This window comes from Hyaena hyaena, unplaced genomic scaffold, assembly GCF_003009895.1.
Source record: "Hyaena hyaena isolate Hyena2069 unplaced genomic scaffold, ASM300989v1 scaffold_16, whole genome shotgun sequence".
NCBI lineage: Eukaryota > Metazoa > Chordata > Mammalia > Carnivora > Hyaenidae > Hyaena > Hyaena hyaena.
The window spans coordinates 2893115-2965203 of NW_024080650.1; the positions used below are offsets into that span (position 1 = coordinate 2893115).

Genomic DNA, 72089 nt, shown 5'->3' on the forward strand with positions numbered 1-72089 from the left:
TGAGATGGAGAGATTATCCTGGATCATCTGGGTGGGCCCCGGAGGGAATCACAGGTGTTTCTATAACATGGAGGCAGAAGAAGAGTTTAAGACAGAGAAGAGGAAGGCCATGTGGAGACTGAAGGAAGATACTATGTGCAGGCATTGAAGATAGAGGAAGGGGCGCCTGGGTGGCTCATTCAGTTAAGCGTCTGGCTCTTGATTACAGCTCAGGTCGTGATCTCACAGTTGGTGAGATTGACCCCCATGTCATACTCTGTGCTGACAGCAAGGAGCCTGCTTGGGAGTCAGTCTCTCTCTTTCTCTCTCTGTTTCTTTCTCTCCCCCTCTTTCCCCCTCTCCCTCTCTGCCCCTTCCCTGTTCACACTCTCTCTCTCCCTTTCTCAAAACAAATAAATAAACTTAAGATAGGAGAAGGGTCTAGGAATGCAAGGAATGCAGCTGCAGAAGCTGGAAAGGCAAGGACATGGATTGTCCCCAACCCCACCTGAGGGAGTATGGCCCTGCTGGCACTTTGATTTTGGCTCAGGGAAACTGATTTCAGAATTCTCATTTCAAGAACTCTGAGAGAATAAAAGCATATGTTGTTGTTTTTACTGTGGTAAAATATATAGAACAATGTGTATCATTTTAATCACTCCTTAGGTATACAATTCAGTGGCTTTAAATAATGTGTAACCATCACTGTTATATTGTTATCATCACAACAAAAACTTTAACCATTAAATAACAACTCCCCTTTCACTGCCTCCCAACTCCTGGTAACATCTGTTTTACTTTCTGTTTCTATATTGGTCTATTCTAGATACTTCCTCCCAGTAGAATTATATGATATGATATTTGTCCTTCTGTGCCTGGCTTATATCACTAGGCATAATGTTTAATGTATATTTATTTGTTTATTTATTTTTTTTAATTTTATTTTTTTAACTTTTAAAAAATTTATTTCTGAGCGAGAGAGAGAGAGAGCAAGCGAGCAGGGGAAGGTCAGAGAGAGAGGGAGACACAGAATCTGAAGCAGGATCCAGGGTCTGAGCTAGCTGTCAGCACAGACCCTGACACAGTGCTCGAACCCACGAATCGTGAGATCATGACCTGAGCTGAAGTCGGATGCTTAACTGACAGCCACCCAGGCTCCCCTTGTTTTTGTTTTTTTTGAAAGAGAAGAGAAAGAGCACAATCAGGGGAGGAGCAGAGAGAGAGGGAGATACAGAATATGAAGCAGGCTCTAGGCTCTGAGCTGTCAGCACACGACGCAGGGCTCAAACTCACAAACCATGAGATCATGACCTGAGCCGAAGTTGGACGTTTCACCAACTGAGCCACTCAGGTGCCCCTAGGCATAATGTTTAATGCCAAGGCCAATCATGTTGTAGCATGTATCAAAATTTCATTCCTTTTTATGGCTGAATAATATTCTATATTTTAATTGTGGTGATTTTTTATTAGCAGCCATGTAAAACTTATGTGGTGATTTGTTGTAACAGCCATGGAAAATACATGAGGGATGAGAGAAAAGGTATCAAGGATGATCCCTAAGGGTGCTTGGGTGGCTCAGTTGGATAAGTGTCTGATTCTTGATTTTGTCTCAGGACGTGATCTCACCGGTCATGAGATCGAGCCCTGCATTGGCTCTGTGCTGACAGCACAGAGTCTGTTTGGGATTATCCCCGCCCCTGCCCCTCCGCCCCTCCCCTGCTGGTGTTTTCTCTCGCTCTTTTTTTCAAAATAAATATTAAAAAAAAAAAAAAAAAGATGATCCCTAGGCTCTTAGACCTGAGGACTGGATGGATTGAGATGCCATTTACTGAGGAAGAGAAGCCTAAGAGAGCAACATATTTGGGGTAGGAAAATGATCCTGTTTTGGCCATATTAAGTTTGAGATGTCTGTTAGACCTACAAGGAGATGCTTAGGGAGAGAAGTGGACGTTGGAATTCTGGGGAGAGGTCAGATCTGGAGAGTTACATTTGGGAGGCATCACCATATAGATGGTGCTTGAAGCCAGTAGACTGGTGGAGGCCATCCAGGGTGAATGTGTAGAAAGAGAAGAGGAGAAGATCAAGCCAACATTTGGAGGTGGAACAGAGGAAGAGGAATCGGCCTAGCAGGCTGAGGAGCAGCCAGGGAGGTAGGAGAAACATCAGGAAAATTTGGAATCATGAGAGTTGAGAAGGAACAATGTTTCATTAAGAGGGGCACAGCCAGCCAGGTTTTGACAAACTAAATAATGGAGGACTTTTATGACCTGGAAAAGAGAATGGTTCAGTGGGGGGAGGTACAGAAGCCAGAGACGTGTTGGGGCGCCTGGGTGGCTCAGTTGGTTAAGCAGACGACTTTGGCTCAGGTCATGATCTCATAGTTTGTGGGTTTGAGCCCCGTGTTGGGCTCTGTGCTGACAGCTCACAGCCTGGAACTTGCTTCCGATTCTGTGTCTCCTTCTCTCTCTGCACTTCCCCTGCTCGCACTCTGTCTCTCTCTGTCTCTCAAAAATAAATAAATGTTAAAAATTTTTAAAAAAAAGAAGCCAGAGACATGTAGTTAAGGGCATGAAAAAATATGTATTAGCCATCCTAACTATTTGGAGAACTTTTGCTTTGAGCAGGAACAGAAAAATGGGGCAGAGTTCAAACATTTCATAAGGTGGGGAATATTGTTGTAGTTATCTATGGCTGCCCAGTAAATACCCCTAAAACTTAGTGGCTTAAAGCAACATTTGTTATATTCTATTCCATGATTTGTGAGGGTCAGGAATTTGGTTGGAGTTTGGCTAGATGATTCTTTTGTTCTGCTTAGCATTGATTGGAGTCATTGGTAGTATTCAGCTGTTGAATGGGCTAGTTTTGAGGCTCAAGATGGCTTTATTCATGGGTCTGGCATCTTGGTAAGGATGACTAGAGGGCTGGGCTCTGCTGAGACTGTCATTTGGAGTGCCGACTTGTGGTTTCCCTAGCATGGGGCCTCAGGGCTCCAAGAGGGAGTATCCTGTGGACAAAACAGAAGCTACATGGCCTTTTATGACTTATAGTTAGAAGTCACATAGCATTACTTTTGCTGTACTCTATTGGCCAACTCAACCACAAGCTTACTCAGATTTAAGGTGAGGGGACATAGATCCCATCTCTTGATGGGAAGACACTGAGAGAATTTGTAGCTGTGTTTTAAAACCCCCAAAGATAGAGAACATGTTTGCAATCTGACATCTGGGAATGTATCAAGAGATGGGGAGAAGTGAATGATGCAAGAGAGAGAGGAGGAAACTGTAGGAATTGAGTCCTTTGGAGGTCATGAGGGGATGGTACTCAGAATGCTGGGGATTGGGCACTTTTCCACCCGGGGCAAGAAGGAAGAAAGATATTGTGAGGATAGATAAAGAGTAAAGAGATGAAGCTCTTCCCATCTGATGACATCACTGTGCTCAGTAACATGCAGGTCATTCTGTTACAGGTCATCAGCTGAGGGTAGGTGTTGAGGCAGGTTGAAAAGAAAAGAAGGTACAAAATAGTAATTTCAGAGAGTTGGAATGTTAAGTGTTTGAAAAGCAGATTTTAACAGTAATGACTTTCTGTCATTACTGAAAATAGTATAGATTGTAAGTACATGATGATTAATCCTTAAAAATATATTAAGAAAATTACTTTTTTACTGATTATTAATTATACCAAGTTTTATGGAACCTATCTGAGAGACTCGAAATTCTAGGTAGTTGCTGACCAGTTCTTTTAGATGGGACCATGTTATGATATTTCCATTTTGTTGCTGGAGGAACTAGCATTAGTTTCATAAAGTAAGTCTGAGAAAGAACCCAAGATTAGAACTCTGAGATCATTTTCTTTCTTAGGAGAATTGAGAACATGTTATTTTACTTGAAGAAGATGTTTGGATCATTAACGCGTGAGAGTGATTTAAAAAACTTATCTGGCGAGGGTTGGTCTTGAGCAAAGTTACTTGGTAGATGATGTCGTTTTTCAGATGATGCTTTCAGGTGTTGAAAATATGTTTGTAATTCATGTTCTGGAATTGCTTTCAGAATGAGTTTTTCACACACACACACACACACACACACCAATCACTAATGGCCCCTCTTCTCAGCTTGACTTTATTTATGTCCTTCTCCCCAATTGGAAGACTCTTATTCATCCTTCAAGACTGAGTCTAAATGTCCCCCTCTCTGTGAGATCCTTCCCTCTTTGTGAGATCCTTCCTCCTTTGCTCTTGACTCTAACAAAACTATTCCCTCTCTATTGTTCTCAGATGTCTTTATTGTATCAAGAATAATGCCCATTGTATAACATTAGAGTTATTTACTCAGCTGTCACTTGCTAGATTGTATCATCCTTGGCAGCTAGTGAAGTACCTTGCACATAGTAGGTACTTACAGCAGATGGAGCTACTTATTTCCTGATATCTACTCTCACCCCCGTTGCCAGTAAAGGAGCTGTGATTTTTAGTTATTTCAACTTCCCTTGTAGTTAATTGAAGCCATACGACATAATGGCTGAGCCCGAGCAGCCATGTTGGATCACGAGAGGACTTTGTGAATGGAAGCTATACATAGTGGATGGAAAAGATGCAGTGACAGGGGTCCTTGATATGGTATATGGGCTTTATTGGCCTAGGCTTGCCTTAAGAGTTTCAGGTGGAAGAGAGAAAAACCTCTCTTGTTTGAGCCACTATTACTTTCAGTTTTCTGTCACTTGTAGCTAAGCAGTTTTAACTGATAGAAAAAAAAGTATGTATATATAACTTATATATAAATATAATAAAATACAAATATGCTATAAATGTATCAACCATGTATCTATGTTATATAGCTTATATAAAACATATATATTATATATGTGTGTGTGCTTGTGTGTAGGTGTGTGTTTAGCTGAACTGACTGAAATACAGTTGGCTGAAGCCTAGCATGGATTGACAGCTGTAGGCCCATAGTCTACATGAGGTTCTTGGATATATTAGATATGTATTCACATATTTTAAGATCTGTGAATACTAGGCAGGGCATGCCTCACAAATCCCTGTGTCTCATGTCTGACTGTGTCTGTGTAGATCACCTCCCCCTAAACACACTAGCATTTTCAGCCCCTTGTCCTAGAATGAACTGTGCTTAGGTTATAAGGAGTGGATTATTCAACAGCTTCTTGCCAAGTGTTTTGCTGCCCATTTTCTCTTCTGATGTCTACCTGATTCAAAGAACCATTTATGAAGAGAGGAAGAGGTCAGAATAAGAACATTTCACTCAGCCTCTAAAAACAGAGCTCAGTCCTGGAGGGAAAGTTGCCTCTCTCTGGTGGAATTGGCATTAATCACTTATATGCAATGGCAGGATCAGGGCCAACCATTTGTGGGGATGGGGGTGGATGGGGTTTTCTCTGGTCATGGGTAGGTGTTTTCTCTGCTGGGAAGAAAGCAGAACTCTTTCCCATCTCTGAATGCCACCTCTGACCCAGATTTGCAATCAAATATCATATTGGACAAGTGGGCCAGCAGTTGGGATCTGAAGATTTTTTTTTTTTAGTAGAAAATGTCACTCTTTTGACATTTGAAATCTGGCATAATGTAATTGAAGGAAAAAACATGGCTATGGAGTTTTGTAGGCCTTACTGAAATATGTTGGGGTGGGATGGGGGCAAATCACCTCAAGGGGTTTATCACAAATAAAGACAATCTAGCTCTTGACTCAAGAAGCCTTGCCATTCAGAATTATCAAGAGCAGTGCTAGAGAATGCCACTTAAGTCAGAAGGTCTGGGTTCAAATCCTTGCTTTCCACACTCTAGCTGGGTGACCTTGCCAAGTTGCTTGACTTCTCTGTACACAATAGTTCTGGTGTATGCTAGAGCTGGCTTGTCCCTGTCAGGGAGTTGGGTGTTCGATTATCTTCCCAGTTGTGTTCACTGGTGCCATGCTGGCTATGGTGGGAGTCTTTACACGGGAAATGGGCGAATCACGTCTCCCCGTGCATTTACTAGCAACCACTGCACATTTCCTAATCTGTACAATGAGGCTGACAGTACCTATCTCACCCAAAGGTTGAACTGAAGGGATTCATGGGAAGCACAAATGATAGCCCTTAATACATGTTAGCATTCTAATTCTTTTAGCTATGTAGTAATAACTCTGTTATTGTTGAGAATATTATTTGGAGAGGCAGACACAAGATCTGACTTGCTCTAACATTGGTTGGCACCACCATTTAACCTCTTGGTATCTGATTTGCCCCTGTGGCTTATTTGACTGTCAGTGCAGCCTGCAATTTGCCTTGAAATTCGAGTTAGTGAACTCGGTGGCCTAACTTGGATAATGGGCCATTGTTGGCAGAGAGATGCAAGAGTTTTGGAAGAAAAGTGTGTGTGTGGTACATAGGAGTGGAGGATGTACCCTGACTGGATTGTGGGGAAAATGGACCACAACCAAAGAATACTAGAGACAAAGGGCTTTAAGAAACTGTGCAATCCAGACCCTTGCATTACAGATGAGGAGACATACACTGTCAGGTGGGGGCTTGGATTTTCTGTTTTTGTTGTTCCGGTTTCCTTGTTGATCAGGCTAATGCAATCACTGTCTTTTTTTTTTTTTTTTTTTTTTTAATTTTTTTTTTTTAATTTATTATTTCTAGGAGAGAGAGAGAGAGACAGCGTGAGCAGGGGAGGGTCAGAGAGAGGGAGTCACAGACTGAAACAGGCTCCAGGCTCCGAGCTGGCAGTCAGCACAGAGCCCGATGCAGGGCTCGAACCCACGAACGTGAGATCATGACCTAAGCGAAAGTCGGACGCTTAACCGACTAAGCCACCCAGGCGCCCCTAATGCAATCACTGTCTTGAAGAGATATCTGCATCCCCATGTTCATTGCAGCATATTCACAGTAGCCAAGATATGGAAACAACCTAAGTGTCTATTGATGGGTAAATGAAGATAAAATGTGTGTGTGTGTGTGTATACATATATATATGTACATATACACAATGGAATATTATTCTGCCATAAAGAAGAGGGAAATCCTGACATTTGCAACAACATGGATGGAACTTGAGGGCATTATTCTAGGTGAAATAAGTCAGGCAGAAAAAGACAAATACTGTATAATCTTACGTATATGTGGAATCTAAAAGAAACCAACTCCTAGAACAGAATGATGGTTGCCAGATGTGGGGGAAGGAGGGTGGAGGAAGTAGGTGAAGGTGGGGATGTTTTAAGCTGCTTTCACCAGGATCATAGCCCCATATTTTGCATTCAGCCAGCAGTTAAATAGCTACTCTTTTTTCCTCAGTGAATATCTCATGAATTTTTCAATTTCCATGAATGTGGAATGACTTAATAAATATTAAAATACAAAACCAAAAACTAGTATAAAAGATGGAAAGACACAATCCAAAATGTCAACAGTGTATGTCTTTGGACAGTGTTAGTAAGACACACCTGGTTTTGAATTCTGGTCCCACTGCTTAGAGCTTGGGCAAGTTACTTCACCTTCTGAGCCTGTTTTCCCCTTTGTGAAATGAGAAGGCAAGCCACTCCTGCCCCACACTGGGTTGACTTGAGAACTGTATGAAGGGACATCTATAGGCTGCACATTACTACCTTCTATGGACCATCTACCACTATGTCAAATCTGAACGTTTTGGACATTTGTCCATTAAGTCAAATGCTCTTTCACCTTTGGGTTTTTCTTTGCTTTCTCATGCTTTTTCTAAAAGGTAGACATGGGAAAAAGAGCTTACAATGTCAGGAAATCTAGGGACCTTCAATGGGAAAGGAGGTAAAGCCAACAGTAAGTGAGGTTTCTAAGTCAATCTCACAGGGAGGAATGAGCTCAAATCTTGGAACTGTGAGGAAATGTATGCACTAAATTTGAAAGTTGCATTCCTTTCTCGGGGTAGAAGATATTCACCTGTTGAGAGCTCACTGGAGAGGACACAACCACACCATACTCAAATCCAGATAAAGCTTTTAATTACAAAGTTAATAAAAATAGTAAAAAATGCAGATTTCCCCATCTAGTATAGATAAGAAAGCAAAGGAGACTGAAAGACACATTAATTTAAATTCATCATAGGAAGTTAGATGACCTTTTGCACCCAATGTAAAGAGTCCTTAAGTTGCTCTTGGGAATAGCAGCATTTAAAGTTTTGTTGGTCACACTTATTCCTTTGGGATGTGGCTATATAGTCATGAAAAAAATGTTCCCTGGAAAATTTGGTGAAGACCAGTCAACTCCTTTGTTTGTTTTCATGGGAATGGCAGACAACCACGGAAAGCCAAGGAAGAGAGTTATACTGAAGTTTCAATTCTGGTAAGTTGTGGAGGGCTGTGCTTGGCAGCAGACATGTAACACGTGGCCTCAAGGAACATTATTTTAACCTAAGGCCTGACCTAATCTTAAAGACATGACTTAGGTTCTAAAATAATAGAGCCCAAGACTATATAGAAATGACCAACACCAAGTGAACAGTATGCTCAGCACTAGTTTCTATACAAAACATTTCAAGCAAAGTTCTTTATGATGCGGACCACATTTTCCAAGTGCCTAACCCACCTCCTAGCTTTAAGGTGGGCCTTGGAAGTTCAGCTGGTGCCTGGGTAGTTTTCATGAACATTCACCTCTAAAGGGGAGGCTGAAAGAGGACTTTCCAGTAACAGCTTCCAGCTCAGGGCCTGGGGTTTCCTAGACAGGACTGTCTTAATGTGGTTCCTGGAGCTGTGGAGACCTCTCTTCTCAAATGTCTTAGTTGGAGAAGAAAGCAGTTGATGTTTTGGGGCATCTGAGCTCTGGCCAGCCTCCCAGAGGTTTGAATCCTAAAAGAATTTCAAAATGGAAACAGAGCCTCTGCTTTACCCTTGCAGCCCAAGTCCTTTCTGTGACAGGAGAACATTTATAAAAACATAATTAAATACTCTCTGATATTTCCCTCTACCCCTGATATTGCTTCTTTCTTTCTCAAAACCCATTGCTCCCAAAGCTGACAATCAAAGCAGAAAATGACAACCGAGGCAGTTATTAATTGGCTCACACTCCTGTCTTGAGGCAGAGATGACAAGAGCAAAAAGAGAAAAAGAGTAAGTCTATTATTAGCTCCTGATTTACAAAATGTAGATGGAAGCCAGTGAGGAAGCCATCAGCCCCTGAACTTGGTGGTCTTTGAGAATAGGTTTGTCCTTCTCTCCCTGACCAGCTCGGATGGAGACCTCAATTGTAAGCCTGGATGCAGGGAGGTGGTCTTCATAAACAGAGAGAACAGGGCCCATGTTCCTGAGCCCCAGCTCAGAGCGGAAGCAACTGAGACATGCAGCTGGGTTGAGGAAAGGATTTCCCTCTTCCCCTGTGTCACCCATGTCATCAGAAAGGACTTTAAGGTAGCTGAGGAATACCCAGGATGGAAAAGGACCTGCAGTTGGCAGCACTAACCTCAGGGGACCCATGTCCAAGACCAGGTGGGTCAGTAGTCACCTCTGCCGAAGTCACTGATGACACTGCAGGCCACTGCTCTGACCCCCTGTCACCAACTAGTACCAGGTAACCCCACCTTTCCCCTCCCCACCCCCAGACCTTGACCTATAGGGAAAAAGTATGAGTGTGGACTCCTGCCATTTTCACAAGATGGGAACTAAAAGCAGTACTGTTAAGGAAAGACAAATTGCTTTTTATACCTGAGTTAGGGAATAAGATATATCCTTGGCTACATGTGCTTTTAACCTTTCTGTCTTTCTGCTGACTTACCAACAAGGCAGAAGGGCACACTGGTGACCTCTAGCCATATACCTGCAGGTTCTAGAAGTCATAGGACTGCAGCTACATACTGGGCTGTAGTGTAATCTTGGAGTATTAGCCTGTCTTCTATCCACCCATTTTACAGAAAAGGCCACTGAGGCCCCCTCCATCACTGGTAGGACAGGGCAGAGAAAGGAAAGGGGTATGCTCGGCAGTGTATTTGAAATGAGGCAAGGATTCTCATCTGAGGGACCAGTGGTGAGTCGATGTTGTCTGTCAGTCTGGACTCTACACATTGTATAAACTGAAGATCCAATGTGTCCAGGGAGGACCGTCCTTGGCTCACCCTCTGTGTGGGCAGATCTGCTTTGCTTCAGTCCTGACCACCAGTCAACTTGTGGAACAGGTCCTCATCAAGTGTCTCATTCTGGTCCTTGGACCGGGTGGACAAGAAAATGTAGCCACCGATGTATTCATGCACAATCTTGCAATCTGCACTCAGGCAGGTGAATGCAATGGAGACATTCTGGTCAAATTCGATTGCCACCTGGAAGAGGAAGGCACAAGTGAGCTTAAACTCTGACAAGGAAAATGAAGAAAAAACTGCCTTGTGATGGTGTCAGAGCTGAGGCCTGCTTAGGTGGCTTACAGATAATTCCTCCTGCTTCCCCCCAAACCCCTCAGGCAAAAAACAAAACAAAACAAAACAAAACAAAACCAATCCCCGGAAAGCAAAAAACAACCCCAAAGCAATCACCATTTCCATTGAATGCTTACAGCAAATTTGTCTTTGCTCTCGCTGCGCCCTCTTGTGGTGTCAGCTTTGCTGCACACCTGGCAAAAGATTTCTTAATTCCCAATACACATACATACTTTCTGTCACTCTTGTTTAGATGTAAGAACTTCCTAAGCACTCCTTTGGTCGAGGGGCAGGGTACTTAGCAGACTTTTTGAGGGAGAATAAAAGGCTCCCCTGAATTTTTCCGCACCCAACAGCCCTGCAGCCCTTCCCAGCTGAAAGTCAGAAGCTCTAAATAACAGAAGAACCATTCTTCACTGGTTCTCAAAACTTGGTTGCCCAAGTGGACTTTTAAAAATTACTGATGCCAGCCTCCCAGTCCCACAATCTGGGATTTGATTGGTCTAGGGTGTGGCCTGGGCAGTGGTGTTTTAAAGCTCCCCAGGTGATCATAATACTGAACAAGGTTTTAGAGCCACTGCCTTAGAGGCCACCTAATCTCAGCCTTTTATTCTACAAATGAGTGCCTCTGCTGAAAGGAATCCATGGTTCTTTAAAAAAAAAAGAAAAAGTATGAGTTTGGGGTGCCTGGGTGGCTCACTTGGTTGAGCATCTTATTTCAGCTCAGGTCATGATCTCACAGCTTATGGGTTCGAGCCTCTCATCGGGCTCTATGCTGGCAGCTCAGAGCCTGGAGCCTGCTTCCGATTTTGTGTTTCCCTCTCTCTTTGCCCCTCCTCTGCTTGTGTGCTGTCTCTCAAAAATAAATTAACATTAAAAAAATTAAACATTGTAAGTCTCTTATCATCCCTTGAGGTGGATGGCTTTCTACCGAAAAAAAAGAGAAAAGATTCTTTATCAGTATCAGAATATGTTAAATAAGCTGGATGCAAACATGCCTCTGACTTGATCTGGAATTTCCCGTGGCTTGAATTTAGCTCCTGGGGTGCAGTTAATGGGAGGCAGATGGTTTGGAGGCCCCCTAACTCAAGAGGCAAAGCTTTGCTCAGTCATCCCTGCTCACATCACTTGCTTCTCTAACAGTTTTTCCTTTTGGGGACTGGAATGCTCTCCATGTAGGCAGATGAGCCTTTGAGTCCTGAACTAGTTGGACCTCTTGGGAGCCCATCAGATGAGGCCTTTTTGGATTCATTTTGGATGACAGTTCTATCTCAGAGAGTATCTGCTAAGTAATTTTCAGTTTAAGTGTTATATAATCCTATTCTGAGTTGAAGGAGACTAATCAAACTGCTCAGCAATTTTAGAGTCTGTATGGAAAATCTACATGGAGACTAAGCCAACCCACGGTGTTAATTCAAAACCATTTGGCTTGTACTTGTTAGGAAAATGCCCAGAATTTCATGTGATTATTTTAGCAGACAATGACCATGTGCCCGTGGTTCTTGAGTTCTAAATGTATGAACAGAGTAAAGTACAATTCCAGTGGAACACACGTGTATAGGTTCAATGCTGAATATACCAAAAACTGTCACTGTACCTGCCGGATTTCCCAGTTCACATTCCACTGCTTCATATTTGTGAATCTCCATGTTGTGATTGGAATCCCAGTGGTTGCATCGATTCTAATCAACCTATTATAGGAAACTCCCAGAATATCATCTTTCTTGCTTCCTTTAAATCTAAAAAGAAATTAATATGAAAAGAAGCAACTGCTTTCTGTAATACAATGTTTATTCGTATACAACTTCTTAAAGATGATATGAACATTTCTAAATGACATCTGAAGAATGGACAGTGAAGGATTAGCTTTCTACAGAAGGCTATTTTTACTGTGATATGAAGCACATATGAAGAATGGAGAGAATTAAGGCTGTCCTGCACACATCCTTTATGTAAAACTGACATCAGTGGAAAGCAAAGTAAGAAAGGGTCAAGTCAATTAATTAAAAATTGCCAACTGTGTATGCTCGGCACCCTTCTAGGCACAAGGAATATAGTAGTGACCTCAATAGACAGAAAATGTCTATCTTCATGGAGCTTGTATTCTAGTGGGGGGATAGAGTCATGAATAAGTGAAATATATATGGCGAATAAGATCATGAAGGAAAATAAGACACAGAAGGGGAGTAGGGAATACTGGCAAATGGGGGTGGTTACAGTTTTACAAAGGGAGTCAGGGAAGACTGCAGTGAGAGAAGACATTTGATTAAAGATGTTGGTGAGGGAATGTGCTACGTGGGTATCTGGGGAAAGAGTATTGTAGGCAGAGGGCACAGCCAGTGCAAGGCCGCAGCATTTTATGTATGTATGTACGTATGTACGTATGTATGTATGTGCTCAGGACCTGCCAGGAGGCCTGTGTGGCTGGGCACAGTGAAGGAGGGGCAGAGGTGTGAAATCCCAGAGCTAAGGTCTCGTAGGGCCATTGAAAGGATTTGGCTTATACACTGACTGAGCCAGAAGGCCTTCAGATGGTTGTCGGCAGAGGCCTACCATGGTTTGACTCAGATCTTAAAAAGATCACTCTGGCTGCCAACTTAGGGAACAAGGGGAGAAGCAGGGAACCCAGGCACGTACTGTGAAAAGAAGGTAATGAAGATCGTTATGAGCAGCCAGTGTATTTGGGCCATTTGTGAAAGAACAGGATTATAAAATAAAAAGAGTTCTACATTCTAGACTGAGAAGAAACTGGGATCCAAGAAAGGCACTTCGAAACAAATGGAGAGCAAGAGAGGCAAGTGAACATTGTAATCACCTGACAAGGTAGTAGGTGAGGCCAAATTCAGGTAGAGATTGCCATGCCTGGATGAACCGCAGCTTGGCTTCGACCAGGGGCATCTGGGCCACATTCTGGTGGGCTTCTAGGATCCGGGCTGCCAGCTAAGCAGAAGTGATAGACATCAAACTGTCCTTAGCATACAGTGACTATTCTATAATTGTACCTTTAGCTCAGGTCCCCAACGAGAAAAATAAATGCAAAGCCCAACTGTAGCTCTACAAAGAGAATCAATTTTCATTTGTTCATTTGTTCATCCACTCATTCATTCATTCATTCATTCTCTCTTCCTCTCTCTCTTCTATGAAACATGTAAATCACTGGGGAGAAGAAGGAACAAGATCAGCCAACACATAAACTTCTAAGGTTCATGTAGATGGAGAGTTCTGGGTCCCTCTTTCTAGGGTCTATATAATGTCCATAGACAGTAGTTCTACTTACATCAGTCTATTTGTGTAACTTTTTACCCCCTCTGATGGACACGCAATTTAAAATTTTAGTTTGTGGGGACTAAATAATTTCATTTAAATCTGGGAATATTACCATGTTCAGTTAGCAGTATTCAGCTCTAACAAAATGAACAGTAGTCTCTTAACATTGTCTAACACCGAGTCCAAAGTCAAATATCCCCATGAGCCAATTTTTCTTTTTTTTAATTTTTTAATTTTTTTTTTTTTTTCTAGGAGAGAGAGAGAGACAGCGTGAGCAGGGGAGGGTCAGAGAGAGAGGGAGTGACAGACTCCAAAACAGGCTCCAGGCTCTGAGCTGGCAGTCAGCGCAGAGCCCAACGCAGGGCTCGAACCCAGGAACCGGGAGATCATGACCTAAGCGAAAGTCAGACGCTTAACCGACTAAGCCACCCAGGTGCCCCCCCATGAGCCAATTTTTCATGATGATGGCCTCAATCATTTTAATTCCTCATTGTACTTCAGAAAATACAGAATTTACTGCCAACAGTCACTCAAACAAGATTAGCAGTACCTGCTTAGACTTAAGTTTTTTTGCATATCGAGGCGACACAAAACATTCAGGGTTCATGTCCATGGCTTCAATATTGGAAGCCACCTGAGATGCTGAGTTCCGATTTTTCATCCTCAAAAATGAAAGGATGTTGAGGACCTCTGGCTGGTAGGAGCTGTCTGCCATGGTTTTGCCCTTCGATGCCAAGATGCAAGCAGCCATCCATTGGGCATATTGATTCTCCTGCAGCAAACATAAGAGGGCTAAGACACAAATTCAAGTGCAAAGCCACCTTGCTGGGAACAGAGCAGGAGGTGGGCTTTCATTTCTACAATATACGAAAGTGTCACCTACTAAGCAAGGAAAGATGTGAAGTGGCACATGTTCTGAATGACTGTCAATCACCTAATTTAACACCGAACAAAAGCTTTTGAGTCCCATGTTGAGTTTCTCTATGCTAAAAGGCTAGAGAATAGGAATGTCAGCTGTGACAAATTCCATGCAGGCAGGGAACTTTGCATGTAAAGATAAACCAAGGATACAAGAGCACCATGGAGCACAGACAGGTGAAAACCCAAGCTACCTGACAGATTTCCTTGATATATATTTCCGTTTTCATATCATGTCTGATCTCTATGACACAAGGAAATGAGGGAAAAATCATTAACCGATTTCCCATATAACGTCTACCCTGGTCTGTTCTTAGTAAAGATTTGAATCCCATGGAAGGAATCAGGTCCACTGATGGGCTCTGAACTTGTCAGTGGTGGCCTCTATTGTTCTTTAATGTGTGTGCTCATTTTTTACCTCCGGGAGCCAAGTGGAATTATCTCAGAAGCTGAGGGGATGCAGCTGAATGGCAGAATTCTTCAGAGCAACAGTAAGTATCGTACACTGAATTACTGACCTCAGTCTTCATCCTCCTGGTATTCACACCTTTTGCCATGTAATTTTAGTCTATCTCATCAGAGCCAAAGTGTAATTTCACACCTCTTGACTTTGAGCCCCACCATGGACTTTTGCTGATGGAATGTAGGTGGAAATAACTAGTAACTGAAAGCCCAGGCTTTAGGAAGTGTGCCATGTTTGTAGTTCCTCTCTTGAACTTCCACCATCACTATGAGCAGAGCCTCCCCAGGCAGCTGGGCACCCAGAACAAATACAGTGAGCTTAACCTCCAGCAAGGAGCCAAGCCTAGCCAGACCTGCGGCTGGAAGCAGATCTGTCCGGCTGACACAAGGCTGTGTCATCCAAGCCCGTAGATGTTTCAGAGACAAATGTTTATTGGTATCTGTCATTTGATTTTGTGGTTGTTTGTTACAAAGCAACAGCTGACTGATGAGTGCTCTGATTTGAGAAAGCATCTCAGCTGATTTGTCCTTAGGTTTAATAAAGGTGAAGAGAGTTAGCATTTTTGTTAGCATTTTACTTACATGGTCACATCTCAGATATACTTCATTCATACCATCAGCAACAGGGATTAGTAGCTTGATTCCAAATTTTCTCCCTGCTACATTTACATCTGGCACAACTTCACAGCCTGAATGATAAAAGGAAGGGGCAAAACTGAGTTCTGAGAAAAATGTCATATCAATATCAGATGTGCATCTAAAAGAAACACTTTGAATACAAGCCCTTCAGATTTGGTTCTCTTCTGAAAAACTGAGGAGCAAGCAGACAACATTAATTAAAGGATAACTAAATAAGACTCATGAACAACTAACAAGGATAACAAAAAATATTTTCTTTTACTCTTTTAAATATGTCATCAACTGAATTCACTTTCGAGGTTGATTTGGCTATTCTAACTCATAGTAGCACTGAATTATGAATATAAACTTTTAAAATAAATCAAAGTGGAGGGAATTTTCTGTCACCATATGATAAGGGAACTGAGTGCATTTGGTTAAGTCTTTTTTCAGTTGATGGAGTTACCAGTACACTCACAGCCACTTTCAGAAACTGGTACAGAAACTGAAGTGACACTGAATTAAACAGAACCATTCTGGAATGTAGAAAGTCTTCAGGCCCCTACAATGCCTTGTGTACTACTACATTGATGACACCAATTATCACCACTCCATAGGTCTGGATGCATGGGGGAAGAAAGGACAGCAGAACGCTGCAGACAGGCTGCCAGGTAGAAACCCGCGAGACAGAGAGGTTCCTCTGGAAGTAAACCCTGCTTCATTGGGTAGAAGTCTCGGCTTTCATGTGCATATGCTGGGTCATGACAAGCCCATACCCTCATGTAGGACTCCCTTACCTCTAAGATTTAGTTTTTCTACTGGTTCTCCTTGTTCAAGTTCCTTATTTTTAAAGTAGGCTATAGATGTATCTTTAAAGATGAACCAGTATTGTTTGAAAGCTTTTAATATTAGCTTCTTGGGCCTGCAAATGAGAGTACAGTTAGCATTTTAACAACCACCCAGAAACACAGGAACACGTTGCAGATTTCAAGTGCATCAAGATGCTCTAGAAACCTGTTCATATGCCATAATCTTTATTTTCTTTTTCTTTTTTTTAAATGTTTTTATTTCTAGGAGAGAGAGAGACAGCGTGAGCAGGGGAGGGTCAGAGAGAGAGGGAGTCACAGACTGAAACAGGCTCCAGGCTCTGAGCTGGCAGTCAGCACAGAGCCCGACGCGGGGCTCGAACCTACGAACCGCGAGATCATGACCTAAGCGAAAGTTGGACGCTTAACCGACTAAGCCACCCAGGCGCCCCCATACTCTTTATTTTCGAAAGTAGTTTTCAAATTCTAAAAAGTAAAACTGGGGTTTTTAGTATGAGATGTAGAAGTTAATGCAGAATCTCAGGAGTTAGACCATTCTGGCTCGGCTACTGCCTAACGTGTGACCCTAACGTGTGACCCTGAAACTTCATCTGCCGGGACCAGGTACACGGCCTCTGTGTGATGGGTACAGTACCAGCCTCCAACTCACAGGGCTTCTGTGAGGACAGAAAGAGGTAATTTCTCAACGTGCTTATCACAGGACCTGGCATAACTGAAGTGCTTAATAAACTACTATTATTACTGTTATTTGAGAAACATCCATGAATCTGGGGACATCTGTAATTTCTGTAATTGTAATTGGATCTGAAAAAGCTGTCCATATGGACAACAGTTTTCAAGTGATCAGATATAAAAATTAGATCTAGGGGCGCCTGGGTGGCTTAGTCGGTTAAGCGTCCGACTTTCGCTTGGGTCATGATCTCGCGGTTCGTGGGTTCGAGCCCCGCGTCGGGCTCTGTGCTGACTGCCAGCTCAGAGCCTGGAGCCTGTTTCAGTCTGTGACTCCCTCTCTCTCTGACCCTCCCCTGCTCATGCTGTCTCTCTCTCTCCTAGAAATAAATAAAACATTAAAAAAAAAATTAAAAAAAAAATTAGATCTAAAAGTAAGCATTGTTTTCTGTGGTTTCCTCTTGATCCTTAAGAGAAACCCCTGAAGAATTCCCAGCGAGTCAGTCACAAAAATCTACAGCTAATCTGTATAGATTCTACTGTTATTAAAAAACAGTTTTGAGGGAAGATCTCCAAAAGTGGTATCTGTGGGGGCCGGAACATTTTGTACTCTGGGCTGCACAAGGTTGGTGGTGCCAAAGGCAGGTCTCAGTTGGGTCACTGAAAATAGAAAACATGAGAGCGAGCTGGGAAGTGGGAGAGGGGATACATCTGGGCACAGAAAAGATAACATGAGCTATACATGGTTCCGTGCAACAGTCCCAGCTGCAGGGGTGAATCTCATGCTAGAGCAGTGGATTTCTGTATTCAAGAATGAGAGAAAGAGAGGAAGCCTTGTGATAACCCCACTCACACATAATTTGGGACAAGATTTTTAACAAGTCAACCTTCGTCTTAGCTAAAACTGTGTTATACTTAACACAAAGATAAGGGATAAGATGTTCATTAAAAAGCCAGTATATAACATAAAAAGTATAAAATAAAATTGAAAAACATTATACACGGGTAATATTTCCAAGATTTACAAAACACTGCATCAAAATAACATTACATTGAAAGCTGAAGTTATAATAATTTTAAGGAACACATTTGAAGGTTATTTGTCTAAGAATCAGAATCTCCAAAATTAATAGTATTTTCAAAATAGAATCAGAAAACAAGTCTTTAAGAAAAAGACAGTAAGGTTTCAGTTAAGTTCTAGGTATTTAAATATTTCTATTCATAATTAAGAATGGAACTCTGTTACTCCATTTTAACTGGACTTGAAGAATATCAAAAGAATCCCACTGCTTTCATCTTCCAGGGTGCTTCCATTCATTCCCAAAGCTAATGATTATTGCTCCTATTTCATGGTCTAGAGGCTGGAGCAGGACAGGGTAGGGGAAGAAGTGGAAAAGGTGGCCGCGTGGGGCATGATAAACACAAGAATGAGGCAGTCTTCTCAATCTTCATGGAGCGCGTAGGGTCAAGAGAGAAATGCACACATCAATAAATAAAATATGCTAAGTCACAGAACTAGGATGTGCAGTGTGATGAGTTGCAGAGGCCACAGCACTTAAACACAGAATGAAGGATGGATAAGAATTTGGAGGAAAGGGAAGAGAAATTTCAGAAGGTAGCAATAGCACACGCAAAGCGTAGAGGTGAGTCAGAGTTGGGCACCTTATAAACAAGACTTGGGTCAAACACTTCTTGAACACCTCTACCTCATGCTGGGCACAGAGCTGAGCAATGGGCATTTCTGTGGCTATGACATTTCCATGGGTGGAAGATGATGGAGACAAGGAGTGGCAAGATAGGTTGGGGCCAGGGAGGGACTCTGAATGTTCTATAAGGAGTTGGACTTTATTTTCTAGAAGAAATGTTCTCAAACTCTGGTGTTCTCAAAATTGGAAGGGAGCTTGTTAGAAACATGCAAGTCCTCATCCCAGAGACTCATATTCAGCAGGTCCAGTTAGGCCCTGGAGTTCTGCATTTTAAGTATGCTTTCCTAAGGTGATTCCCGAGTTTGAGAAACACTAGTCTAGGCCAGTAATCTCCGAACTAAAACTGGGTACACTCCATCTTTACAATATTTTGTGTATTTTAATATATAATATTACCCATATATACTATGTAAACATAATCCCCTTTGTTTAATATATTTACAACTGTTTATTTGTAATATTTGTAACATATACATTATAAAACCTATACAAATATATAAATTAAAAATGAATATGAAGAATTCAGTTTGTTTCAAAAAAGGGAAGTTGTTACTCAGTTACATAAATCCCAGTTGAGGAAGTACACTGTTGGCCATGCTTACTAAATCACAATGTTCACTATGTAGTGCCATCTACCTAGTTTTGAAGGTTTTGTTGAAACAAAGCTACTGAGTTCCATCTTCCCTGATGTCAATCACTCACTTATGCAAATTAATCATAATATGTTGCATTTTTATATTTTTAATAAGTGGTTTAAAACACATTATAACTTCAGGCCACCTAGGTGGCTCAGTTGGTTGAGCATCCGACTTTTGATTTCAACGCAGGTCATGATCTCACAGTTCATGGGATGGAGCCCTGTGTCAGGCTCTGTGCTGACAGTGTGGAGCCACCTTGGGATTCTCTCTCTCCTTCTCTCTCTGCCCCTAACCCACTTGTGTGTGCTCTCTCTTTCTTAAAATAAATAAACTTAAAAAAAAACACACTATATTTCATTTGGATGGTGTTTAATGCAGAAAAATTCTGTTTCCAAGTTTTAAAGGTGTGCAGATAACACTCTTACGTTTTAAACTTTGAAGATCTAATTGGCTTTATTAAGTGATTCATAAATTGGGCATCATCCCATCTAGCAAGCAGAGGGGAGCTCTGAGGTGTGGTTCAAAATGGAAGACTGTTAGAGGAAGGAAGTTGGGGTAAGAAAGTTATTAGCAAAAGAAAGGACTGTTCTGGGCAAGGTCAGGAAGGGCAGGAGGTCTTATTAGGTGGATTACCTCACCTTTTGGGAGATAGAAGGCTCATGTGACAGATGACCTCATTGGTGCTGATCAGAAAATTCCTCCTGACCAGTTAAGACTAATTTTTGGGGAAGGTTGAAACTGCAGTCAGGTATAAGGTCTCAGTTTGGTGACTTGGTCTGAGTGATGGCATTTTGGGCCTGTGGTTTTCTTTATAACAATTCTCCCCTTTTGATCGGACTCAGCTTAACTGAGAAATGTGATCAAAATTTAAGGCAAGATACTGTTGTTTTAATAGGCACTGTCATCACTGGCAACACTGTGACCAGGGAAACACTTTCAAACAATGCTCTCTTCATAGCACTAGTCTCTTTCAAATACTGATTATGTTCTTACTCATTTCACGATCAGCTTTTCCTCAAAGGAGAGGTTGTTTCTTATTTTGAAAGCAACTGGAGGCTTATTGCTGATGGTCAGTTGTCATCACAGAGAGGTCATAAATTTGGAACACTATCTTTTAAAAAAACAAGAGTGTATCAGGGCATCTGGGTGGCTCAGTTGCTTAAGCATCTGACTTCAGCTCAGGTCATGATCTTGTGGTTCATGAGCTTGAGTCCCGTGTAGGGCTCTGTGCTGATAGCTCAGAGCCTGAGGCCTGCTTTGGATTCTGTGTCTCCCTCTCTGCCCCTCTGCTGCTAGTATTCTGTCTCTCTCAAAAAAATACCAAACAAACAGAGTGCATAACTCCACTTAGAGGTATTTTTCCATGTGATAACCAGTGTGTCTTCATGGGACTAGAAATTTTCATAGTCACTCTCTCTTTATGAAGGATTATAAAGATTCCAGTGTGTTTCTGGTGTCTTGTATTTCTCTCACTGATAATCTCCTATAGCACATTGTGTAAATCTGCCTGGACCTGCTTTGCTACAGTACCTTGCCTACTTCCCTACAGTAACTTGTCTGTGAATGATGCAGTGAATGACTTTTATGTGTGGCTTCCATCTCTGTAGTCCTCTAGTGGAGCCATTTTTCCCAAGTAATCTCTCCAACAGTGGTCACAATTTACAATTTGGACACAAATCATTGTTTTTATTAAATATGTAACTTACTAGTAGGACTGTATCTTGTCTGGTTTATCTTTAGGGGTCTGCATAAAGTAGAATCTTGAAAGGCTAGTTGGGCATAAAGTTCTAGACTGACTGTTACTTTCTCTTAGCACTTTTGAGACATTTTCCAGCCAACAAGAAGTTTGCTGCCCACTCAGCTGTTTTTCTTGCTAGGAAATCTTTTTTTTTTCTCTCTGATTTAAAGACTTTCTCTTATCAATGGCTGCTGGCCTTATTAAGATGTGCATCTACAGTGATTTATTTTGCTTGGGATTTACCATTCTTGAATTTAAGGATTTTTGTCTTTAACAATTATGCAAGATTCTCAAGCACTCTTTTTTGAATACTTGCTTCTCTCCCATATTTTCCTCTACAATTCCTAGTAGATATATAATGAAACTTCTCATTCTGCCTAAAACATATTTTCCCTTTCTACCTTTCTGTATTCTCTCTTCAACCATGTCTTTAAACTTGATATTCAATGCACCTATTCAATTTTAAATTTCAATGACTAAATTTTTTGTTTCTAAACTTTCTATTTGGTTCCTTTTCAATACTGCCTCTTCTCTTTCATGATGATTGTTACCTTTTAATTTCCTTAAGGATTCTAAACATATTCATTTTATGTTTTTTTTTTTAGATTGTTCTGTTACCTAAAATTATTGAAACTGCTAATCTTCTTGCTTGTTGGATCTGTCTTTCCTTTATGGGGTTCATGAACTCACATGGTTCGTTTTTATTGGGGGCTCATTTTTTAGAGGGTTATTGTTTTTTCCAGAAGGCCCATGCTAGATTGTGGATATTTCCCTCCAGGTATTTTTGCAATTACATTTGCTAGGGCTTCACAGGTTTTGTGTCATGGCCAGTTTCTTTCTTTCTTTCCTTCCTCCCTCCCTCCCTTCCTTCTTTCCTTCCTCCCTCCCTCCCTCCCTCCCTCCCTCCCTCCCTCCCTTCCTTCCTTCCTTCAGAATTCTCTTATCATGTAAGGCATTTATATTTAGATCTACATCCATGGGTGACACAGGACTTGGCTCCATTTTCTCTAGAGAGACTTTTCATTTCTCCACACAGAACCCCATGCAGGGACGAGCTTACTGCTTCCTGTGGCTGATGGACAGTTTCTCTACTCCCTGTTAAACAGAGAAGTAAGCCCTTGAAAGTTTCTGTCATTAGACACAGGCTTCAGTCCTGCATCAGTCCCTTACAATAGGCCTAAAAGTTCATCTCCTATCTCTGCCCAGGGACTAAAATCCCAGCCCTAGCCCATGATAATCGATGTCCATGGCCCAAATCCCTCTTTGCACATGAGGCTTCATTTGTAGAATTAGGTTTCTTCTGTATTTCCTACAAACTGTACATTCCTAGTCTCACTTCAATGCTGTATTTACAATTCTCTTATTTTTACTTTATCAGGCACTCTGACGTATTTATGGCAAGACCAAAGTTTGTATTAGATTGGGTGCATTTAAATCAGTTGCTGGAAACTGAAGTCCAGTGTTTATACAGTGGGTTCAACTGATTTTGTTCAGGGAGAATAAAGAGCTTCACTGTTAAAGAAAAAGAAACAGTATAAATCAAAGGACTAGCTCCATGCTTTTCTACTGATAAGGAAAGGAGGCTCAAGGAAAACGAAGGGCCTTTAAGGGTCACACACACACCAGGAATAGAGCTTCAGGGGCACCTGGGTTGCTTAGTCGGTTAAGCGTCCGACTTTCGCTTGGGTCATGATCTCGCGGTTCGTGGGTTCGAGCCCCGCGTCGGGCTCTGTGCTGACTGCCAGCTCAGAGCCTGGAGCCTGTTTCAGTCTGTGACTTCCTCTCTCTCTGACCCTCCCCTGCTCACGCTGTCTCTCTCTCTCTCTCCTAGAAATAAAAAAAATAAATAAAAATATTAAAAAAAAAAAAGGAATAGAGCTTCATTCCCTGGTCTCCTTCCCCTCTTCCTGTGTCTCCTTTTTCTTTGCTTCCTTCCTCCTTCTCTTCCTCCCTTCCTTCTTTTCTTTTCTCTTCTCCTTTTTCTCTTCTTTCTTTTCTTTCCTTTTCTTTCTTCCATGAACTATATAATCTATTAAATTCAACACCTTCAGACTTTTGGTAGATACAGTGACCACCGTGAAACAGGAAGACAATTCTGTGAGCCTGAGCAAAGCAGTCACAATAAAGTGAAGTAGATGTAGGGCTCAACTTCTTAATATCCTCTCCTTCACTGAAAACATCTATAGGAAGGGAACTGTAGTTATCTGGTTTGTCAAGAGCTGGATTTGCTCTATACAGAGAACATGGCAACCTACCTTCTCCTTAGAATGGTTGTTTAAAATTATAAAGACGGATTTATGGATTCAAATGATTACTTTTTTTCTGTAGCTCTGGCTATATAACAATATGTGTGGTTGCAACCATTTATGCCACAAAAGTTAAATTAATGATCCTACTGTTTGAGACCACATTCCATGAACACATTGAAAAAAAAAGCAACCTGTAGAAACCCAGTGACAAATATTTCTCATTTATATCTGATTCACTGTTCACTTTTCCAAGTCTTGTTTTGCATCACATGTTACCAAAACCCACTTGTATTTCTTTTCAGGCCAACTGACCCAGTGAGGTGTTGGTTTGTTAAGAAAAGTCAACAAATCATAAAGTGAGAGGAGTAACTGATAGAACTTCAAAGGGATCCTATTCTTTTCATCTTAATACACTCTGGCACCGTCACAAATGTAGCAGTCCTTTCTTCCCACAAAATAAAAAAAACTTCTCTGCCTTTTTAACAGTTTCAGATTGATCTGAGGTGACTGGGGAGTTTATCAGAAGCACTTTAACAGGCAGAGGTAGCTAAACCGGGGTGACTACTCTATATAAGCACAGCACCAATGTTCTAGAGACAACTGATTTTTAAACCATGAAAGAACCTTCAAATGATGTCAAGTTTTGAGCCTCACAGATGACCATGACAGAAACTCCAGTCTATTATATATGTTCACTAATTGCTGATACCGCCATGTTTACACCACCATTTACTGAACATTTAAAAAATGTTTAATGTTTGTTTATTTTTGAGAGAGAGAGGAAGACTGCAAGCAGGGGGTGGGGAGGGTGGGTAGGCAGAGTCAGAGGGAGACACAGAATCTGAAGCAGGCTTCAGGTTCTAAGCTGTCAGCAGAGCCCGATGGGCTGGAACTCACAAGCCACGAGATCATGACCTGAGCTGAAGTTGGACACTTAACTGACTGAGCCACCTAGGTGCCTCCATTTACTGAACACTTAATGTGAGCCAGGTGCCATGCTCTATGCTTCATATATATTATTTCATTTAATTCCCCCCAAGAAACCCACGAGGAGGTATGTCTGTATTTTATAGTTCAGGAAACGGAGGCTCAGATACATGACAATGCCCTAGGTAACTCAGCTAGTATGTTGTTGAGCTAGGATTCAGCCTATGGTCTGTCTGATGCCAAAGCCCCTGCTCTTACCTTTGAACCATGAACCTGACTAATGAGGTTCAACTAAAATTCCTGGACTCTTTTATCTGCAAGGCTTTGTTATGAGCAATCCTTCTCCCCCTTTAAGGTGACTTACCTAAATAATTTGAGGTTATCTGCAAGTTGAGGGATATCAGTAATGTCCTCCTAAGGAAAAACAGATAATATTTCATAAGCAGTAATTAGGTGCTGTTGATACTCTATACCTGCACTGTCCAATACTATAGCCACTCATCCCATGGAGTTATTAAAATCTGAATTAATTAAAATTAAATAAAATGAAAAACTCAGTTCCTCAGTCACACTAACCACATTTCTAGTAGTTACCTCAGCGGTTGGGAAGTAGGTGGAGGCGGGGGGAGAAGGATGGGGCTTCTGGGTAGCTGGCAAAGTTCTAGTTCTTGTTTTGGGTGGTAATATGGGTGATAATTTAATACAAATTTGTTAAGCTACTGGTTGCTTTTTGTTTTTTCACTTTTCCGTTTGTGTCACAGGTCATGCAAATGAAAAAAGGGATGATAAAAACTGACCAAGCGCTACCCTTCAAGTAGAATGAGTTAGAAACTGCTACTTTTATGTACAAACAAAAAATTATACAGATTCTACCTCAGAGCCAGTAACTCTAGTTACATGTAGTTCACTGATTAACTTCTCACAAGGAATCTGGTTCAAAGTTCATTCTGCAATGTCCGTTGGTGCCTACCTTCTAAATGAAAAGCCTATTGTGTAGCCTCACATGAAAATATGAAGGCAGGGAGGAGGGAATTTTTCATTTATTTTGAGAAGGGTCATGGTGTATCTAGTTAGTGGAGGAAGTAGACAAAAGAAAATTCCAATTTCATGGGGCCTGTGTCTCCCATAAATGTGAGACAGAATTCTCACATGTCTCACATGTGAGACAGAAATTCTGAATGTCTACAGAATCTTGGCATTTAGTTTGTATAGAATATTTGCTTTTGCATTATACTAATTTCCCATTTTAAGGAAATTAATCATAAGTAAACATGCATTAAGTAGCTAAGAATATAGTGACTCATTTTAATGTTACTATTTATATTCAACTACAATGGATCTACCTGTCTGATTCAATGTCAATTAAACTAATATTTACTCCCATGATTTGAAGAAGTTAAACAGAAGGGTGGTACTCAATGAATGAATCAGATAGGAGAGGCATTCTGGTTATAAAGCTGCCATTTGGCCACATTTCATAGATAAGGAGACGATAAAATAGTTGTACTACTTTATGTTTCACCAGAAAGTTTTTGTTTATTTCCTGAAGTCAGAAGATGTCAGAAACTTCTTAGTGTCCTAGAATAAAGGCCCTCACTGTGTCCACCTTGCCCAGCTGCGGTGCATGATGTTTAGGTAGATTATAGGCTTTGTATCTGTAAAGCATCTTCAGCATTCTCACAGCTAGCCATGCCATGGACTGGGCGGTTCTCCCTAGACCTGAGAGAAGGGACTGCTTCCATATTCCTGGCATGGAGCTGGCTTAAGATTCTCTCTCCCTCTGCCCTTCTCCCTTGCTCGCAAATATTCTCTTATTTGAAATTAAAAAAAAAAAGCTCATTTAATATTTGTCAATCCATGAGCACACAGCCACAGTTCTGAGTTACCAGGAAAGTTCATACCAAGGTATTGTCCATTTTTCCACCTTCTAGAGTCACTTCCAAATTGGAGAGTGCTGCTTCTACTTCGTCGACCTCGGACTCATGTGTAAAATCCTGTGTTTCAGCCGACAATGACAGTTTGCTAATGTGATACTACAATGCAAACAGAGGTTTTAGAAATGTTATAAACCCAAATGAATCCATTAGCCATTTCTTCTTTCTGAAGGCAATCCCTCCACTCCCCCATAGTAACAAACATTTCCTGGAAGGAGATTTCTCTCCCGTGAAGGGAAAAAGACATTTTAATATTATTTTGATATTTATATTTAGTTGTGTTCAAACTTGATTCTTCTCCACCACTGGTTGAACCTGTAGTGAGGATAAGAATTGCGAGACTAATACCTTATATAAGATGGGCCTGTGTGTGGGTTATGAGACATATTTTAAATTTAAATAGACTCCCCTCATTTTCAGTTCTTTCTTCAAAGAAAAAACAGAATGAAGAAAGTGAAACTTTAAGAAAATGAATTTGTTTTCTTCCAGAGAAAAGGTACTGAAATTCCCATACCTGTAATGCTGCAAAGATCATCATTTCTTCTTCCGTGCAGTCAATTTCTTCTAAGAGAATGGCCCACCTGGCTTGTTCATAGAGTTGGTTTATTCGGACAGCATCATACTAAGGAAAGAAGCAGGTAGGTATGTGTGTGTTGGGGGTGGGAAATACCCCTCAGTACAAAAATCTGGAATAACTGAGGCCATGCCTTGTTAATCAGAAGCAATAAACTTGTGTTCAGATAAGTGAAGGGAATGCCTCTCTCTTTCCAATGCCTCAGTTCATTTTACTTCTGAACTTAGCACTTTCTCAAAATATTTTCCAGAGCATCTTCAAGGGGCCAAATAGACCCATCTCAGATTCCATGATTTCCTCCTCTCTTTTATCACCACTTCCACTGGAGGGAAAAACCATCACCACCATCCATCGACAGGACTCTCTTCATCTTGCAAAACTGCCACTCCGTATCCATTGTACTCCCCACAGTGAGTATACAGTTTACTATATCCTTTAAACAAAAGTCGAGGAGAGCATGGAGGAGGAACAGAAAGAGCGCCTAAACAGATTTATCACAGGTTGGTTAGCATTAGTTTATTTTTCCTTTTGCATTACCCTTATATACACTAGAAGAAAGGTGACAGGGATGTAAAAATGCCTAGCAAGCCCAAACCAGCAAGGAGCATTGCTGTGAGGTCAGCGGGAAATGGGACCTATCCCACAGGCACGCTCTTCCTCAGCAGTGCTAAAGCTGCTGGCCAGGCAAGACAAGTGCTAACCCAAAAGTGTGGTATTCCGGAAGTTGGAACACTAAGAACCTTAAGAAAGTCTGTCTTTGCTTTGTGAACTTCACTAGGTGTCATGGTACAGCTCAGGAGCTAGCCCCAGTATCCTCCCCGAACCCAAACAGAACACACGTGAGAATGTTCACAACAGTGTTACTCATGGCAACCCCTGACCAGAAACACTCCAGTGTCCCTCACCTGGCGAATGGATAAACAGAATGTAGGCCATGTGCACCAGCGGAGACCTCTGGGCAGTAAGAAAGAGCGTATTATTGGTATGTGTGAAAACACAGGGGACCTCAGAAACATGTTGAGTGAAAGAGGTCAGACGCACAAGATTATATACTGGAGGGTGCCATCTATGTGAAACTTCCAGGAAAGGCAAACCTCGAGATGGAAAGCAGACCAGTGGTGAGCTGGGAGCAAGGAGTGACCACAAATGGGGTAGAAGGAAACTATTTTGGGAGATGCAAAACTTTTTTGGATTGTGGTGATGGTTGCTCAACCACCAGAATGTACTAACAATCATTATTTTAGAATTTCGTGGCATAATACTGCAGTCAAAACACAACAACTAACTAAAGGAACTAGAGGCAGAGCAACAAGAACGCCCTAAACCCAGTAGAAGAAGAGAAATAGTAAAAATTAGAGCAGAAATAAACAACATAGAGACCAAAGAAACAATTGAACAGATCAATGAAACCAAGAGTTGGTTTTTTGAAAAAGTAAACAAAATTGACAAACCTCTAGCCAGACTTATCAAAAAGAAAAGAGAGAGCACCCAAATAGACAAAATTATGAATGAAAATGGACTTATTACAACCAACCCCTCAGAAATACAAGCAATTATCAGGGAATACTATGAAAAATTATATGCCAACAAATTGGACAACTTAGAAGAAATGGACAAATTCCTAAACACACACTCACTACCAAAATTCACATGGGAAGAGATAGAAAACCTGAACAGACCCATAACGAGTGAAGAAATCGAATCAGTAATCAAAAATCTCCCAACAAATAAGAGCCCTGGACCTGATGGCTTCCCTGGGGAATTCTACCAGACATTTAAAACAGAATTAATCCCAATTCTTCTCAAGCTATTCCAAAAAATAGAAATCGAAGGAAAACTCCCGGACTCATTTTACGAAGCCAGCATCACTCTGATTCCCAAGCCAGACAGAGATCCAGCAAAAAAAGAGAACTACAGGCCAATATCCTTGATGAATACGGATGCAAAAATTCTCAACAAGATCCTTGCAAATCGAATCCAGCAGCATATAAAAAGAATCATCCACCAAGATCAAGTGGGATTCATTCCTGGGTTACAGGGCTGGTTCAACATTCGCAAAACAATCAATGTGATACATCACATCAATAAAAAAAAAGATAAAAACCATATGATCCTGTCAATAGATGCAGAAAAAGCATTTGACAAAATACAGCATCCCTTCTTAATAAAGACTCTAGAGAAAGTTGGGATAGAAGGAACCTACTTAAACATCATCAAAGCCATCTATGAGAAGCCTTCAGCTAACATCATCCTCAACGGGGAAAAACTGAGAGCTTTCCCCCTGAGATCTGGAACACGACAGGATGTCCACTCTCACCACTGTTGTTTAACATAGTGCTGGAAGTCCTAGCATCAGCCATCAGACAACAAAAGGAAATCAAAGGCATCAGAATTGGCAAAGAGGAAGTCAAACTTTCACTCTTCGCAGATGACATGATACTCTACATCGAAAACCCGACAGACTCCACCAGAAGCCTACTAGAACTGATACAAGAATTCAGCCAAGTTGCAGGGTACAAAATCAACGTACAGAAATCGGTTGCATTTTTATACACCAACAATGAAGCAACAGAAAGAGAAATCAAGAAACTGATCCCATTCACAATTGCACAAAAAACCATAAAATACCTCGGAATAAACATAACCAAGGATACAAGAGATCTGTATGATGAAAACTATAGAAAAATTATGAAGGAAATTGAAGAAGACACAAAGAAATGGAAAAACATTCCATGCTCATGGATAGGAAGAATAAATATAGTTAAGATGTCATTACTACCTAAAGCACTCTACACATTCAATGCAATTCCAATCAAAATTGCACCAGCATACTTCTCAAAACTAGAACAAACTATCCAAAAATTTGTATGGAACCATAAAAGACCCCGAATAGCCAAAGTAATACTGAAAAATAAAACCAAAACGGGAGGTATCACCATCCCAGACTTTAGCCTCTACTACAAAGCTGTCATCCTCAAGACAGTATGGTATTGGCACAAAAACAGACACATAGACCAATGGAACAGAATTGAGAACTCAGAAGTGGACCCAAAAGTATACAGCCAACTGATCTTTGACAAAGCAGGAAAGAATATCCAATGGAAAAAAGACAGCCTTTTTAACAGATGGTGTTGGGAGAATTGGACAGCAACATGCAGAAGAATGAAACTAGATCCTTTTCTCACACCATGCACAAAAACAAACTCAAAATGGATAAAGGACCTGAACGTGAGACAGGAAACTATCAAAACCCTAGAGGAGAAAGCAGGAAACAGCCTCCTTGACCTCCACCGCAGCAACTTCTTACTTGAAACATCCCAAAAAGCAAGGGAATCAAGAGCAAAAATAAATGATTGGGACCTCATCAAGATTAAAAGCTTCTGCACAGCCAAGGAAACAACCCAGAAAATTAATAGGCAACCAACGGAATGGGAAAAGATAGTTGCAAATGACATATCAGATAAAGGGTTAATATCCAGAATCTATAAGGAACTCACCAAACTACACGCCCGAAACACAAACAACCCAGTGAAGAAATGGGCAGAAGATATGAACAGGCACTTCTCCAAAGAGGACATCCAGATGGCCAACAGACACATGAAACGATGCTCAGCATCCCTCCTCATCAGGGAAATACAAATCAAAACCACACTGAGATACCACCTCACGCCAGTCAGAGTGGCTAAAATGAGCAAATCAGAGAACTCTAGATGCTGGCGAGGATGTGGAGAAACGGGCACCCTCCTACACTGTTGGTGGGAATGTAAACTGGTACAGCCCCTCTGGAAAACAGTGTGGAGGTTGCTCAGGAAACTAACAATAGAACTCCCCTATGACCCAGCAATAGCACTGCTAGGAATTTACCCAAGGGATACAGAAATGCTGAGGCATAGGAGCACACGTACCCCAATGTTCATAGCAGCACTCTCCACAATAGCTAAAACATGGAAAGAGCCTAAGTGTCCATCAACAGATGAATGGATCAAGAAGATGTGGTTTATCTATACCATGGAATACTACATGGCAATGAGAAACAATGAAATCTGGCCATGTGTAGCAACATGGATGGACCTTGAGGGTGTTATGCTGAGCGAAATAAGTCAGGCAGAGAAGGACAAATATCATATGTTTGCACGTATAGGAGGATTAGGAGGAACTTGATGGAGGAGCAAGGGGGAGAAGAAGGGCGGAAATGGTGGGGGAAAGGGAGAGAGGCAAACCATGAGAGACTCTTGAATGCTGACAAAAACTGAGGACTGATGGATGTGGGGGGAGGGGGGGATGGGCATGGAGGAGGATACTTGTGGGGATGAGCACTGAGTGTTATGTGGAAACTAATTTGACAATAAACTATTTGTAAAAAAAAAAAAAAAAAACCACAACAACTAAGAAAAACCACACACAATGCACACCAAAAACCAAGCAACCTCTGCCCCTCCCCCACAGACCCTGCTTAATTAACAGTCTAAAGACAAAACTCCCAATAAGTATGGGCAGCTACTAAAATTTGTATTGGACTGTCATATCTGTCTGTCTATCTGCTGCCAGTCAGTCACGGTGTCTGCAGTCCTAGTGCAGTAGGACTTTTAGTGAGAGGAAGTTAAATGACCCGATAAGGCGTTCCTCTCCAATGCAGTCAGTAAATATTTTTTTTAAAATTTTTTTAATGTTTTATTTATTTCTAGGAGAGAGAGAGAGAGACAACGTGAGTAGGGGAGGGTCAGAGAGAGAGGGAGTCACAGACTCTGAAACAGGCTCCAGGCTCTGAGCTGGCAGTCAGCACAGAGCCCAACGCGGGGCTCGAACCCGCGAACCGCGAGATCATGACCTAAGCGAAAGTCAGACACTTAACCGACTAAGCCACCCAGGCGCCCCAGTAAAGATTTAAAAAAATTAACCAAAGCTTCCACACCTGAACAAACCTAATTCCCCCGCCACTCCTTCGAGGCCAAGTAAAATAGTTCCTTGAAAGAATATTGGTTAAACAAAAGTTACCTACATTTACAAATTGACACGAGGAGAACAGGATCTAGTAGAAGATGTTAGAAAGGACAGGATAAGCCCTGGCTCCTACTGCGGAACACTGGATTTCTCTGTGGCAGCCAGCAGAGCTCTGGATTTTCTTCTTTGGAGGCTTGTTCACGTTCCCCCTGGGGCTCTGGAATATCACAAGGTCCCAGGTTTTATGGGTCACTTACAGGCACCCTGACAAGGTCTTTTTCTCTTTGAGAACTCTGTCAGTGGTTTTCCTGGCTTAGAAACAAATTTTTCCCTTGGTGGGGTCTGGCTGCCCATGCCCTCTCCTTGGCCCTAGGTTTCCTTTGTCTTCGGGTTTACTGAAAATAGAAACCCCAGACTGGAAGCACAGGATTGGGATTTCTGTCACCTCCATTGCCTGAATCCCTGTTTCTCTCCCTCCAATCAATTCAGTGAACCCTCTCTCCTTCCACCCACCACCAATAACAAACAAATAACAAAGCCTGCCTCCCCAAGTTTCAGGCTCTCAGGAAGGAGGTACTATTTAGATCTAATCATCAAGGAGTCCCTGTTAGCTAGCAGGCAGCCTTCAGCGTCCTCTAGGATTCTTATTGAAACTGCCACGCCTTTATCTCTACTGAACATTTAAAAAAATACTGTGAATTATTGGAATTATAAAAGTTATTTCAATCCACACATTTAAATGGGGGCAAAATAATAGATCATGAAGGAATTCATTTTGAATGAATCCTAAAGGGACAAAATAATGGACAATAAAAAGTTAAGTCACCTTCCCTTCATTTTTCCCTACAAATGGTAGTTTCTCTATGGATTGTTTTTGTTCCTTGCTCTTTTTCACTCAATAATATACCTTGAATACATTCTACATCAAAAAAAAAAAAAAAAAGCTGACTCAGTCTTCTTAGCAACAGCACTATATGGATGTATCATAAGGTCTTGAACCACTTCCCTGCTGATGAATGTTTAGGTAGTTTCCAGTTTTCTTACTCAAATAATGCAGCAATAGCTGTTCCTGTGCAGACATGTTAATTCACATATTTGTTGAGTAACTGTGGTATAAATACCAAGGAGTGGCTTTGCTGGGTCAAAGCTATGTAGCATTGTAACTCTGATACATATTGTCAAACTGCCTTCCATAGGGACCAGGTTAATTTGTACTCTGACTTATAGTCAGTGTATGAGAGAGCCATTTTCCCAACACTCTTGCTAAGATAGTGCATGAAACTTTTTGATCTTTGCCAGGATAGGGCTAAAAGTCATTGTAGTTTCTTTTCTGTGAACTACATGTTCACTTCCTTTGCTCATTAGTCTACTGGGTTGTTGGCCTTTTTATTATTTATTTCTGGGAGCACTTTATTAGGGGAATTAACCTTTTGTTTGTATGTGTTGCCAAGACTTTTTCACTTTGTATATAGTTTTTTGGCATGCATAAGATTTTCATTTTTTATGAAAATGTACCAATGTTTTCTTTTATGGATGCTGGGTTTTGCATTTTTAAAGTATATTATTTTTGAAATTTTATATATTCTAGTATTTTTGTATATCTGAGATTTTAATCAGTACCTGTTACCTTGGTTCTACAGCCTGCCTGTGTCTCTCTTCTGAAAGCTGGAGAAGAGAGGCTCTCTGAGCCTACTGCACAATTTGGTTCCCATTGGTAGGTTGCCTTGTCAGTTTTACATTGGTTTTATGGGTGACGTCTTTGTTCTTCTAGAATTGGTTGTAGATTCTATGATAATATGAACCACATCTTAAATTTCTGTACCCCCCCATCAGCACATAGTATGAACCTTAAATTAGGTTATATTTATAGCATTCCGTACTTTAGACAGGGGGAGAAATGGAACTCTAAAGTGGTTGGGGATCACTATTCCTGTGCCCCGAAGCCTGAGTCTTCCTGTCACCTTTGGGTTGACAGCTTCTATTTGGCTGTTAGATTTGAATAAGTTTTGTTCATGGGCCATGTAGAGAGAACTGCTTTCCAATTAAGCAAACATGATCATTCACAGTGCCCTTGAAAAACATCAAAACAAAAAATTCCCTTCCCTTTTACAAGAAGCCATAGAGTAGTTTCTCCTGAAGGTTTCATCAAAGAGCTAGAATTTGCTCTTTCGCCATGATTCAGGGGAAGTTATGCACTCCAGACACAAGCTAACGAGCTAGGTCCATGGGCATTGAGTTGGATCTAAATCAAAGACTGAGCAGGAGCTCTACAGAAATGACCAGGAATAGGGCTTATTTTGAAGAAGATGCCAGTTAAGGAAGAAGTGGGAGTGGAGATGTGTCTTTGAAGACCAGACTTCAAATCAGGATCAAGAAGACAGTGCCATGAGAGGCAAAATCACCACTTTGCATGAACAAAGGTCTACACAGAAGAGGTGGCCTGAGGTGTGCTCCTCAAACAGGTGCCCGGCAATGAACAGAAAAGAGCAAGAAGCATGAAACTGGGATAAAACCACCTTGTGCACTTGGAGGCCTGGTGACTCAGTTTATATTTTCTACATTTGCCTGGTTAAGTGCTGACTTACAGCTCCACAAAAGGGCCAAGCAGGGGTGAGGAAGGGGCAGAAATTCAGAGGATTTATTTCACTACTCAGTTGTCCTAGTAAACTTCAGGTGGCAGGTGTGCACTTAATGGGAGTTGGTGGCCAGCTGGGATCTTTATTTATACAGATGGTCCCTCTTTCCTGCAGTGGGGAGTGTGGTGTGCACTATCATGGGGCTCATTCATGAGAACCTGCTCTTTTTTTTATTCTATTTCTGGAGAGAGTCTTTTTATTTCTTGGGGTGACTTTAGCCACTTCTGTTTGTTGTATTGCATTCTTTTTTTGTTCTTAAACAGTTTATTGTTAAGTTGGTTCCCATATAACACCCAGTGCTCATCCCAACAAGTGCTCTCCTCCATGCCCATCTCCTCCCTCCCCCCAACACCCATCAGCCCTCAGTTTGTTCTCAGCATTCAAGAGTCTCTCATGGCTTGCCTCCCTCCCTCTGCCCAACTATTTTTCCCCTTCTCCTCCATGGTCCTCCATTAAGTTCCTCCTAATCCACCTATATGTGCAAACATATGGTACCTGTCCTCATGAAAACCTGCTCTTAAACTTGGCTTGACACTCCTTCCTTCTAAGCATTAAGGATTCCAGCTCTGTGGGCCACTCTCCTCTTATTCATTTGTTTGTGTTGATGGAGACGGGCAGTGCACACTGCTGGGCAGGAAGACCCTGACAGACTCTTGCTAACTCAGGGGCAGCTGACCACACTTGCCAGAAACTAAAAGACGAACATCCAAAGACAGTATGTATACATTGACTGTTCTAACCCTACAGAGCGAAACAGAAGATTATACAGATTAATCCTACTTCTGATAACTAAGTCACTCAATTTTACACTTCCATGCATTCACATTAAAAAAAAAAGGAGAGAGAGAAGAGAAAAGATATCTTACTTTTGGATTCAAGTCAAAAAAAGTGTAGTATTTAAATCGTAACAGCAGCTGTTCATCCTCCTGGATGCCTTGTTCCATAAGGGAACGGGAGGAGTCCAGCCAACTAGAAAACAACAGGATCAGTTTTAAAAGTTGATCAATTTTACACACATGTTACAATGTTACATAATATGTCTGTATACATACTTAAGTTTATATACATGCATTTACATTTATATACATATACACATATATGTAAACGTATATGTGTATGCGTATTTCCTTAAACAAAGTCCGATAATATAACCAAAAACTTGTAAGGGAGAGGACTTGATAATAACTTATATCTGCATTTCATTTTATAGCTTTTACAACTTTCCAGGTGCTTTTTGTATATAGATCTTGTTTACACAGATAATTCAAAGGAACCCAGTGAAGGAGCCAAGGCAGTTCTCATTTTCTCAGTTTTATAGGTGAGAAAATGGAGTTGTAGGGACATTAAGTGATATGTTCAAGGTCATGTGCCTTGTCGTGGAGCCAGAATGAAAATCTGTACCTGCTGACTTCCTGCACAGCCTCTCCTCTACACCAGCTGGTCCGACTCAACGCTGGGTCTATCTTATTGTCCAGAACTTTCTGTAACAATGGAAATATTCTATATTGTCCTGTCCAATAGAGTATCCACTAGTCACATGTGGCTACTGAAGATTTAAATGTGGCTAGTGCCACATTTTAATTTTAATTAAATTCATATTTAAATGTAAATATCCACATGTGGCTGGTGACTCCTGTACTGGGTAGTACAGTTCTAGAGTTGAAAAATAAATACTGGGTAATGGTGAGGGGTGGGGAATGGAGATGAAAAGTTAACAGCAGAACGAGGCAGGGATGAGTGGCGTCCAGTACCACAGAATGAAAATGGTTTGAATGTCTATTATAACAGGCTTTGCGGGGGGGATATAAGGATGACTGAGATGCAATCTCTGTCCTAAAGGAAGTGACAGTCCAGTGGGGGAGAGTGAGCATCAAAAGGCAGGAAAATGGTGACACGGGAGCGAGTAAGTGTCAGAACAGGAGTGCAGGGGCGTGAACTCATCCAGGATGGTGGTTTTGAGAAGGAGGCAGTAGATGGCTGGGTCTTACAGGACAAGCAGGGGCTGGGTCGAGCAGGAAGAAAGGAGAAGAATCCTGGAGCAGAGCAAAGGTAGTGGTAGAAAGTGTGTGTGTGCGTCGTGGGAGGAATGGGGCATGTGAGCGCATGGGATGGAGACATCTGCTGGCCAACTCTCACTGGGGGTAGAATGCTGTGAACAAACTTGACTTTACTTGGTGAACAGTGGGGACTGAAAGAAATGGTGGTTTGAGAAGTAGTCTGAGTGTATTTTCTGAGATGACTTCAAAGCTTGAAGCACTCACTCATTCAAATACTTAACAGGAGAGAGACATGGTGTCCCACAAAAGGCAATGCAGGCCAGGTGGGCCCCCTTGGGTCTCCCCACTGCTGCATGGGACCAACCCACTTATAAACTGCTCTATATCCCTGCACATCTACAGGGACGAAGAAGTAGTATTCACGTAGGGCAATCCATTGAGTTACCTGAACACATAAATGTTGCCATACTTCAAATGTACTGCAATGACCAATGGTGGCATTTCTCCCTTTTGTAGCCAAAATCAGCACTGATCTTTGCCAATAGTGTCCAATTCCCAGGCATGCTAACTAAACAATCCCCTCTCCCCCACCTCTGTGCCATCTCTCTTACTGTATCAACATCAATTTACAGAGAAGGAAAACGGAGCCATGTCCTTACCCTGAGTTAAGCTTTGCTTTGTCAACCAGAGACCGAGGCTGGTACATATCAGCCAATGCTTCTGGTGACTGGGGGGGTTGGCTGAATGCGAGGATGTTGCAGTTTTGTTCAGTCAAAGGGCTGTCACTGAACCACGTCATGGTGGATGACGCCGGCGTTCCACTGATGGGATCATACGTGGGCGTCATGGTTTTACTGTATAATCCAGGACTTACTGCAAGGCAGAGGCAAGCATGCACTATGACATGAGAATAAGGGGGAGGAGTCTTTGGGAAAATAAATACTAACATTGCTTATACTAAAATGGATTTTGAATTTAAATGTTTGCAGTATTTACAGTAAGGAGATGAGTCATGATAGGGGAAACATTTTTAGCTCCTGGGGAGGCTGAGAACTCACAGGCCACAAAAGCTTCCAAAACTAACCCAGACAAATGTTGGGGACTATCTCCTTCTCAATAATTCAAAATTCTATTTGGGGCACCTAGGTGGCTCAGTGTGTCTGACTCTTGCTTTTGGCTCAAGTCATGATCTCATATGACTTTGCGAGTTCAAGCCCCACATTGGGCTCTCCACTGGCAGTGCAGAGCCTGCTTGGGATTCTCTCTCTCACTCTCTCTCTCTGCTCTTCCTAGTCATGTTCACACACACACTCCCTCTCAAAATAAATAAACTTACCCTCCCTCCCCCAATTCTATTTCGGCAGTAAGTTTTGGCACCATTAGAAAACAGAAGACCTTACAGAATGCATGTACAGACCATAGTTTTGGGCAAATCCTTTAAACAAATGACAGCACTTGCCAATTTTAAGAACCTGGCTAGTTGATGGCTTATAAATCATGTGGTCTGTGTAAGGAAAGGGCAAATAATCCCTTTTACTCTTTGCATTGGGATATACTCTGCAAGAAAATCTCTGATATTACAAGCAAGCTAGAGATTGATTTGTATTTATATAAGAAGACAAGGATAATGTCTTTCCAGAATTTCTACCTGCCCTCCTGTTACATGCCCAATGCAAAATTTAAATTGAATTCAGGAAAGAGTCACATGAAGATAGAATTAGGAAAAGTATATTTGAGTGATCCAACTAATCGCTTTTCCCTTCAAATTCACAGCCAATTCTCCTGAAGTTTTGCATTCATCAGCAACATTATTTAACACAATTAAAATAATGAGCTATATAGCAAGTAGAGCACATGACTCTTGATCTCAGGGTCGTGAGTTTAAGCCCCATGTCAATCATGGAGCCTACTTAAAAAAAATAATGAGCTATAAAACAAACCTTGTTAAAAAAATTCTTTGAGTTATAAAATTAATTGCATATCTTTTCCTCATCACAGGAATCCTGCAATTTTAGTCCTTCATTGTTTGGGGGAGAAAAAGGGAGGGAAGAAGAGAAAGGAGGAGCTGAGGAAGGAGACTTCTTGGGATTTAAGAAATCCCTGGATTCAAGCATGAAATAAAACAACAAAACACCTGTCACGAATCATACCTGGTGGACCTGAAGTTGTTGGAGACCCCTCCAGATTTAAAATATCTTCAATTATGGGCTCCTTGTTAGTTTTGTCTTTCTTTTTCTTCTTTTTAAAATAGTCACCAGAAGGCTTTAACAAGGAGAGTTCTTCTGATCTTCTAATATCTAATAGACACACAAATAAATATAAAGAAGAAAGGAAAAGAGTAAAAAGAAAATTCCTTCGAAGACTCAGAGTCATGCTGGGCATCTGAAATCATTTCTCAGGAAATTCCTGAGAAGTAAATGGAACTAAATTGCATCCCTTTGGAAGAAATAGATGGGTGGGGGAGAGGGGTCAAAGATTGGAAGGAGATTTAATCTAATAAAATTTCTAGTTGTTTTTTAATTTATTATGAAAATATTTCAGACATATCCAAAGCAAAGGGAATAGTATAATGGCCTCCTCATGCTTTCATCAGCCAGGTTCAACCACTATAAGCATTTAGTTATAATTTCCCCTCCCTCTCTTTTTTTCTTCAGTTTTTAAAAAAATAACAACCAAGACCCCCACCATTTTCTTTCTAGAACATAGATCCTGAGAGCCTTTCCCTTACACTGTGTGCAATTGGTAATTTTATTCCTGTGGCAGACAACATCTGTGTCTTGCCCATCTCTTCTGGGCCCTCACCACTTCACTGCACTCTGACCCAACTTCCAGTGGCAGCAAGGACAAGCATCTTTCTGCCTGAGGCCTTGCTCTGGATGCCAGAGTCTGCACTGCCCAGATGCTGATTCAACAGGCCTCACAAGTTCAGAGAATTAACACTTCCAAAAACAGCCCCCAATGACTGACATGAGGGTATATTAATACCCCCACTCCCTCACCCCCATTGGGTGGAATAGTTCTGAGCCATTTTTACATGGTCTCCCAGAGGCTCCCCAATTGCCCCAAGTGTGATTTGATTGGTGACACTCTTACTGGTGGCCTTTTCTTTCCAGTCTTCGTCACCCGCAACCAGTGTTTTCTGGAATCACCTCCTCCCACTCAAATAAATGTACTTGAATTCTTATCTCAGGGTCTGCTTTTGGAGAACTCAAACCAAGATGATTCCCATTTTTCTCCCTTAGTCCAATATATTTATAACTGCCATTGCTAATCAGAGCTCCTGATAACCACGAGCCACACTGAGGTTCTATATGATTCCAAGTGAAAGCCAAGGAATATGGATGTTAGAGTCTGTGAGCAGCTTTCTGGGAGGCAAATGTACTGATTTCTTAGGTCCTGCCATTTCTAAAACATTGCTTAGTGCTGAGGCTGAGGCTAGCAGTTCAGCTCCGTCCTTTCCCCCTATAACTAACGATGCTTGATTGTCAGGTTGCGACACACACCTGTGCCCATTCCAAGTGAATAATTTATATATGAGACTTGGCGATGAATCAGAATTTCCAGTAGAAGCATTAGAAAAAACAAAACAAAACAAAACTGTCTCTAAGCCAAAGATTGGTGTGTTGTTATATCTTTGTGCGAAAACCCATCATATTGCTCAATCTGATTTAGCTTCAATAAAACAGATATTAAAAAAAAGTGATTAAAAATGGCAAGTTGAGCCCTTTAGAACTACTATGAAGATATCTGGAAAAGAGAAGAACATATGACTGCTTCTGTATACTTTGAAACCTCAAGTTTTCAGTCCCAGCCATGTGTGTTTCCAGTCTCTGTGGACTGGGCTTTATTTAATCATTTACTTTGTTTTCCAATCCTCATTGTAATAGTACTGAAAACAGGGTGCCCTAGGTCTTGCCATTTGCCCACCATGTTCCAGGGGCACTGCTGGTGAGTTCTGTAATGGAAGGTTCCATTCATTTGTTCACTTAACAGTTAACGAGCAGCTAATGTGTGCCGGGCATTGTGTAGGTGTTAGGAACACGGGAGTGCTCAAGTAATGGCTTCTGTCTTCACCCTATTTAATACCATACCAGCCCCCACTGCCCACTGGACTCCTAATCCTGCACATACTGTTACAGCTTTTCTTTTTTTCTCTACCAAATATCTCCTTTTAACATCTTGTTTTTAAATTAATTTTTACATTTATTATTTATTTTCTGCTTCTGTATCCTAGAATGTAAGCTCAAGAAGGGAAGGGAGTTTGGCCCATTTTTATTGTTAACCAATCTCTAGCACTCACCACAATGCCTGCCTAATCAATATATATTTATTGAAGGAATGAATGGATAGTTTAATGGGGAAGAGAGATCACTCACTCATATACTGTATACACTATATTCAAATGCTGAATCTTAGCCTTGGAACCAGAGAATGTACCTACACGCTTTCAAAAACTATAAAACAAGAACCATGATTCAGGGCTTACTTCCATTATTGAAATTCCACAAATAAATGGGTTGGGTAGTGTTGTCCCTAATGACTGTTAAAGCCATGGGAATTAGTTTTCAATCCACAATCAAGTGTACTTTTCTGCTTAAACTCCACAAATAATTTTTGTGGATAGAGAATTTACTGGAGCCAAGTGTTAGTAAAGCAGTTAAGACACTGCAATACCATTATCTCAAAATCAATAAAGATATATCAGCTCTATGGTGGTAATGATATAACAGAACTCTTTCTTGTTTGTCTTAAATATAATGATGATATTACTATAGCTTATAGCAATGAATTTGTTTTGGGGGGGGGATCTTAATGGGTTTGTTTCTTCTGCTTAAAGACCTCTTTTGAAATAGTTTTAAGCTTTGTGGAAGTGAATCTGATATACTTCAATACTCCATTTGGTTTAAATTTACACGGCTAAAGTCCCAAGAACCAGGCTTGAAAAGTATGCTTCCTAGTAAGGGAAATGTTCTATAAAGCCAAACGCTTGCAGGCAGAAAGCACACATATTTTCCTGCTCTCCTTTGCTAACAGTCCAAAGGGCAGAGGGCCCCTCTGGGGTACTCACTCAGGATTTTGCAGATATCACTGACAGCTTTAAAAACCACAGCTGAGAAGCTGACACGCAATCTCACTGTCTTCACATTTGGCAGGCGGAGGCGAAGCGTTTTATGCTGAGGGGTGAAGAGAAGCTTTGCATCTGCCTGGACTCCATATTTGTCCAGAGTCCAGTGCGTTTTCAGAAGCCAGCAATGCTTTTGTTCCCACCAAAAGGCAAAGTCTGACCAGTCTTGGGATATGTCTGCAAACATGAAAAATACAACGAAGTAAAATAAGAGAGAACTTTAGAGTCCATCCATTGTATGCAAGAGCTGAAATAAACAACTGGTCTTCAACTCCCCATCTCCTTTTACAACCCAAGGCTCAACAAGCCTCGGCCCCTCTTCAAGGTCTCTAAAGTGGGGTGGGTAGAAAACAGAGCCTGAACCTTATCACAATTATATTTAGATACAGTGGAAGGAGTAGACGCATACAAATTTTGTTCATGATGAGATGCTGAAGTTCTCTTCCCTTAAGTCCCTTAGTGCCATGGTCCTTTCTGGGAAGGCCAGGAGCATCTGACTTTAATCAAGATTATTTCACTACTAGAAATGAGTCTTTACACCATGGGATCACAATGGGGATATCAATAACTCTCAAAGTCTGCACGGAAGGACTGTAAAGCTGACATTTCACCCCCTCTCTATACTGTCCAGCTCTTTTAACAGTACCATCAGATTCCCAGTTTCCAAAGTATTTCTATATCGAAATCAGCCGAGTATTGCCTTTCTCTCAATGTCACCATCAACATTCTCTCTCCTCCTTCAATGCTGGCATCAAAGTTGAATCTTTTCCCTTTGTCAATGTTGAATCAATATTCAATCTTTTATTTTCTAAAAAAAAATGTTTCTCTCATTCTGTCACTTTATGTTAGATTGAAAACCTTTCTTTTAATGCTGTTAGTAGAAGTATAAATGCTATAACTATTTTAGAAAGTCCTATTATTCAGTAATTCCTCTCCAAGCTCTAGTGCAACACAAATGCCTATATATACTCCCCAAAAACATGTACTGTAGCAGCCCTATAGTCCAACCCAAATCCCCATCAACAGGATAAGTAATGGCATCATCATACGATGGAATATGACACAGCAATAAGAGAAAATGAACCAAAACTATATGCAATATGGGTAAATCTCACAGACATAATGTTAAGTGAAGGAAAACGGATGCATAAGAGTATATCCTGTATGATCCCACCTACATACAGTTTAAAAACAAGTAAAATTATTCCTATCGTGTTAGAATTCGAGGCAGTGGTTACCCTTGGTGGGGCAGTGATTGGGGGGGGTCATATATGATACTTGGGTTGGGGAGCCAGTAACATTCTCTTTCTTGATCTGAGTGGGTTACATGACTATGAAAATTTGTTGAGCAGTACACTTATGATAGGTGCACTTTTCTGTGTATACATTATGCTTCAAGGAAGACTTACTAAAAAATATTTTTTTAATTAAAAAAATTTTTTCTTGGGGCATCTGGGTGGCTTAGCCAGCTGAGCATCTGATTTTGGCTCAAGTCATGATCTCATGGTTTGTGGGTTCAAGCCCTGAGTCAGGCTCTGAGCTGTCAGCACAGAGCCTGGAACCTACTTTGGATTCTGTGTCTCCCTCACTTTCTGCCCCTCCCCTGCTTCTGCATGCATTCTCTCTGTCTGTCTCTCTCTCTCAAAAATAAACATTAAAATTTTTATTTTAAATTTTATTTCTTTATATTTTAGAGAGAGAGCATAAGTGGGGGAGAAAGGATGGAGAGAGGGCAGAGGAAGGGTGAGAGAGAGAAAGAGAGAGAGAGAGAGAGAGAGAGAGAGAGAGAGAATCCCAAGTAGGCTCCATGCTCAGCACAGAGCCTGATGTGGGGCTTGATCCCACAACCCAGGGATCATGACCTGAGCTGAAATCAAGAGTCAGATGCTCAATCGACTGAGCCACCCAGGAGCCCCTTACTCAAAAACCTTGATCTCATTAGTGCAAATGAAATGCGAACATCTGGACAAACTAGATAGAAATTAAAAACAGATAAAAGAAAACAGAACACTATTAAATTCTAGGACAATCATGTTGATTCCTGATGTGAAGACTCTGACCCTTAAGACTTCTCTGTCTTTCTTTAAACAAGGAGAGTAGCAAATGGTAGCTTTGTGTGAAATGATACATTAGCATTGAGCTGAGTTTATCACTGAGCAGTTGAACAGAGAACTGACAGAGCAATTTAATGCCATGCCACCTAACGTCACCTCAGATGTCACCAGTGGAATGGGCCTGTGGAAACATGGTTTCCTAGCTACTAGGGAGCTTTAGTTTGCCACCAAAGACTAAAGTTTTTACAAAGGTGGCTGGGGGTTCAGTTCATGGCTTTTGCAGGATATTCTATTTCTCTTCCTCCTGTGGAGAGGGTGCTTGCTCTCTGGGCCATCATAAGATACATAAGCAGAAAAACTTAGATGATCAGACAGCTTAGATTAGCCATTTACTGTTAGTGCAACAGAGAGGGTTTCAAATGTAGGGAAACCATGAAGAAACCGGCACTTACTGATCTGTTCTACTAACTTGAGCATCAGCCCCCCAACATGCAGGTCTCCGGACACTCTCAGAGTGACGTCTTTCTGCTCCTCCTCATTCGGATGGTCAACCCTGACAACGAGCTCCCAAGAAGCAGATGCAAAGTCCGTGGATGAGAGCATCGTGGCAAAAGCAGGTGTCTGCCAACCAAAGGTGAGACACAGATCAGAATGTGAGAAGGAATCCGGAGCTCGCCAGTATGTCCCGCAGGGCAAAACTGTTTTCCATTTTGACCTCTTCTTCAGAAAGTCTGCAGGGTTCCCAGTGCTCAGTATTAAATTTAATATCTGAACTTTGAAGGAAAAAAGTCTTATAAATTCTCAAGGTTTACAGATTTATGTAACTATCATTCTATTCCTGCAGGACCACTTGCCTATTTATTTTCTGTGCCTGCCCAATGCATCAGTCTTCATTTTCTATCTTGATGGACATTTCTTGACTTTCTCTGAACTAATGTGGTAATAGGCAACAAATCATGGCAACCCTTGATATCTTTTTAAACAATCACCTTCATGGAAATATAATTTGCATGCAATAAAATGCACAGATTCTTTTTTGAATATAGTTGACAATGTTACATTAGTTTCAGGTATATAATATAAAGATTCAACAACTCTAAGTTATGCTATGCTCACCACAGAAATGCAGATTTTAAACAATGCCTTTGTTATATACAAATGATGCCTCGATAAAGTTTATTTTAGAAAAGGATGCCATTAAAATCTTTATCTCTCTACCTACTTATCTATATCATTCCATTCCTCCTACAAATATTGATGACATCTTCTGGTATGAAATTTTTTAAAAAGTATAGCAGGGGCACCTGGGTGGCTCAGTTCATTGAGCCTACAACTTCAGCTCAGGTCATGATCTCATGGTTTGTGGGTCTGAGCCCCATGTTGGGCTCTGTGCTGACAGTTCAGAGCCTGGAGCCTGCTTCGGATTCTGTGTCTCCCTTTCTCTCTCTGACCCTCCCTTGCTTGCGCGTGCTCTCTCTCTCTCTCTCTCAAAAAATAAATAAATGTTAAAAAAAGTATATCAAAATAGTTTCTATTTTGGTCGTATAAAATGTAGTTTTACCTTAAATGCGTATAAAGATATAGATCATTAATAATTATTGCCAGGTATTTGATTTACTTGTGTTACCATTTTATATTATACAGAAGTTGATGAATTCAGTGCATCAATTAAGTTTTTTTCTGGCAATAGACTGAAGGAGTGACACACAAAGCCCACTCTTCAAAACACAGATGGGTTGAGAACTTCAGACTCAGAATATAATTTTCCTCTCATTTGAGGAACAAGAATAAAAATGAGCTAACTCGTATCAAAACTGATGATGTTTCAGGAGGAAATAGGAACACTGGAATCCAGAACTGGGTGAACCTAAAACGATGGCTCTGTCTTACTTATAAAACAGAAAGCATGTGATACTACCTCTCCTGGCTAAAGATTTAAAATAAAAGTCAGGCCTTTAAATGATTCACATCTTTCCCCCTTTACTACGTAGAGACGGCTTATAAGAGATCCATGTTTCCAAAAGGTCTATTTTTGAGAAACATCAGTGCACTCAAACTCCTAAGAAGGAGCTTCTCCAATGGAAAGTGCACAAGTCCGCTGGGCATCTATTAACACTGGGCATCTATTAATTCTGTTCAGTAGGTCTGGGGTGGACGTGGAGACCCTGCATTTATAACAAGTTCCAGGTGATGCTGGTCTGTGGCTCACACTTTTGAGTCCAGACAATGACATGAAAAATCAGCTCCAGGACTCAGTCCCTCCTTCAATCTAGCCAAATCGATATTAAGCCAGGGACTGTGGTGATATCTGAGGAACATTATTTTTAATAATAAGTAATAATGATATCACCAGTGTTATACCACTTTTGTGTACATTTGAAACTGTTCACATTTTAAAGCATCAGAGAATCAAAATACACAAAAATGATACACTGCAAATCTGAACAGGCTTAGGACAGACTTTATTTGCTCAAATCAAATTTAAGAGTTTAGAAGTAGCGCTTTGTGTTTTTATGACCAGAAGGATCCCAGTGATGTAATGCTTGTACCTCTGCATTCACAGTGGCATATATGGACACCTCTTGCATGGGCAGTGAATGCTATGCCATCGGGCCTAAACTCTCGCTTCACTGTCATCAGCAGGCTCAAGTATCATTTAATATGTACTTAGCTGGTGATGTACTCTGTGTGAACCACGGAGTATGTGTTATCTCCTTTACCTGCTCAGCAATCCCATTTAGAAATGAGGAGACTCAGGCTCAGAGAGGTTAGCCAACTTGTTGGAAGTCACACAGCAAGATAGATGGTGGAGCCCAGATAGAAATCCAGATCTTTGTAACTCCAAACCGTCAACCACTACACGGGGACATGTCCTTGACAAAGATGCAACACCGATATGATATGAAACTTACAACCACAGGGGTTAAACTCTCAGGAACCTTCACTAAGTGTTTCTACTAACATCTTTCCCAGTGAGGAGGTAGTAGAGGTAACTCCATAACATGACATTGAACTATTTGACTTTAAGACCCTCACAATTTCTACAATGCTATGGTTTGAGGTTTAGGTACTTAAAAAATTTGTACTTTAAAGTGACTTCTCACTGCTTGTTTCATGAGTATCAGTCATAGGTCTCTCTTTTCCTAACCAGGGCAGTCAAAACACTTCTCACCTAGGCAATATATGGTGATTCCCTGACAGCGAAATTCAGGCTAAAATTAGACAATCTGGTTTCCCCACATTCCTCTCCTATCTTTCTGCACCTTCATTTTTGAGTGAACTTCTCATCTGCAGCAAGCTGTTACTTGTTGAGGAGAGCAGCAAACTCCAACTGGGAAAGCACATCCAAGGAGGCCAGAACGGGAAGCAAAGTGCACCAGCCGACCTGTCTTCCCTGGGAGAAGCCCATTTGTCCACCTTGCAAACAGAAAATTCAAGAAAGAAGGACAGACGGAGAGGCAGACAGCCAGCCAGACAGAAAAACGAGGGAAATAGCCCCTGATGTCGGTCCAAAGGCCACTGGGCCTGTCCGTTGCCAGCCCTGCAGGGTCCTGGGGCCAGGGAGAGTGTGGTGGGTGGATATAAACCTGCCCCTTGACCCACAAGCGCAGTCCCCGCGGCTAGACAGAGGGTTTATTTTGCGAGGCCAGATGCACAAGGCCGGAGAAAGTGGTCCCATGCAAGGACGTTATTATTACTTTTAAAATGTTTTATTTATTTCTGAGAGAGAACAGCGTGAGCAGGGGAGGGTCAGAGAGAGAGAGAGGAAGATACAGAATCTGAAACAGGCTCCAGGCTCTGAGCTAGCTGTCAGCACAGAGCCCGACGCGGGGCTCGAACCCACAAACCGTGAGATCATTACCTCAGCCGAAGTCGGACGCTCAACCGACTGAGCCACAAGGACGTTATTTTTAAGTAAGCAGCTATTTACGTGCAAGGGGCTGCAGAAAGGAAGAGACAGGGGTTTCGGGCATCTGCGGTGCACGTTACAGCCCCCCCGTCCGCCCCGCAGCCCTCGGTCCCCACCTGCTTTCCGGGCGCTGGTAGAGGGCAGCCTCGCGGACGCGCACGTGGACGCCTGAGCCCCCAGAACCCGCGCGGAGGCGCCCCAGGCCGGGCCGGCGCGCCAAGCGGTCAAAGCTGGCGAAGCGGAGCGCGGGGACCGGCGTTCGCGGACGCGGCGGCTCGGCGGCGCTGGGTCCGCCAGGCTGCGCGCGGCCGCTGCAGGGACGCCTCGGTGACCTCCCGCCGGAGCTCGGCGCCCGCCACCAGCGGGACGCGGGGCGCCGGGTGCGCGGTCCCCGCCCTGCGCGGCTGTGCGGCTGGGCCGACGCCGGCGCGCGGCGGGCAGGTGAGGGCACGCCCAGCCCCGGGCCTGCCGGGTCTCGCTCCGGACGGGAGAAGCGTGTCGCAGAGTTGTGAGCGCTGAGGGGGAGCCGAAGGGCTGCGGCGCGGCGGGAGGGCGCGGAGAACCAGAGCGGACGCTCACCCCCCGCGCCCCTCTAGCGACCTCTCATCCCGCCTCCCGTAGGTCACGTCCAGTGTTCCCGGTTCTCCGAGCCCCGCTGGGGACTAGCCGCTTACGTGGTTAGACTGACTGCGTGCCCTGCCCTCCAGGTATACCTATCGCTCACACCCAGGGGTACGTCCGGGCCCGGAGTCTCCCGTCTCCCCTTTAAAGAGCCCGGGGGACCTACGATCGCCAGGTGTAAGAAACAAGAGTGGCTCATCTCTGAGTAACAGGATGATGTAAACCCCTGAGAAGGGGGAAGCGCTCAAAATCATGCACAATGGGAGACCCAGGGGCAACCCAGCCCCGCCCCAGGCCGGAATGGGGTGGCTCACCTCGGATTTCACCTCCTGGTCCTTACTGTCGGATTTACTCCGGAAGAAGGCTGGGCCACCCTGGAAGGGTGGGTGACTTTGGGCAATTTACACAACCTGTGCAAGCGTCCTTGGTTCATATTACACACATCCGTTGAGTGTTTGCTATGTGCCAGGCTTGGGGCTGAGCTCTAAGGATTCAGTGGTTTCATGAAAGGTCAAGGCAACGATAACTTCCTCTTCTGTGAAATGGGTAGAGAGGTGGAATGTCTGCCGCCATTGCTCGGTGGGATTTCATTCAGTCCATGCCAGAATCTCATGCAGTGTAATATAGGCTTAAGCGAGTCACACCAAGTACATGAAGCTCGGGATAACTTCATTTAAAATACTATAAAATTTAGAAGTGGAATCTTTGTTTTTGCTTGAACGTTACCGTAGTCAGCTGTTATAATGGGTTTGAAAGAACTTTACATTTAATTTTAAAAAGGTCAGTTGAATAATTGTTAGCAAATGTGGGTTTTTATAATTAAAACTAAACATCAAAACTTGAAACTGAAATTCCTAATTTGGTAAAGTTTGTCAACTACAGGAATGATGGCAGCTGTCACTGGTCCCACTTCCCTATGTACCCAACACCAACTGAGCAAATATATTATCTTGGGCAGAAAGTGTTTAAAGGGTTGCTTTGTGGAGACTGCTCGTCGCTGTTTAGGACATAGACATTCTTTTAAGATTTTCTGTGTCATCTTGAAGTAGTAATGGTTTCATTTATACCAAATTGGTATCTCATTTTAGTAGAAAATATCTGGGTTTTGCTGAAGAATTTAACTGGCTTTAAGCCGTCTGTTTGGTCTGTTATTTTTTAAGCTTTTTAAAAAAATGTTTACTTATTTATTTAGAGAGAGAGCACGAGAGTTGGGAAGGGGGCTAAGAGAGAGGGAGAGAGAATCCCAAGAAAGCTCTGAGTTGTCAGTGCAGAGCCTGATGCAGGTCTCAATCTTGGGAACTATGAGATCATGACCTGAGCTGAAATCAAGAGTCAGCTACCTAGCCTACTGAGCCACCCAATGCCCCTATTTTTTAAGCTTTTAATTGAAATATATTTTATATTTATATGCAAGAATACAAATCATGAATATATAGCTGATGAATTTTCACATACTGAACACACCTGTGTAATGAGCATCAAGATCAAGAAATAGAACATTACCAGTCTCCCAGAGTTCCTTAGTCCTCCCTTTTAGTTACTGCCATCCCCCTCCCCCCAGCAGTAACCACTACCCTGACTTTTAACTCCTTACACGGCTTTTGCTGATCTTTGTAGTGTATGTAAATGGTACTGGGTGGTATGTGCTATTTAATGTCTGGCTTCCTTTGTTCAACATTTTGTTTTGAAGTTTCATTCATATTGTGTTCCACATTGTGTGTCCTAGGCTTTTTTTTTTTTTTTTTTAACTTACTACCCGGTTATTATCATTTTTGTGACACAGATCTGACACATCCCTTAAGGTCCTGGGTTAGAAGTGAATAAAAAGTGTATTCTGGCTTTAAAATTTCATATATATATATATGTGCATATATGCACATATATGCACATATATATATATATATACACACATACATATATATATTCAGTCACCCTTTCTCTCTCCTAAAAAACATGTAGAATCAACACTTTTTTTCCTAACGTTTATTTATCATTGAGAGACAGAGAGACAGAGCATGAGCATGGGAGGGGCAGACAGAGGGGGAGACACAGAATCTGAAGCAGGCACCAGGCTCTGAGCTGTCAGCACAGAGCCCGACGTGGGGCTTGAACTCACAAATTGTGAGATCATGACCTGAGCCGAAGTCGGACGCTCAACCGACTGAGCCACCCAGGCGCCCCAACACTTTGAATCAGTTATTTAATCTACTCATACTAATTAAGCAATGAATTAGTTTATTTAATTCACTCAGCCATTCTATTACTGTGGGCCAGACACTGTGATACGTGCTGAAAATACTCGGATTATCTAGGCGCAGACTTTATCTTCAGATCTAATTATGATCCTAGGGGATTCAGAAGAGGGATATCTACTTTGGCCAAGTTTGCAGAGATGAGGGAAGCATGAGAAAAGTTTTTGGAAAGGAGGTGATTTTTGAGATGGACTTTGAAGCATTGGATAAGAGCTTGATAGTTGCCTATAATAACCTATAGTCTCTAGAAAATGGTTTTCAGATGTTTTTAAGTTAGCAGATAGTTGTGGTTGGCTTCCGTTGGCAGAAGGTGGAGGAGCTCTAACTGCTGACCTCAAAACTTTGTGTGTAGGGTACAAACAAATATTGAAACAACTGTTATCAGACACCCAGATACTGAAAAACTGATGTAACAATTAGTATTCTCCCAAGGTAAGTTAGTCATGTCTGCATTATCATATGGGATATGAGTGGTGAGAAGTGTGACCACATCCTTATTCACTGAACAGGAAAGGAAAATAAGGAAATAAAGGAAATCACAGGAAAGGGACCTTTGAAGGTCCTCCTTGCCTTGTAAACACAAGCAACTTTCTTCCTCCAGCACCTTTGCACTCCCACTGGATGAGCCCTCAGGCCTCTATATTCTTAATTGAGAATGAGAGAAAGCTGCTGGAAGGAAAAAGCGGTGGAGTTTTTTTTTTTTTCTTTCTTGATCGATGATTTGATTTGACCAGACAGGATATTATCCAATGTAAACTTCTTTGTTAAGTATTATAAACATGCTAAGTGTCTATCTAGCAACTAAGAAATGGCAACAGATTCCTGAAACGTATTTTTATTTTCGCTCAGTCCTCAGGACTCAGGAGCTGTGTTCATGTTTGTGGAGAACATGTTGTGTTCGGTGCAAAGAAGCCGAATGTGCCTATTAAAGTTACACCCGCCTTTCCAGCTGGATGGATAACAAGCACTTTCTATGCCCAGGCAAGTTCTATAATTTTCTCCTTGCGAGGGCGGAGAGGGTGTGTCCTGATGTATCTACAGGCACTAGATGGAGACAGAAAAGTTAAGAAGGCTTTGCTGGAGGCCACACTAGAGCCCACCATTGAGGATGAGAGGAACAAGAAAGATGGCTACCCCCTCCTCCTTCCTTCCCTTCCTCCCTTCTTTCTTTCTGCTTACCTCCTTTACATACATCTCAATCAAAGGGTACAAAAGAGTATACACTGGTAATCAAGTCTTCCTCCTCCTTGGTAATAAACTTTCCTTCCTCAGAAAAAAACAGTTACCTATTTCCTCCAGAACCTTCCAGAGATAGTCTATACATGTAGACTATTTTTGCTCATTGTACAAGTGATAGTATTGTATAAATATTGTTCTATATTTTTGCTTTTTTTCATTTTAAAATAGCTTGGTGATTACAGTGGCCATCGGTCATATTCATGACTGCCTACCGTCCTTGGAAAGTCCTCTTTATGTTTGTAGAAATCCTTATGTTAGTATCCCAGTCTGGAAATCAGGACTCCAATTCCTGACCTCCCCTGTAGCTGGGGCACAGGCCTACAAACTGGACTCTGTCACTCAGGCCTACTCAGATGTGACTTTAATTTGGAAGTGAGTGAGATGTGGAGACAGGATGCTCTTGGAGTCATCATAGACAAGAATCATCGATAGATTTAAAAATTAGTAAATATATGATGAGATACAGGATATTTGCAGCTTCAAGGTATCTTCTGCAAAGTATTTGTCAATTACCTAGAGAAAGATAGTAACATCAGAGTGGAAAAAGTGGTGATCAAAATGAATGTCATTGGTAGTAATGCGTATTGACCTCACATACCTCCTGAGAAGGGCACAGTATCACTTCCATAGCATTCTTGCCCAAAACATGTAACTTCAGTTTACTCATGAGAAAGTACCAGGGTAATAAGAGGCAGAAAAACTGAGGAACTGTCTCAGGTCAGAGGAGACTGAGGAGACATGGCAACTAAATGCCATGTGAGATCCTGGACTGAATTCTGGAGCAGAGAGGGGACATCAGAGGGAAAGCTTTTGAAGTTTGAATAGGGCAATAGATTACTTAATAGCATTATTTCAATACCAATTTCTTGGTTTCTGTAACTGTACTGTGGTTTTTTATGATGTTAACAAATGGAAGCTGGGTAAAGGGTATAAGGTTCTCTCTGTACTATTTTTGTAACACTTCTATCAGTCTAAAATTATTCAAAACCAGGAGAAGGAGGGGGAACACAGGAGCATGGCTTGACCCTGAAGCAACTGACTAAGAGGGTAAGGAGGTTTGGGGTACTGGAGCTAGCCATGACCTTCTGGTGAGCAGGGGTAGGGAAGACCATTACAGATGATGATTCTTATAATCCAGAGTTTTCAAACTCAACAGTGGTTTGGGGACCATATTTGGTATCCTTACCTCTGGCAGTGACCTTACAACATGGTGGTTTAAAGGTTTTGGAAAATGATAAATCTGGGTTTATCTGCTTGTATTGTTGACACTAAATAGATCAGAGGGCTTGGGCATGTTTTACTTTGGTTCTCTGAGCCTTAGTTTCTGCTTCCATAAAATGGGAGCAATAGTACCCACTTTGTGAGGTACTAGGAAATGAGAGAATGTTTGTAAAGGACTTGAGTACAGAGCCTGAAAGATGGTAAATGTTCAGTACATTTATTTAAAGAAGTAAATAACTAAGAAAAGAATGAGGGTTGGGGGCACCTGTGTGGCTCAGTCGGTTGCATTTGATTTCAGCTCAGGTCATGACCTCATGCTTTGTGAGTTTGAGCCCCGCATCAGGCTCTCTGCTGTCAGCACAGAGCCCGCTTCATATCCTCTGCACCCCTCCCCCCCTTCTCTGCCTCTCCTCTGCTCACGCTTTCACTCTCAAAAATAAATACACATTAAAAAAAAGTGTGGGTTGTTTTGGGGAGAGAGGATAAACTGGATACTCCCAGGATGTTACATCTCATCTCTGGAAGGTAGGACTACCTTCCTCCCCTCTCCTCTTCTCTTGCTCCCAGGCAGGGGATCAGACAAAGGGAGGAACTGTTGTGTATGTGAACCCATGTGAATTTATGAACTTTCTTAGATGGCACCACGGGAAAAATGTCACAGTTTTCTCCCAGGTTAGTAGGAAAAGCACCACAGTGAACTCTTTCCCAATCCCAGTGAAGTTGTAGGGTGCTCTGGAAATATAGGAATGACTTCTGGTAATGGCTGTTCAGTAAACACTGGTTGTTATTATTATAGTTGCAGCTATGGTTTTGAAAACTCTAGAATGCTGAGTGTGAGGACAGTCATCTTTCTTTATTTTTCGAACTCTAACTTAATTTGATTGATTTTTGGTGAAAGATGGTTGCTTGGCTACTCCTGTTTATCATTTCTCCCCATGGAGTCACTTGCTAAAAATAATAGCATAGGAATAAAAAGCTATAAACCTACAATGACAAAGGTTAACAGGATAAAGGTCGTCAGCAATGAGAGACTTCAAGGATTTTCTACAGGTTGGAACATTGAATAAGGAGTGGTTGCTAATGAAGAAGGACTGTGAAATCCATCGTCTAGGAGTATGTGAAAATGGGGATGTAACTGAGGCTTTCCAGAATATGTTCAGAGAAACTCAGGACTTGGAAATGCCAGGTATGACAGACAGTGGAAGTGAGATGTGTTGCCAAAAATAGGGGAATGAATCGAACATCTCCATGCAGAACAGTCAGTCAGTCCCCCACTGTCATATTTAGCCTAAGTTATGAATGCCAGATCTCCACCCTTCCAGCCCAAATCACGAGGGCTCACTCTGGAGAAGTTAAACATTTCCTTTGAAAGGTTATTTGGCTTAAAGGCCAACACTCCACTCAACCTAAAGCAAACTTTATCAGTTGAACCTTGGACACTGAGCCAGATTTTTAAAAAATACCTCCCCATTCTCAAAACATCTTTTTTTTTTTTTCCAGGAAAATCCTCCAATATGCAAGAGTGATAAAAATGGTTTTTGAATCTTTATTTTACTTTTTTGTAGTTTTAATGATCTGTAATTGACATGACAATATTTAACAGAAATGAAGGAGTAGAAAGATAAGAAACCTGAAAGATAATACAAAAGAAGAGCAAAAATGGAGTGGAACAAATTATCACAGAAATAATATGAGAAACTGCCCAGAAATAAGGAACTTGAGCCTCCAGGTTAAAGAGTCTACTGGATATCCAACAAATTAATAAGAAGTACATAAACCAGAGAACAGCATTGTGAAATGTGCGATCACTATGGAAAATCCCCCCCAAACCAAAAACCCCAAAAGCTTTTAGTAAGAAAAATCAGATTACCTACAAAGGAAGTCAGATCAACATCCCACACCCAGACAGATTATCAGTCAAGATATTTGGAAGGACTCCAACTTTAAATCTCACATAACCTGCCTTAGAAATGTTCTCAAAGGTGAGCTCTAGAAAATCCAGAAAGGGGAAGACCCAGGATGCAAAAAACAGTAAATCCAGTCCAAAAAGTGTAGAGAAGAAGAGTTGAGGTCCCTGGAAAGAGGTCTATGAGGCAAATGAAGACCTCCTAGAATATCTGGTATAATAAGGAGTTTGGGGGAAAAAACCCAAAACCCTGGGATATGGTAAAAGAAAAATAGTGCAAAAAATAAAAATAAAGTCAGAAAATTCAGAAAAGCAAGTGGCTACAGAAAATAAAATTTAACTCTTTCAATTTAAAAAATTAATCTACAAACAAGTATGAATTAGAGTTATGAAATCATGTGTAAACATTGCTATTGTGGTACAATAAGGAAGATATTTGGTCTTCAGTTGGTTCTTGACACAGAGCTCCTAAAACCCTTATTTCCCATATGATGAAAATGACAGGAGTGTCTCTTGGTCTAAGTTAGTGACTCTTGGTGGGGCTCTAGACAGCTTCAGGACGGGGGCTGGTGCCTGGAAAGACCAGACCTTGATTAAAATCTTGGAACTTTTAGCAACACCCTCTAATCACCCGGGAGGTAGGCTGGACGTTGGGTTAATCACTAACTGCTACAGTCATGCCTACGTTAAGAAACCTCCGTAAAACCCCTTAAAGTCTCGGTTTTGGAGAGCTTCTGAATTGGTGAACACATCCACATGCCAGAAGGGGGTTGCACCCCCAACCCCAAGGGGACAAAGACCACTGCCTTTGGGACCCTTCTGGACTTCACTCTAACTACCTCCTTCAGCTGCCTCTTCATTTGTGTTCTTTATAATTAACTGATAAAATACAGCATTTTTTTCTGAGTTCTGTGAGTTGTTCTAGCAAATTATCGAGCCTTGAGGGAGGGAGATTGTGGGAACCCATGACTTTGTAGCCAAGTCAGACAGAGTATAGGTAACATAGGGATACAATTCTTGCATATGGCATCCGAATTAATACCTTTCCTCCCCTGTCAACAGGCAAACTGGGAAACAAATAGAATAATTAAAAACATTTTTTAAGTGTTTATTTTTGAGAGAGACAGACAGAGTGTGAATTGGGGAGGAGCAGAGAAAGAGAAGACACAGAATCTGAAACAGGCTCCATGCTCTAAGCTGTCAGCACAGAGCCCTGTATGGGGCTCGAACTCAGGACAAGTGAGATCATGACCTAGGATGAAGTTGGACACCTAATGGACTAAGCCACCTAGGTGCAACAATAGAATAATTTTTAAAAATTACACTGCATAAATCTTGCTTAGTCAATGTAGTGGGGATACATATATTTCCATAATAACGTGATTGTAAACTTTCTGTTGTTTGTATATACAGAATTTATTTTAACCCATCAATCTACTGTCTTGAATTGTCTTTCTTTTTCCCTAACTGAAGATTGTCCTGGAAATCTTGGTAAATTGTTGTGCATGTCCACAAAAATTTAGAGTATTTTCCCAGAAAGATTTTACCCATTAATATACTCTCCAGCACTATATCAGAACTCTTATAAGATTTTTATTTATTGCTCTCATGCACTGTCTTGTGTTAAGTATTTATTTTAAATTAAATTTTCTTTTAATGTTTATTTTTGAGAGAGAGAGAGAGAGAGAGAGAGCGAGCGCGCGTGCACAGGGGACAGGCAGAGAGAGTGGGACATACAGAATCCGAAGCAGGCTCTAGGCTCTGAGCTGTCAGCACAGAGCCCAATGCAGGATTTGATCTCATGAGCTGTGAGATCATGACCTGAGCCAAAGTCAGAAACTTAACTGACTGAGCCACCCAGGCGCCCCTTGTGTTAAGTATTTAAACAGTGGTAAGTGCTTTACCAGGCCCTTGGGATATATGCCTTTGACACGTAAGTGAAATAGTGAGGGTACTTACAGCAAACAACTGAAAATACAGTAATGATGATGTTTGTGTTTATTGTTTTACTGTTTATAAAACATTTTCATGTACTTCTGTTCAAAGCTTCTCAAACTAGGGGCACGCCTGGGTGGCTCAGTTGGTTAAGTGTCCGACTTTGGCTCAGGTCACAGTCTTGTGGTTAATGGGTTCAAGCCCCCGTCGGGCTGTCTGCTGTTAGTGCAGCGCCCACTTTGGATCCTTTGTGTCCTTCTCTCTCTGCCTTCCCCTGCTCATGTGCTCTGTCTCAAATGAATAAACATAAAAAAAAAAAGCTTCTCAAACTATAATGTGCATATGTGTCATTTGGGTTTCTTGTTAAAATGCAGATTCTCGTTCAGTGGGTCTGGGTTGGAGCCTGAGAATCTGCATTCTCGAAGCTTCCAGCTGATGCTGATGCTGTTCTGTTCAGATAACACTGAATAGGCAGCCTTACTGCTTCCTCTTAATTCCTGAAATTACCTAGCAAAGTAGGTTTTACCATCCCCATTTTAGTGATGAGGAAATTCAAACTCAGGTTAAGTAATTTGTCTGCAGTGCTAACATTCAAACTGGTTTGGAGCTTGTTGCTTTCATTCATTTGTTCATTCCCTCATTTATTGCTTCTGGCACTGTGGCTTCAGCAAGTGAGTGAAACCAAACCCCTGCCTTTATGGAACTTGTCTTCTAGTGGAGAAGAACAATAGCAGATCAGTGAATAAATACAAATAAAACATAATTTCAAGTCATAAAAATGTTTACAGAGGGAAATAAAGCAGGATAAGGCATTGATTTTTAACCAAAGGGGTCTTTGAATCTAAAGTTTATTGCTTGATCCTCCTCAGTTGAAGATATGGGCCTTCATTATTGTGTAGCACTTTGTAGCTCATGTTTTTCTTTCAAATTGGTTTCACCCTGTTTAATTGTCATGCTAGCCTTGTGACAAGTTTAGGCAAGGATTCAACACCAGCTCCAGCTGGTGAATCATCTGAGCTTCTTGAACTAAAATACAAAGGGAAAGAGGTGCCCCCGTTGAATAAAAAGTAACTGGGAAAGTCCTTTGATTTTCATTTTAGTTGATGAAGGAACCCTGTGGCCTCTGCTTGCCAAGCACATTTTTCAAGGTCTAAGGGGAAGGAAAAGATGACGTGTGTGTGTGTGTGTGTGTGTGTGTGTATACATACCACACTCCGCCCCTTTGTCTTGAAGAACTTGGTTTAGCTGTTAGGGTATGTTGGTTGCAGGCAGCAACCAATCTGCTCAAAAGGGTAAAAAGCCAAAATTTAAAGGAGTTTATGGTAAGGAAATGAAGGTATAGTTCATGGAATCAAGGAAAATCTCCTCATTAGACTTTGGAAAACACAGGGTCCAAGGCACACTAAGGATCCAAGGAGTCTCTTTAGGCTCCCCTCTTCAGATGAATGAGTTCCATATGGTCTCAGGCTTCATGTCATGAGTTAGATTGTGTCCCTCCAAAATATATGTTGAAGTTTTAGCCCTCCATACCTGTGAATGGGATCTCTATTGGGAGGTAGGGTTTTGGTAGATGTACTTAAGTTAAGATGAGGTCCTGCCAGAGTATGGTGGCTGATCCAGACTGGTGTCCATATGGGAGGAGAGACAAAGACATGCAGGGGAAGACAATGTGACGGTGAGGGCAGAGACTGGGTTGATGCACCCAAGGAATGCTGAGGGTTGCCAGCAAACACCAGAAAAGCTAGAAGAGGCAGGGAAGGGTTCTTCCCAGTAGATTTCAGAGGGAGCATGTTGGCCCTGGCTGCTACTTGATTTTGGAATTGTAGCCTCCAGAATTGTAAGACAAACAGTTTCTGTTGTTTTAAGCCACCCTGTTTGTAGTACTTTGTTAACGGCAGCTCTAGGACATGATTCGTGTTCTTCTGGTCCAGGTTCAAATTCTAAGGGCAAGCATTTGAGTAGCCCAGCTTGTCACATGCCCACCCATGAGATGATGTTTCGAGGAGTAAGTAGTTCTTTGAAGGGTGAAGGAGATGCTGTTGTCACAAGTAGAGAAAATGGTGAGGATAGCAAAACCAGGAGATGCTCCTGGCAGCAACCCACGTATGCCCTGGCCGCACCAATGTACGGGCCACTTCCTGGCCATGTGCTGCTCCAAATCCTGGTGGTGTTCTGTGATATCTTCCTGACTAGAACAAATTCAAGCCTGTAAAAACTGAACATTATCATAAGTATCCTGGTCACTCTACTGAAAGTTGCCATTTTAAAAATCACCCACCCACAGAAGCACTAACCTAACCATCCATCTATTCACCTACTCATTCATTTCCCATTAACCTGCCCAGCCTTCTACCTGTCCACCCACCATTGACTCATCTATACACTTATCCACTCATCTACTCCACCATGGGTTCATCTGCCGAACTATCCACAAATGAGCACCTGCCGTCTGTCGGGTAGTATTTCTAGGTTCATTCAATAAATGAATCATTATTTGCTGAGTGCCTCCTAAGTGCCAGACACTGTTCTAGGTGCTGGAGATAAAGCAGTGAATAAAAAGACAGGGTTCCTGTTCTCATGGAGTTTGAAATACACTTGCAAGGGCAGAGTTTAGACCAATAGCTGGGAAGTTAAAATGTGAAGCAACTTCTTTTCTCCTAATGCCCTTACCCTGATACCTCTTCAGGGTACATGGGAAGCTTTGATTTTGGAAAATTTGCAGAGCATTTAGCATAGAAAGATGACAAAAGAAAATCACTTCTAGAGATGAGTGGGGTGTAAGTCCACTAGATTCTAAGCTCCTGTAGGTCAGGAAGAGTATATGTTTTAATTCATCACTTTACCCCCAGGGCCTGTCACATAGAAGGCACTAAACAAATATTTGCTATGATATGCAAATGATAATGAGGGGTCAGATTTACTCTGTGGTTTATTGAGTTTTTACGTATTGAAATATTTAAAGACAATTTTTGTTTTAGAAATTAGGGAAAACCTACTGTAAGTAGTATTTTTATAGATTTCATAGCTATTCTGGGCCAGCCGTTGTGGAAGTAGGAGATCAGCCAGGAAACTGAGAGGATGTGTAGACCAAAGAATCCAGACTAGAGGATTCAAAGTTGCTTGAATTTTAAGGACTCCCAAAGATCAAAAATAAATGGTAGGGAAAAAATATTCTCAGCACTGTGATGCTTAGCAGGTTGCTAGCAACTTCTTCCAGTATATCTTCAACATATATATATATATATATTTTTTTTAATTTATTTCTAGGAGAGAGAGAGAGACAGCGTGAGCAGGGGAGGGCCAGAGAGAGAGGGAGTCACAGACTGAAACAGGCTCCAGGCTCTGAGCTGGCAGTCAGCACAGAGCCCGACGTGGGGCTCGAACCCACGAACCGTGAGATCATGACCTAAGCGAAAGTCGGACGCTTAACCGACTAAGCCACCCAGGCGCCCCATCAACATATATTTTAATGCTTTTGTGGAACAAATATTTTCTTCTAACTATGGGTTTTTCTCTATTAAAAGATGCACACTGGTTGTAGAAGATGTAGAAAGGAGAACCCCTGCATGGAACCTCACCCTCTTCTCCTCAAAAGACCACGTGGGTTCTTCCACGTGGGAGAGCTTCCAAGTGGGTGCCAAGCTGTTTCTATGCCCGCCCCCTCCCCCCATCCTTTACTGAGAAGACACCAAAAAAAGAAATAAGACGGAATTTTATGGCAGCACTGGAAGATGGTACCTTCAATCCAGCAGCCTAGGACCCACTGGGACAGGTAGCCATACCAAGGGTTATTAGCAAATGTAGATTCTAGATTCAAGAAGATTCCCTCAGTCCATTTCCAGTTGAGGTGATTGGTGGGACCCTGATAGCTCACAGGTAGCAGTGGCGAGGGTGGCGATGAGAAGACCCTAACACTCCACATCTGCTACTACTGGGTCTTTGAAAGTCTCTTAACTAAAATCCCCCACACATGTTATCCATAGCCTTTTATTCAGAAATGATAACCTAGTTAATATTTGGATATAAATGCCTTCAGTCTTTTTGTTTTCTGTCTACCTATAGAAAATTGTATACAGAAAAGTATTTTTTGACAATAATAGGATTTTTTGACAATAATAGGATTTCACGTATATATGGTTTTATATCGGTATAGCAATAAAATAGCTAAAAAAGAAAAACAAGATAGCATTAAAAGAGTCCACACTGCAGTATGAGGAAGGGTGTTGATGGGGATATAGAAGCAGCAGATTTGGCATTATCTCAGCATTATTAAATGATTTTGTCTCACAATCATTTTCTGTCTCCTCATCTATAAAATGGCAATGAAGATAAAAATAATAATATGTCCCCTGAGAGGTTGTTTTGGGGATAAAATAATAATAAAATATAATGTTAATAATAGGCATTTATGTGGATCCTACCATGTGCTGGGCACTGTTGTAAGAATTTAACATATATTAAGCAACCAAATATCATGGCAGCCCTGTGAGTAAGGAACTATAATTATCCCCATTTTACAGATGAGGAAATGGAAGCACAGGGAAGCTAAGTGACTGACTGAATATCATACATCTAGGAAGTGGCAAAGGTGGGATTTGCACCCAGCAATTTAGCTGTTATCTTGACTACGTATCTGAAGGAGGCTTTGCAGCTGAGAAGACTTGAGGTGGGGCTAGATGCGGGATTTCACCAGAGCCCTGCCTCTTTCTCATCATGTCTTGGCTATGTCTTCTTCTGTGATCATGTCATTTTCAAGCTGACTCAACATGGTAAAAGGATGACTTTCACCATGTTCATTATGAATGCACAGTTGGCAAGGCCGAATAGTTCTGACAATGTCCTGGGAAGCCTTCCTGCCAGCCTGTCTTGGGGCATGTCCCTGCTCTTGGGAAGGTAGATGTAGCCTCATGTGAATCACCTGGAATGAGGAGGATTCCTATGGAATGAGGGTGGGACAGGCTGTCTAAGAAAATGGAGTGCTAGGCAGGCAAAAATTATGTCTGTTACAGCCTTGCTGCTTGAGGTGTGGCCCACAGATCATCAGCAGCAGCACCTGTGAGTTGTGAGAAATGCAGGTTCTTGCTCCTCTTCCAGACCCACGGAATCAGAATCTGCCTTCCACAAGATGCCAGGTGATTCCTGTGCACACTGAAGTGTGGGAAGTGCTGCACTCCAGAGTGCTTTTGGAAAGAGAGGTATGGCCGATCCCTCCCACTTTTCTTCCACATTGACTGTATGAATCTTAAATAGTCACTGCAATGATGATAATGGTCCCAACTGGGAAATGTGGGAGACAGGTAAGAGCAGTAGTACCCTTAACTCTTGGCAAGAGGTCCCTTCCCTCCCCCATGGCTCTCCTTTGGCCTCTCACTGGAGTCCATGGGGGCTAAGAGGAGTGTCCACTTTGGGGCTCCTGGGTAGCTCAGTTGGTTAAGCATCCGATTATTGATCTCAGGTCAAGTCTTGATCTCAAGATTATAAGTTCAAGCCTATGTTGGGATCCATGCTAGAGGTGGGGTCTACTTAAAAAACAAAGAGGAGTGTCCACTTGGGGTCCACCTTTGCCTTGTAGACCTTGTTTTCGGTACTGGAGACTTAGGAATTCCTTGCACAAATGGCCCCAAGCATGTTTCTGCATGGGTCTCTCCTCAAGCCATTGGACTCTGAACACCCAGGTTCCAATAGACCTCCAGCCTGCCCTGAGGTATAGGACCTCAGCCCAGAGAAGAATGGTGCCTTGGCATGCCCTTCCTCTGCAGAGTTGATCTACCACAAGTGTGCTCACTTTTAGGTCCCAGGGCCAAGGACCTTATTTTCTTCCAAACACTGTCCCGCTTTACTTCTTCCCCTTCCTCTCTTCTCAGCCCTTACATTATTTTTAAGGTGCTTTGGGTTTGTTGGAGGAAAGAAAAAGTAATGATAATAGAGGACAGAACATGGAAATAGTTCGTGGAGTATTGAATGATCCCACCCCTAGAGTCAGTATCATAACCTACCTGAGTGCATGTTTTACTTTTTCCCCACAGACAAATATCCCTTGCGTAGATTTGGTAATCCCATACCTGCATGAGTTTTTACTTTGGCACTGAATCTCCAGTCAGTTTTAGAAGGTTAAGAATAGCCAGAATCATTTTCTGTACCTACCCTTTATCTAGGACTTGGCTGAGGTGTGTACACATGAGGCCATTATGCTAGGAATAGAGCCAGGGGTGAGAAAAGAACATGAGTGGGCTGCTGGCCTGGGCCTAATGAGATATTAATCTATAATAGGTGCTCAATAAAAATGTTTAATGAATGTGGCTCTCTGTGCTTGCTTTTCTATCTGCAGCATTTGAGAGATATTTGAGATGCTTTAGCACTCAGTGCCCACTAGATGTCACTGTTGTCATGTTTGCAAATCCTATACCCCTCATTTTCTCCTACCCTTCCCCCATCCTGATTTGATTTCATTAGATTGAGAACTCAAGTATGCCCATTTTTAAGTTAGAAGGCAGACTTTCCTTTATAAATTATTGGAATCCTTGCTTTATTTGTGTCTTGTCACTTTTCATTACATTTTTTGTTTTCCTTGCTCGTATTTGGTATCTGAAGGTCTCTGTACACATTTTAAGAAAATTTGAATTGAATTGAAAAGGAGAGTTTTTAGAAATTTGAGGAGATAGTGTCCTTCTATTGTAACTTACTGAAGGGCTATTTTTTAAAAATATAATTTATTGTCAAATTGGTTTCCATATAACAACCAGTACTCATCCCAACAAGTGTTCCCCTCCATGCCCATCATCTCCCTTCCCCTCTACCCCACCCCCATCAGCCCTCAGTTTGTTCTCAGTATTTAAGAGTCTCTAATGGTTTGCCTCCCTCCCTCTCTGTAACTTTTTTTCCCCTCTTCCCCTCCCCCATGGTCTTCTGTTAAGTTTCTCAAGATCCACATGTAAGTGAAAACATGTGATCCCTGTCTTCTTTGACTGACTTATACCATTTAGCATAACAATCTCCGGTTCCATCCAAGTTGTTGCAAATGGCCAGATTTCTTTCTTCTTCATTGCCAAGTAGTATTCCATTGTATATATAAACTACATCTTTTCCATTCATCACTTTGAAGGGCTATTTTTTTTTAATTAAATAAATTCCTTGATCCTAGCAGGGTTCTTAGTCAGATATTTAGGTAAATTTGGTGTAAATTTGAGAAGGGGAAAAAAATCACTAGCTCTAACATAAAGCAGCATTTCCTTTGATTATAAATGTAGGTAACAAGCCATCATAGTTGTACTGCCTGGGACTCTGCCACCAATAGAAATCACAATTTTTTATAATACATGATTGCAGATGATTTTAAAATAGCATATACTCTCACCTCCACTCCGAAATTGAGGATAGTTACTTCATTCACTGTTAGATCTTATCGTGTGTTAGAAGAGAAACATGTATATTATTACATCACAAATGTGTTTTAAAAGTATTTTGATAATCGCATGTAGTACGGTTCGTTTTCTTTGTAGTCATACGCATATTATTGAATGCCTTGAAAAGCATCATCCTGAGAGGGGCTTCACAGGTTTCAGCAGACCGACTACTGGTATACAGAATAATGGCTCCCAAGATGTCCACAATCTAATCTCTAGGACCTGTGAAATGTCATGCTACATGGCAAAGGGGGAATTAAGGTTGCAGATAGAATTAAGGTGGCTAATCAGCTGGCCTTAAAATTGGGAGATTGTCCTAGAGAGTCTAGGTGGACCCAATGTAATCGCAAAGGTCTTTATAAGTGAAAGAGGGATGAAGAGAGCTGGAATCAGAGTCAGAGGGGGAATGATTTTGTGATGATTGAGATAGAGTAAAATGATTGCTTCTTTGAAGATGGAAGGGCTCCCAAGTTGAGGAAAATGGAAAAGCCACAGAAACAGATTCTCCCCTGGAGCCTCTAGAAGGAAATAGCCCTGGCAACACCTTGGGTTTAGCCTTGTGAGTTCATTATGAACTTCTGATTTCCAGAGCTATAAGACAATGAATTTGTGTTGTTTAAAGGATTATGTTTGTGGTAATTTGTTACAGCAGCAATAGGAAGCTAATACACTGACAAAGAGGTTTATAGCACAAAAAAATCTAGGAAACCCTGCATCTAGACTAAGGATCAGTTAAGGACAGTTCTATCTGTCGTGGAGGTAGGTGGTGAACTAACCATAGCAGCTTAAATAATAAACATTTATTATCTTACAGTTTCTGGGGGTCAAGAATTTGGGGGTGACTTACTGGGTGGTTCTGGCTCTGAGCCATTTATGAATCTGTGGTCAAGATGTTGGCAGGGGCTGCAGTCAGCTGAAGGCTGAACTGAGAAATCTAAGATGGTGCACTCAGATTGCTGCATGGACCTGTTCTCGGCGCTTCGTGAGCATCCTCACAACATGGTGGCTGGCTTTCTTGAGAGTGGGTGATTTAAGAGTGAGAGAAAAAGGCAGAAGCCACATACCTTTTACAGTCTGATCTCTGAAGTCACATCATCACATCTGTCACATACATTCCTTAGAGGTGAGGCAAGAAGGGCGCCTGGGTGGCTCAGTCAGTTAAGTGTCCAACTTCGGTTCAGGTCATGATCTCACAATTTGTGGGTTTGAGCTCTGCGTTGGACTCCGTGCTGACAGCTCGGAGCCTGGAGCCTGCTTCAGATTCTGTGTCTCCCCCTTTGTGTCTCTGCCTCTCCCCTGCTCACACCCCTTTCTCTCTCTCTCTCAAAAATAAATAAATATTTAAAAAAATTTTTTTAGGGGCGCCTGGGTGGCTTAGTCGGTTAAGCGTCTGACTTTCGCTTAGGTCATGATCTCGTGGTTAGTGCGTTCAAGCCCCGCTTCGGGCTCTGTGCTGACTGCCGGCTCAGAGCCTGGAGCCTGTTTCAGTCTGTGACTCCCTCTCTCTCTGACCCTCCCCTGTTCACGCTGTCCCTCTCTCTCCTAGAGATAAATAAAACATTAAAAAAAATTAAAAAAAATTTTTTTTTTTTTTTTACAAATAGTTTATTGTCAAATTAGTTTTTACATAACACTCAGTGCTCATCCCCAAAGTGCCCTCCTTCATGCCCCTCCCCCCCTCCCCCCCACATCCATCAGTCCTCAGTTTTTGTCAGCATTCAAGAGTCTCTCATGGTTTGCCTCTCTCCCTTTCCCCCACCATTTCCGCCTTCTTCTCCCCCTTGGTCCTCCGTCAAGTTCCTCCTAATCCTCCTATACGTGCAAACATATGGTATTTGTCCTTCTCTGCCTGACTTATTTCGCTCAGCATAACACCCTCAAGGTCCATCCATGTTGCTACACATGGCCAGATTTCATTGTTTCTCATTGCCATGTAGTATTCCATGGTATAGATAAACCACATCTTCTTGATCCATTCGTCTGTTGATGGACACTTAGGCTCTTTCCATGTTTTGGCTATTGTGGAGAGTGCTGCTATGAACATTGGGGTACATGTGCTCCTATGCCTCAGCATTTCTGTATCCCTTGGGTAAATTCCTAGCAGTGCTATTGCTGGGTCATAAGGGAGTTCTATTGTTAGTTTCCTGAGGAACCTCCACACTGTTTTCCAGAGGGGCTGTACCAGTTTACATTCCCACCAACAGTGCAGGAGGGTGCCCGTTTCTCCACATCCTCGCCAGCATCTAGAGTTCTCTGCTTTGCTCATTTTAGCCACTCTGACTGGCGTGAGGTGGTATCTCAGTGTGGTTTTGATTTGTATTTCCCTGATGAGGAGGGATGCTGAGCATCGTTTCATGTGTCTGTTGGCCATCTGGATGTCCTCTTTGGAGAAGTGTCTGTTCATGTCTTCTGCCCATTTCTTCACTGGGTTGTTTGTTTTTCGGGCGTGGAGTTTGGTGAGTTCCTTATAGATTCTGGATATTAACCCTTTATCTGATATGTCATTTGCAACTATCTTTTCCCATTCCGTTGGTTGCCTATTAATTTTCTGGGTTGTTTCCTTTGCGGTGCAGAAGCTTTTAATCTTGATGAGGTCCCAACAGTTTATTTTTGCTCTCGATTCCCTTGCTTTTGGGGATGTGTCAAGTAAGAAGTTGCTGCGGTGGAGGTCAAGGAGGTTGTTTCCTGCTTTCTCCTCTAGGGTGTTGATAGTTTCCTGTCTCACGTTCAGGTCCTTTATCCAAAAAAAAATTTTTTTAAAGAAGCAAAATGAGGGGAATTGACTCACTTCAAGTATAAAATCTGAGGGGAATTGACTCACTTCAAGTATAAAATCTGTGGACCTATTTTAAACATACTTTGTCTCTTTCTTCCTTTTAAACATTTCCATGAAAGGATCCATATCAAGAGCTGAAGCCAAGAGAATTTGGATAAGGAGTGTGACAAGATCATGTGAAGGAAATTTTATTTTAATGTATTAATTTATTAAATCCCTAATTTAATCATATTAATGGTTCAAGTCTTAAGCCAAAGAAATAGTGTTCTTTCTTGTAGAAATTCTGTTATTAACAACTTGGCCTGGAATAGTATCATTTTTTAATAAATTATTTTATTGTTTTAAGTTTATTTATTTTGAGAGAGGTAGAGAGTGAACGCACACATGAGCAGGGGCAGGGGTGTGCAAGAGAGAGAGAGAATATCAACCAGGCTCTTTGCTGTCATGCTTAACTGACCGAAACACCCAGGTGTCCCTAAAATTTCTATATTAGAATAGTTATATGATTACAGAAAAGTTGCCAATCTAGCACAGAGAGATCTTGTATACCCTGCACTCGGGCTTTCCCCCTATCGTTAATATCTTACATTACTGAGGTATATTTGTCACAACTAATGCACAAATATTGATGTACTATTACTAGCTAAAGCCTATAGTTTTTGTTTTTGATTTCCTTAGTTTTTACTTACTGCATTTTTCTCTGATCAGTACATTTTTGGGTAGGTTTCTTCCATGTGTCTCTGGTGTCTTACTGGTATCAGCCCTTTTAAAAATAGTAACAAAAACAAGTAGGTATGGTGGAGAGGACAAGAACTCTGGAGATGGATTTGGATTTGAATCTTGCCTGTATTATTTACTAGCTGAGGGTCTCCTCAAATTTCCCTTCACCACCTCAGTTTCCTCATCTGTAAAGTGGGAATCATGATCCATCATAGGAATGTTGAGGAGATTAAACAAATCCATTTGTGTAAAGCACTTTGGATACCATTTGACACATTAGCCATGTGGGGATAGCTGTTTCTATTGTTACTATTATTACTGATGTTAACTCGGCATTTTGTGAGGGAATCTGACAAAGAAAGGGACATTTTCTATGCAACATGAGAAGTGCAGTGTCCCTGTTAGTGTTTGGGGATGATTCTGAGGCTTCCTGCAAAAGTGACATGTAGTGAGCCTTAAAGAATGGAAGAGTGTTGGTGGAGGAAGGGCCCACAATATAGGAAGGAGGATTTTGAGGAAGATCCTCTGTGAGGTGGTGTGAATCAGCTGGGGAGCTTTAGAGAAGGCAAGCAGCTGTGCATGTGAGGTGTGAATGGCCAGGAGCTGGGCCAGGGAGGCTCACAGGTTCTGGTGGGGAATGTGGACTTTTATCTTTCCTGTTGGCAATGGGGAACAACTGCCGGGTTTTCAACAGGGGGGTCGCTCAGTCAGATTAGGGTCTTACAGAAATGGGTTTGATGGGGAAGCACATCAGAGAAAGGACATCTAATTTGGAGGCTTTTGGAATCTTGCAGGTGAAAGATGGTAAGGGACTGGTCATTGGTAGTGAGAGGAGACTCGTTAAAGACGTATTTAGTGGGTAAAATTCACCGGATCTCATGAATGCAGAAGGTGACAGAGGGGAAGGCTGTGTTACTTTCCTAGGACTGCCGTGACAAATGACCATACACTTGGTGGTTTAAGGCAAAAAAATTCATTCTCCGTTCTGGAAACTAGAGGATTGAAGCAAAGGTGTTAGCAGGGCCACATTTCCTCTAAGGGCTTTAGGGACGAATCCTACCTTGGCTTTTCCGGCTTCAGGTCCTTCTGGTGCTCTTTAGCTCGCGGCAGCATAACCCCAGTGTCTGCCTCCATTGTCACATGGCCTTTCTCTCTGTATCCTTTTGTACCTTTCCTCTTCTTATACAGATACCAATCATTAGGTGTAGGGCCCACCCAAACCCAGGATGACTTCATCTGAGATTCTTAACTAATTATATTTGCAGAGACCCTATTTCCAAATAAAGTCCTATTCAGTTGTGGTTCCAGGTGAACGCAAATTCTAGAACATTGTTCACCCCACTACAGAAGCATTTAAGATGATTTATTAGAAGCCAAAAGGGAAGCTTATAACAGAATCACTTACAAAATCCAGGTGAAGAGTGAATGAGGTGGAGACAGAGGCTAGTGTAGCAGTGAGAGCATAGCTGTTTTCTGAACCTCCCCTATCCAGGCACATGGCTCCACTACATTTCCCAGCCTCCGCTGCAGTTGGGTGTGGCCATGTGACTGATTTTTGGCCAATGGAAGGTAGATAAAAGTGATGTGTGCTACTCCCAGTCATGTATCATCTTTCATGAATCACCATGTTTTCCCCTTCTACAGGCTGGCTGGAGTGGATATCACCCCTAAATAACTTAGAGACTAGATGTTAAAGATGGCAGAGATGGAAGTGCCTGACCCTCGCGTCTCCCCTGCCCGTGAACCATCGTTTGTAGTAGAGTTGCTCAATGACAGGAAACACTTATTTTGGAGTTTACATGGATGAGAGAGAGTTCTGTTGTGTTCAGGTACTGATATTTAGGGTTATTTGTTATAGCTTTAAGCTACCCTGACAAATACAGCCACTATGCATCGATCATATGGCAGGGAAGAGCTTCAAACACCAATGGTTGTTGGGTTTTTTAAACTTTTGACATTAATTTGTAAAGCCCTGGAGGTAGCTTTGCATGGCCTATCATGAAGTTCTGTAAAGCAAGCTAGGTGATCACAGTAGCTGCAGTGATCACAGGTGGGTAATTCTAAAGCATTTCTCAGTGGTTTGGAGCTAGAGAGAAAAATGAAATGCAGAGGCTTTATGATAAGCCTAATGTACTTCATCAAAAAAAAAAAAAGAGATGAGGCTTTAATTACATTAAATCTTCCTTGAAAAGAAATTCAAATATTGAAAGAACATGCTTTCTCACAACAGCATAATAAACTTAAAGACTACATTAGGAGACAAACAAATATTTTTTATCATACCAAATGTCACATCCTAATGCTCAATTTTGCTTTACAAGTGGACAGGTACATATTGTTTTATCAAGCTTTCCTGAGAAAGCTTTCAAGAAAGCTTACTTGATTACTTATTTTCAAATCTTAGTGTTTTTTAAGAGTAAGGAGACATTTTGTTTGTATTTAGAAATGTATTAGATTAACTTAATATTTGATTTCCTAATTTTAATCTCCCCTCCTTTTTATAAAGAAATGCTCCTTGGCCAGAACAAAGCATAGTAACAGTGTATAAATAGTGAACTATAACATTAGTTAAATTATAAATATAAAATATAAAGAATAAAAATAAATAACATTAATATATAAACATCAAAATATCTTTTAAAGTATAATAATAGAATATATATATTTTTCTGGTCATGAAGTTATTCCATCATTCACTGAAGTAATAATTTAATAAAAGCTTTCTAAGTGAACTGAGGGGAAAAATGCTTTTCACCATTATGTTTTCCTGATCCTATGTCCTTTCTGATGGGAAAGTTCACTAGAATCTATTACTTTCTGTTTACTGACCCTGCAAAGCAAGAAACAAACCTCCTGACAAAACACATCCATAAAGCCTACAGATAATATATATTAACTTTTGAGTATAATGGATCCTTTTTGAAATAACATATATAAAAATGAAGGAACTGTGTGAAATTTGAACAAAAAGTTTTTAAGGTTGCTGTTTAAAAGCTGTCTTACATGATGGAACTCACAATTTTTCCTGTGCAATTCAAAGGTTTCGTTTCTGACCTTATTGTATATTTTTTATTTCCCTTTTGGAAACTGATCTCGCTGAGAAGGTTTTACTAAACCTTCCCTTGAAAAATACTTGAGCAAAATTTCCTTTTGAATATTCTAAATTGTAATAACAACAATAAAACAAAATAACTTGTAATAACAAAATAATACGGGCTAGGAAGAACCTGGAAAACTAATAAAAAGGTCCCTCCGGCCTTTATTGGCTGCATATACCCCCATCACCTTTCTGAACTCTCCTCCCACCTTCTCTTGAATTCACTCCAATCTAGCCAGTCCTGGCTTCCTTGTTTTTCTCTGAGCCCATGCTGACACTGGGCCTTGCCTCTGCCTGGAAATCTCCATTTGACTGCTTCTATGAACTTTTTTGTCTTCATCTGTAAAAGACCTGCCAGACCTCTAAAGGCTTGTCCAATTCCAAAGTCCTAGGATTTTGTAACTTATTTAGCTGGTCCTATAACTTCTAGGACATAAATGATAAGAGTGGGGTCTTGTGATTCAAAAATTTGATTACTAAGAATTCATTGGCAAGTACCTTTTTTTTTAAAATGTTTTATTTATTTCTAGGAGAGAGAGAGAGAGACAGCGTGAGCAGGGGAGGGTCAGAGAGAGAGGGAGTCACAGACTGAAACAGGCTCCAGGCTCTGAGCTGGCAGTCAGCACAGAGCCCGACGCGGGGCTCGAACCCACGAACCGCGAGATCATGACCTAAGTGAAAGTCGGACGCTTAACCGACTAAACCACCCAGGTGCCCCATTGGCAAGTACCTTTTAATGCACTTTTTCAGCTCTTGCGTATTATAGTCAGTGTTCTTTGGTTAAATGGTTTCCTTTACCATTTTGTTGGGGAGTGCTGGTGCGGCTTAATCTAACACGCTCTTCTCAGTTCTGCCAATTATATACTGCGTGGCCTTGGAAAAATCTATCTAACTTTTCTTCTGAACAATGAAAGGGTTATTTAGAGCTTTTCTTCTTTTTAATTTGGACCTTAATGGAACCTCAAGGGTATTCAGGGGTGAATATCATAACAGCTAAAATCATAAATTGTATGTTCTGCCCACTACTCTCACAGTGGGAGCTGTTTTCAAGAACAGTCTTGAGAGAGCAATGTGTTGGTAGTCAGCAAAGTCTGTCTTTATTGAACACTGAAGTGTCTCCAGTAGAAAAGCTGTACTTCAAAACAGAATGACTTTGAGTGTTATTACTGCCTTGAAAGGAAGCACCTGTGCCATTATCCAGACAGAATGTTGTGTGTTCCTACCTGATGAACTAGTGTATCTGCTAGTGTGTCATCTTTATTAAATCCTGCGAAGACACAAGTGAACACTCTGAGTGATTCCATCCCCAGTCCAGGGGACTTAATAAATCAGTGGTTCAGATCATGGCATTCTTGGTGGAAAAATTGTTACTTATTTTGGG

At 41.6% G+C, this 72089-nt stretch overlaps 1 protein-coding gene and 1 long non-coding RNA gene across 2 annotated transcripts; one reads left to right on the forward strand and one right to left on the reverse strand.

Annotated features, from left to right (window-relative positions):
• Positions 1-9613: 9613 nt before the first annotated feature.
• FERMT1 (fermitin family member 1) lies at positions 9614-47924 on the reverse strand. Its single transcript, XM_039224884.1, has 15 exons — positions 47655-47924; positions 44081-44249; positions 41518-41751; positions 38600-38746; positions 37109-37322; positions 35319-35421; positions 26816-26923; positions 26269-26400; positions 24732-24781; positions 16411-16535; positions 15578-15684; positions 14166-14387; positions 13164-13288; positions 11946-12087; positions 9614-10255 (listed from the first exon to the last, which is right to left on the reverse strand). The coding sequence occupies exons 2-15, from the start codon at positions 44229-44231 to the stop codon at positions 10082-10084; spliced, it is 2034 nt and encodes a 677-aa protein (XP_039080815.1). The 5' UTR covers positions 44232-44249; positions 47655-47924; the 3' UTR covers positions 9614-10081.
• On the forward strand, positions 27662-38591 carry LOC120226702. The gene is made up of 3 exons (XR_005527086.1): positions 27662-27857; positions 33457-33530; positions 38448-38591. It is a non-coding gene; the product is annotated as an uncharacterized LOC120226702 (long non-coding RNA).
• Positions 47925-72089: the final 24165 nt, after the last annotated feature.

Coding starts and splice junctions, on each gene's coding strand:
- FERMT1 (XM_039224884.1), bottom strand. CDS start 44,231: ATGCTCTCATCCACGGACTTTGCATCTGCTTCTTGGGAGCTCGTTGTC. Junction 38,747..41,517: donor TGATATCTGCAAAATCCTGA/GTGAGTACCCCA, acceptor TGTGTCTATTAG/ATATTAGAAGATCAGAAGAA. Junction 10,256..11,945: donor TGAACTGGGAAATCCGGCAG/GTACAGTGACAG, acceptor TTCCTCTTCCAG/GTGGCAATCGAATTTGACCA.